We start from the raw sequence: 65,450 nt of genomic DNA on the forward strand, positions 1-65,450 counted from the left end.
ATTAGTTGTAGTATTAGTGGCATCAGTTGTAGTGGCGATGGATAGAAGTATGAGTAAACCCAATAAGTGGTTTATGTTATGCTCAGGTAAACTTAAACCAAGTAGTATATATTGTAAAATAGGCATTTTAATTAACTTTCTATAAATTTTGTTTCGTTACTTAAGGTTTTTTCATACTCCTGGTTCTGGTTTGAGTTCAGTTTAGTCCTGGTGTAGACTTGAACTGATCCTGTTCTAGTTCTAGTTCTGGGTTTAGTCCAAAGTTAGTCCATATTTTGCCTTTTTTTTCTTTCAACAGATTTCTCAACATTTTCCTTTTAGCCAAAACTGGTGTAAGTATAGTTTACCTCACCATGCAGTTATGTCAGTGGTTCGATACAGAGTAAATATTGGATCAGTAACACGTTACAATTACCAAATTCCAAACTGTAGGCTAAATATTTGGCATACTTCTTCCATGTACGTTTGGCTTATAAAATAGTCTGCTCATTGCTGAGGAATTCACAAAGGCCCACAGACAAGAACAGACTACCCAGTGCAATCTGTGCCTTCTGAAGAATCAGCACTTGCAAAGACAAGGCTTTAGCTTGTTAACATCGTTAGAGAGAGAGGTGTGAGCTATTGGCTGCTGGCAGACAGACAAAGATCAATGTGTTGTGTCCCAAACCACTTCATAATAGTAATTAATGAGTCCCTTTAAACTTGACGGGGAGCGGCACGGCGACCCCCAGGCTGTTTAAAGTTCTTGAGAAAGGGGGTGCTTTTGTTCCCTCTTTTTCTGATACTTTAACTCTTGTGGGAGGCAGAGGGGGGAGGGAGGGAGCGCGCTGGCCCGAGACGTCATTCTTTAAGGGAGTTAACTCTGGATGTGGAGTGGACTTCCCCAAACTTCAACTTATTATTGAAGTATCCCACAGTGGAGTGGAGCAATGCGCGCTGGGTATACGTGAACGCTTTTACGCACGAGAATAACAAAGTAGGTTAGTGTTTATAGTTAGACATATTTAAGTTATTTGAGTAGGAGTATGACTTACAGACATGGAGAGATGGACGGCTGGCGTTGCTGGGCACTTTTCACTTTGCTTTTCAACTTGGAGCTGTCTTACGGCTCGCCATCGTCCTATGACCTCTTCCAGGGAAACGCATACACTGGAGCCGTGCACAGACACAGAAACAGGTAAGAATATACCCTTACATTTGTGCTAGTCATCTGGTATTAATTAGCATTTCAGCTTTTGCACTCTATGGCGCGTAATTCTTGTGCAGCTGCCCCGTTAAAATCAACAATCCCAAAGTTTTTGCGCACCAAAATAACCAACATGTTTACATTGTTCTGGTTTGTTTATCGTGCAGTGGTTTACGTTATCGGTCTAGTGTTTAATTTTAACCCCTTGAAGTGATAAGATGCAGATAAATGCAGGAATGCGCGATTAGTTCAATTTTACATCAGATAATCTTGCATTTCCAGTCGTTATGTTAAATTGGTGAAGAGAACACGCGTTGTTGGATTGCGTAAAACCACAACATTGACCCCCCCCAAAGTTGAGAAACTGCAGAAGTACGTTGAGTTTCTTTTATAATTCCTTCCTAATCCTTAAAACATCCTGTTCCTCAGAAACTGGTGCGCCTATGTGGTTCAGAAAAACGTGAGCTGCGCCGTGCAAAGTGGCGTGGAAACGTACCAAGAGCCCGCGATGCCCCCGTGCCCAGCCTATCGCCCCGAGTGCCAGCCGCAAGTCACGTGAGTATCCCACGGAGAGGAGGAGGAGGGAGGGGAGGTGAAGAGGGCATCGGAGGAGGAAGGATGGGAGAGATTCGGTGTTCCTCTGACAGTCAAAGCTAAAATAACAAAAAGAGAATGGTATATGTGTTAGGAGAAAAGTCAAAATTGCCAAAATCAACAATACTTTTGTATATAATGGGTTAGTCAGTGTGCCAGTAAAAGCAATTGAAAGGCTTAAATGATTTACTGTCAGACACAAATACTTCTCATATACTTCATGGGAGTGTTGAGACGGATGGAGATTGAACCCCAAACCTTACCAAAAAAAAGCAAAACAAAACAAAAAAACTAGAGTAAACCATATTTTTAGGCCTGAAGCTACAACATATGTCCATCCCAGCACAAAGCCTGGATGATTGAGAGTGGGTGATGTTTGCTAGGGCATCAGGATGACTTTTAAACTACTATACTACTGCAAACATGTCAAAAACATAACTTATGGTGACCCCAAAAGCAGGAAAAGTTGGCTATATTCTGTAACAAATGTTCCAAGGGCCAGTCCAGTATTCAACATTCAAAATGCCAAGAATGAAAAACACTAGACATGCATTATTTTTCATAATTTGGCTTACATTTTGGAAATCCAACTCCTGGTGAAAAAACAAAATACCTGTTGTGACTCATTTTTCTGGGTAAGTTATATGCAAATGAGTGCACGTATCTTGGCAGACCACAGTTTTGTGTAAAAAATCTACAGCTGACAAAAAAATGCCCTACAAGACATTAATTCAGAAGGAAGTACTCATTGGGTTTTAGTGCTGTAGTTACAATGTGTTGAATACAAGCTTGGGACCACACAAGAGACCCCCATTGTTTTGGGTTGGGGTCGAGTGAATGAGTTACTGCAAATGACACATATACGTGAATGGGAAAGTACACTGGTTTTGTTTCACCTTTATTGCCATATTGTACAGTGGGGGGTTGTGAATTTGAAGTAGGAGTTGCAGTACAAACCGCAGTATTTAAAGGACAGTAGTACATGTAATAGTAGCAGTAATAGTTAAACCATCTACATCTACAGTGGAATTTTGTGTTCACTTCAAAATAATCCTCTTTAGAGAGTTTATACTGTAACGTTTTTACAGAATTCAATTAAAAAAAAGACATAGTTCATAAAATTATTCTGGCTGTCATCTTGGGGAAATGTATGACCAATTTTAGCCTGGCTGCTGAATAAGCTGAGCTGAAATTTAGTGCTTTATATAATTAATATTCAAGGTTTCGTATTCATTCATGTGCCCTAAAAAGGAAAGATATTTGGAGGGAGAGGAACTGTGTGTTCATGGTCACCGTAAACAATGTCCAATTACATTTTAGCCAAGCCAGCGCTGGACAGGATGAGGGGCATAACTCAAACTAGCCATGTATGTCCAGAATACTTAGGATTTTCAAACTGTGGTGTATGTACTTATACTACCTGGATAAAAGCTCAATTTAATCATGTTTTGGTCTTGGATTTTTATTAAATCCAGTCCTGGTTAGGCACCTTTTGAGTCTGATGTTCATCCTTTGATATAGACCAGTCTTGGCCTTGATTCTTAGTTCTTGTTTGTGCTTAGACCAGTTTAGTCGAACTGTCATAGTTTGAGTTTGTGGTTTTGTCCTGTCATAGCTTTAATTTTGGGAAGAGTGTTTTCAAATGGTTACAACACTTGTCCATCAACCCTTAGCTTGAAGACTCAAACTTCTCTTGGACCGGTACTGTTGTTGTGTCCTTAGGCAAGATACTTCACCTACATTGCTTAGTATGAATGTGGTGTGTGAGTGATTGGTGTTGGTCAGAAGGGCGGATGGCACAGTTTGGCAGCCTCGCTTTTGTCAGCCAACCCCAGAGCAGTTGTGCCAAAGTAACTAGTTTGCCACCACTGAGACTTTGAGACTATTATTATTTGGTTATTACATGGTTATCCCAGTGGACTTCTGTTTTAGTCTTTGTTTAGTCTATTTGGACCAGTTTACTTCTGATGTAGCTCTACTTTATTTCAGTAAAGATAACTGCATTTTAAAACCTGGGCTGTTCAGTAAAAATACATTATCGGACAGTGTTCCCATATTTCTCTCTTTTTACTATGCAGGCTTTAGTTTCTTTGGATCTGGTTCAACTCCAGCCAAATGATAAATCCTGTACAAGTCTCATTTGAGTTTAACTTACTGCAGATATGCGGCTTATGGGTCGTGCACTACGTTTAATTGATGACCATTTTCACTTTTACTGCCTCACTGCTTATTGCACATAAGAATAATAAACTATGCTCCGCCTGTTAAGAAATTTGGAAACCTAATCTAAAGGAATTTCAAGCCGTAACCAGAAGCTCGCCTCCCCTCTGTCTTTGTCCTGATGAACAGTACTGCACACTATATCATTTAGATGATTAAAAGGCTTTTCAATTGAATACTTACTGCTTATAATATATTAAAGTATGGCAAAATAAACCACATACTATTGGTCCAGATAGGATCTATAATCAAAAACATACTCATAAACCATTCCAATACTGTAATGAGTGTCTGTTGTAGTGATTTGATTAGTAACAACAACTATAGTTTATCTGACACACATGTCTCTTATTGAATTACTTTTTCCAGTCTTGATTAATGAAGCAAGTTATGTGATTTCTAATTGAGGTTAAACGTATTTTCTAGATAATGTTCAACTTCCTGATATTTGGTCCTGTATGATCTTGGTTCAGTCCTTTTATAGACTTAATTTGGTTCTATTCTAGTTCTTGTTTAGTCCTGGTTTAGTCCAAGTTTGTCTACATTTTGTGCGTGTGAAATCAGCCAAAAACACTTTAAAATGACTTGTTTCGCAGTGACCTTATAAACAATAGCAGGTTTAGTATCTTTGCCTCACTCTCACAATTTTACAAAAATTCCTGAGCCTGGAACAAAAAGGTTATTTATTTCTCTTTTTTTTCCTCTTTGTGAAAAATGTCAAACCATATTTTGCCAACAAATAAACAAACCTGAAAACAAAACTGCTAAGTGCAAAAATCTTAGCATTCTTGGACAACATTTTTTATTTGTGGTAATATACTTTTATAGTGCCTGTTTTGTCACACACGGTTAGACGTAGAAGAATAATGAATACTTTTTATGACACAGGAAAAAGTTGCCAAACAATACATCTGTCTCTGCTTCCCATGAGGTAACTGGTATTTGATGAGTAACAACTATTGGGAATATGACAGTTGACAAGAAATGTTTAGTATATGTAATAAATTCCTCTTCTAAGCATACACTAAATCATATATGACACATTATTACTTGTCATTCTATTATTTACTTTTCACTCAAGTCCCAATACAAGTTGATCCATAACATTTTGAAGTTTTTCCTGAGTTGGAAGCAATTAAAATACCTAGTAGTCATTTGGTGAGTAAGAGCTGTCAGGAAGCGTGTACGTGTAAGTTGTTGTGTTGCGTACAGTTATAATTTCTAAGTTGGATAAACCGCGCGTTTGAGAATGGCGTGTGGTATGCGTGGTGACGGATTCGGTCGGTGAGCTGTGGGAGTGATTCCTGGAAAGTCCGGGGTCACCAGAGGAGCAAGGATTTCTGCACCAAAGCAAAACTGGCATCAGGACTCCAGACAGTTTCACTTTTCACATTTACAGTAGTGTTCTTTTTATGATTGGTGCGAAGAGAACGTTCAGAAAAGTGTAGAGTTACTAAAACCTGGAGTGTGTAGAGCTTTTCTATGCTGCTGTTGCTTCTATCTGTTGTGCCCAGATTGGATTGGCAATATTGATTCGATATTTTTGGCAGGATCCCGAAAACGATATTCAGATGAAGCCAATCACAAAAATATGAAATGACCCACAAAAGTGCAAAAATATCACTTCATAGCCTTATTTAGAGGTTAACGACAATGTTTTCTTTTTTTTCCCATTTTTAATCAGCTCGTTTTTACTATAAACTGATGAAGAGTACGCCACCTGCTCTTCTTCACTGAGACATTATCACATTTCCTCGATTGTCCCACAGCATCCCATTAATCAGAGGTGACTTTATTGCCAAAAACATCAAATACACGCGTTATTTCAGTGAGCTGGCTCCCCTTTCCACAGATCTAACCGCTGATTGACTGCTGGCTGGTGGCACCATTTGTTGTAAATGCCATACTGTGGAACATTCAAGTATAAGGTAGAAGTATATATTTATTGAGACAAGTAGATGGCAGACCCCCTACACCATTCTTTTGGTCTGACTTAGTTCATTATTGTTTCATTTTTTTTATCTCAAGGGTGTGTCAAGGATATCAAAGTTTAGTTCAGATTACTCATTGTTTTTCCCCTGGCTTTTTCTCTGTCTTTTTGCAGCTTTTCATTACAAAGAAAATGTAATAAGTTAACATAATTTTTGTTATTTGCTTATGATATGGTATAGAACATCCAAGTTGCTGATTAATTCCCCACGGTCCTGACAGCGCTTGACGCTTTTGTGATTGTTGAGCCATTGCTGTGTGCTATCAGAATGAGATGTGCGTAGTTTCATTCCTCCAGTTTCCAGATGTTTTTCTTGACATCAGTGGTCTACAGGGAAGTGAGGTCATCTATTGTTTCTGTGGGAGCTGAGTGCCTCGGTCTGAAAGATTAGAAGTTTTTCTAGCTGCGGGGAAAAGTAAAGACGCTTACAAATGTATTTCATCATATAGATCCACAACGGTATGTCTTTCTTTGGACGGTTTTAGACAACAACAAAATAGTGAACCGCTTGATTTTATTGTGTATAAAAGTTAAAGTGATGCAGTCTAACACTCTGACTTTTTTCTATACTTATTTGCAAGTCAAGATAGTGTTTTTGTGGTGCTAAAAAGTCAAACTCGATAGCAATACTTAAAAGCTTGAGACTCAGTACCAATTTGTATACACAATCATAGTAGAAAACAAAGAAGACAACACCCAAAGCTTGTCCAACAGATACCAAGACCCTATAAAAATACATACATAACTAAATAAATCCTTCTTTTTGTTTATTACTTACAGATACATAACACGTTTCCGGCCGACTTACAAGATCGCCTTCAAAAGAGTGACGGATCTGGAGTGGAGATGTTGCCCGGGTTTCACAGGTCTAGACTGTAAAGACATGAAGCCAGTGACCAATCAACCAACTCACCAGGGAACAGACGCTTTTATACCACAAAATCCAGCATACCCCAGGCACACACAGAGTAAGACCATTTAATACATTTTTATTTGTTCATAAATCAGTTATTCTGCCAGTTTCCCCCAAAAAGTCTTTGTACTTCTATCTATCCTATATGTCGTAAGTGGAAAGACATACTATTTAAATTAGGATAACGAGGTTTCTTTGCATGACTTGAATTGTAATTATCAGCTTACAGACAGATGTTTTGATAGTCTGCAACTTTTCTTGCGGTCTTTTCCTAATCTTGTTCCAAATGTAGGTAATCTCTGCCAAACTGTTTCACAATTCTGTGCAAGTTTACTTCGATTCATCTGCTTCTTATATCCTAAAAAACTATACCACAGCATTTAGGAGCGAAGCAGCTTGTTCTTCCTTAAATTAAAAGGGGGACACTTTTGGTGGATACAATCTTACCTCGCAACACAGTCACAGCTGATCAAATTACAAAATGTGATAATTATCCTTATTATTATTAAAAATCTCACCTAAGCTCTTGTGTGATTCCAGGGACAGAGCGCAGGGAGACAGGGCAGCAGGAGACGAGACACGGCGGCCCAGATAAGGTGCGTCATTTGGAGGACGAGGTTCAGCGCTTGTCCCAAACCGTCCTGGATCTTCAGTCCACTCTGACAGGACTGACCAACAATCTCAAAACTAACCTGGAAGACGACACCAAAAAGATGCTAGTAACATTATTCAACAACATGCGTCCACCTGAAAACTCCACTACACCGACGCAAGAGGAGAGTCCTGCGGTTTTGGATGGACATCAGACCAACAGAGGAGGAGTGGTCGGGGATAAGGCGATAGAGAAGATAGTCGCCAGGCTGGATGACATGAACAACGCATTAAAAAGCAAAGACGAAGCATTGGAAGATTTAAAAGGAACGGTGTCAAGTCATGAGGGGCAACTTCGTGTTCTTATGGATGCATCCCAAGCCCAAACGCCAGCCATACCTGAAATAGATGTCGTCCAAACGTATATCGATGGAAAACTCGACAAACTCAAGAAAGAGTTGAACCAAAACATGCAAGAACAGTTGGTGAAGCTTCAAGTTTCGTGTTACGACAAGATCCAAACTGTGCAGAAGACTTGCGACGACCAAGCTACGACTTTATCCAGGCTTGTAGAAGTTAAAGAGACTGATCTTAGGAAGGAGATACGGGCGTTGCGTTTGGAGTTGGCGGCGAACGACGGACCCGTAAGAACACAAAGGCAGACAGATGGAACGAAAGACGAGAATAATGACCATAAAGAATTGTGGCGGGAGATTGATCGCATAGCAGAGGCTCACCGAATATTAAATGTACGTATTGACAATGAACTGGCACACCTGTCCAGCCAAGAGGGGAACGGTGATTTTAACAATTTGATCGAAGAGCTGGAAGCAAGAGTCAACATCTCAGAACAAAACACTGAAACGCATTGCTTTTACATTGAGGAAAAGTTGACGCAAACCATCACGGAAGAAGCTACCGCCATTCGACAGTTAATAGACGAACGTTTGAACAATATGGAGGATGAGTTTACGAACATGCTAGTAGAGATTAGCAACAAATCATTCACAGGCAGGTTTGGTGATTCTATGGACGGGATCAACACACAAGTCAACAACAACAAGTTACTGATTCAAACTTTGGATGACAAGATCAATGCAGTTGGGGAGATTTGCACTTCGGGATGCGTGGGTTCTGGGGATGATGAAAGTGTAATCTCCTCCTCGGCAGCGCCCCCTATTGGTTTCACACGCTTTATGAAGGATCTAAAGCGCTATAGCAATGAATTGGATACCCTAAGCAACAAGGTAGATGTCAACACGGAGCGATTCAAAGATCTCGTAGGGATAGTTGAAAGGCAGCAATCTGGCAGTGAGAGACACAACACGATGGTGGTGGACGTCCAAAAAGGACTTGTTAACCTGCAGGATAATGTAATGAATTTAGCTAGGGTTGTTACTGGCTTAAATGATAAAATTAACAAAAATAACCAGGATATGCATGCATTAAATTCGACCTGCTGTCATTTGGATCAGAGAAGTATCACAAGGCAAAACTATGACGCAACTCCTGTCACTGGACAAGTTGACCAGCCTGAGAATAAACAAGATGCATTAACTAATCAGGTAAACTGCAGTCTCGACCAATGCGAAAAGATCAACCAGAAAGTTATAGATAATCTTTCAGCAGTCAATAATCGTGTGTCAGCTTTGGAAAACATGTGTGGAAGATTAGATGGGCTTTCAGAAAATATCCAAAATGTAAAGGCGAGATTGGAGAAAACCATCACCGGACTAAAAGACATGTTGAAGAATAATGGAAGTCATGGGGCAAATTTAACAGAAATGCAGAGAGCGATACAAAGCCTCCAAACACAGTTGTCTTCACTGGCCAAACACGTGTCAAAGGACATCGCCGCTAGGGAGCCAGGTAAGAATGCATTTTGATTGATCGCGTACTGTTATCTATGAAGTTGTCTATTTGGTGTTGCGGTTTTTATCGCCTTCTAAGCAATAAACCCCAATCAAATCAATAGTGAATAGTACACCCTTTAGGAGATTTTCAGGAAAAGTCGCTGATGGGTCAGTTGTTGGTTTGGACCTAGATCTCTGTCTGGATTTTTTACAAAATGAGATAGGTCAAGTTTTACCCCTTACTGGATTTACACTACATACACAGTTCACTTAAAGGATCTGCTTTTCCTGGAATGTCCCCAAGTATAGCATTAAACATTTATTATATGGAGACAAGTACAGGTGCCTAAGTTACAGGCCAGCTCAGTGGAGAGGTGGTCCTGCTCGCAGTAATAAAGCATGTTTTTCAGATATTTTTTTGAAAAATATAAACACCTGTAATGGAACAAACACAAGATTGACAAGTTTAATTCCAAAACTGAACCAGAAAAGTTTCACAGTACCCTTTAAGGTGGACATTTATAACACCACTTTTAACTATATTTCTCTTACTCCAGCTAGTAGTGCGTCGAGATACTTGGAAAGGATCCTGATTAAATTCCTATACCACACATTCTCAGCATTTTATGATGTATAAATTGGTTTAACTATTCAGCCTAAAATCAGAATATTAATTTAAACTTGTTAATTTGATTTTAGTCGTAAAATAATTTAGAAAAATCACTTTCTAAAAGATGGCTCACAATGAAATAGGACAGAACCGCAGTCAGCCAGTTCACAACCACTGCCCCACCATATTCCTATCTTAGCTGTTTACATCATCCACCAAAATAACAGACAAGACCTATAGGAATTTCCTGTTCATTCCTGGTTTGGAGTCACATTTTTGTCCGATTTAGTTTTCGCACAGTGCCTTTCTTGTCCGGAGACGTGGTCAGATTGTTTTTCTTGAAATCTACCCGATGTTTTGAGCTGGACTCTCCACAGTGAGTAGCTCTCTGTCGAATTGTACAAAGAGATGAAAACAACCTGTGTGTACCCGCACTGACAGGCTTTGGTGAGAGCAGACAGCTGAGACAGGACGCACATCTAAAGCATCAGAAATCACACGCTGAATAAAACAGCAACCAACCAATGTGTCCTCCTCTGTAGTTTGAACATGTTAGAGTTCAAGGGATGGCTTTGTAGGTCTATATTCTCCTTGACTTTTGATTCTGTAAAACAACATGCAATTCATCACGTCTTGTTTGTATAGTGGAAGTTTTTTGTTTTTTTATGTATTTGAGGAAATTATGTACTGAAATTGTCATAAAAAACAAATTAAAGTGAATGTAAAGCAGGTAAATGAAAAACAGTCCTATGTTGCAATGGTAATGAATGTGGTTAAACTTTATAATTTGTTACATGCAGTACTTAGAAAGGCTAGATATTATTTTGTGACAATACCTTTAACTTACAGGTGCACTATATAACTTGTATACACAATCATAGTGCCCCCTACCTGCCCGTTTCAATGGAGGTGCTATAGCTTTGCCTGAATTTGCTTATTGTGTGATATTAATCTTCTCTAGTTCCATGGAGTCAAGCAGGTTGATGCCATTACACCAAAGAGATCTGTATAGAGGCGACCCCAGACAGATTAAGAATTTATTTTTGGATAAGAAAAACACCTGTAATTGAATGAATATGTTTTAACACTCCAGACAAAGCACCAAAATCCATGGAGACAAGCAGGTGGTGGACCTACAGTTACACACTGCACCTTTAAAGACAAATAAGAGATTCTATTCGAGTCGCACAACACATATTATTTACTGTCACAGGTTGAATATGCCAACGCACCGCCTGTTGAACCTGTTGTGTGCAGCAGTGACAGCTAAGTTCACAATAAAAAACAAAATACTGAGCTGTTAAATGTTAGAGAGAGGACAAAATACCCCATTAGTGCACCCCAGTGACAGGCCGATGGCATGTCTCCACACCATTATAAGTCACTCTGAGAAATGTGGAAAGTTGTGCTGCCTTATACTTTATTTTAAATTGGTAAATCAGTGTCTGTTGAAATGCGTTTGCTATTGTTTTATTCAGGTTGAAGTAGGCTCTTTGCGTCTGAGCTAAGTAAACAAATGCCAGAAGCTATAACTTTGCAACAGCAAATTGGGTCCTTAGACAGTCTGGATGAGGGTTTTTAGTGAAATGAATGGTAAACACATTATAAATTAAATATAATGGCTCACAGCTGAGATAATTGTTTACCCATTTTATGTCGCTTTTAAGAACATCAAGTTTAATTTACCCTCACCGTTGTGAAAGTATTGTCTTAACGGCAGTTTTAGGAACACTATTTTCTAGTTTGGTGAAAGTTATAATTGTTGTGTAATTGCAGCTATTCTTCTTGTTATTCACTCATTCATTATGTATGAATGAATTACAGTTTTCAGTAATTGTTTACATTGGTTTCCCGGGTGTCTCTCGGGCTCTAAATAAGTATTGAGTAGGCTTTTGCCCTACAGATTTGAACTGTATCTATAAATGCCTGTCTATCCTAGTTTAGTCCTGGTTTAGTCCTGGTTTAGTCCTGGTTTAGTCCTGGTTTAGTCCTGGTTTAGTCCTGGTTTAGTCCTGGTTTAGTCCTGGTTTAGTCCTGGTTTAGTCCTGGACACATCTGCAGCCTGGCTGTCCATGGGAGAGGATCTCTCCTTCACTGTGGTTCTCCTTAAGGTTTCTCTTTTTCCCACAGTTTTTCCTGGCAGGGGGGGGGGGGGTCTAAGGGGTCTAAGGACAGGGGATGTTCTGGGAGGGACAGTTGTACATTTGCTTGTTTTCTAATGAATGTTGGTTAATCTGCTTGTCTGTAATTGACCAGTGTCTGCTTCACTGTTGTTTATTTTGTTCATGTATTTATTTGGAAAAGAACAGCACATATGAATGAATATTTAATAATTTAAATATGAAAAGATTACAGTTATCATGGCTAATTTGCACCTGCAGTCCCTCGGCAGGTTGATGTCAAATAGTCTACAGGACAGAGAAAAGAACAGCAACAATCACACAACAGCAATTGCCATATTTGTACCAAGTCCCTCTCTACTTCTCACCCAATGTCTCCCTTTTGATGGAGTGCTGAGTGTCCTTGCTGTCTTGTCAGGGTCTGATTCTCAGAGGGCCAAAGCTCAAGGGCACAAGATCTTCTTTGTGATTCGCTCTGAGCTATGAAAAATGACCATAAGGGCATCCTATGTCAAACACATATGCAAACCACTAATTCACTGTCACAACCCTGAGGTCACCAGAAAGAGAGTTAATAAGTACACCCATTAATCAAAAATAGTTCTGCCCCCTAGCATCATGGTTGTTATAATTAATGTACAAAATCAACAAGTACAACAGTCCAATCTTTTGTAGTTTTCTCAAGCCCCTGAAGAAGAAAGACTTTGTGGTTTATGTCAGTTGGGAGAAGTGGAAAGTGAAGCTCATTTTTTGTTGTGTTGTCCATTTTATGATAAATTTAGAAATCCTTTATTTTATGAAATGTTCACCCAATGCCCTGATATGTTCTGGTGTAGTGACGACAACAAGATGAAATGGTTGTTTAATTCTAATGTGTATAAGTTAGCTTCTTTTCTTTGTAAAGCCTGGAAGAAGCGGCCGATGAGTTTGTTTAAATGAGAGTATTTGTGTTTGTAGCAGGCGTCTGGCAACTGGCCTATTGTATTTCGTTAATGGCGTCTTATAAGGCCAGACACAATAATAAAATCAAATCAATATAGTCGGGTAGAGAAAAGTTTCAGTTTAGCTTCACTTTATAGGAAAAAAGTATAACATAAATTAATTAAAGAGTTTTGTTAGTCTCCGTGTTAACTAATATGTCATTGTCAGCACGTTCAACCATGTAACACTGGAGAGAAGACTGAAATAAGAACTGCAAAACTAATACATGAATCCTTTGCATCTCATGAACAAAATGTTGATCAAGTTTCCATTAGCGTTTTGATAAAATCTTGCAGCCCTGAGCCCTAATATGGCATATGCTCCTTACATTGTCTATAAAACAATACTATGGCTACTGTTAAGTTTCTAATACAATGCCATATAATATAACGTAACCCTCTAAGCTCAACGACAGCTCACAGATATTCACATAGTTACAAAATCCCTGTGAAACTGTCCCTAAAGCTACTTATAACTCTCACAACGTAAAGAGCTGCCTCCTTAAATTTCATCCATACGAGTTTATTATGCCCGATTAGCATCTGTGCAAACACAAACCTCTTCCTGAAGATAATCCCCCAGAATGCAATGTGCCTGGTAGGTTTCTATGGTAGCGGGGAGGGCAGGATCGGATACCTCGAACGGCCACGGGGTATTTCCCAAAGTGGGCGGAGACGAGTTCAGTCCCTGGCCTCATGATCGGTGTCATTCAATCTGTCTGAGCTCTGCTGTCTGCTGAGGCCCACAGCAGACACTTCCTGCAATGTCCGAGATTAATGTTGATCTAAAAATTCCTCTTTTTTACACCACAAATGGGAAAGGTATTGAAAGATGAGCAAAGAGGATATGACCAAAATGCAATGTTGTTATCAAGTCTTACAAAACAAGCAATCAATAACTTTAGCATCCCCAAAGACACATAGTAGACATAAACAACACCTGCAAAATGAAAAGAGACATGGTATTTGAGTAACATTTGTCTTGTCCCAGTACGGATATACTGGCTTTTGAGGTCAAAATAAGTCTGTTGTGTACTGTCTGCATCTAATTATGAAATGTTTTATTGTCTGATGATCAGTTAGTGCATGTTAACATACTAGTAGTCATTAGCTTTACCATCAAAGCCAAAACTCCATGCTGGTCTCTGAGAATTGTGGAAAAAAATTAGGATGCTTGGAATGCAGGTACAGCGTCTTCAATAGAGTATTCGCTTGTACCTATAAAAATATTTGGACGTACTTGGGCTTGGATACAGGCATGAACTGTTTATTTACATCCGAGTGTGTGGCCTTGTGGAACCACTTTGGTGATTTATTTTTCCTGTTTTATGCCTCATTGCTGCAGCCTATAACCTGCCCCCCAATCTTTCCTACTCCCTTTATGATCATGTTGAGTTGTGAGTTCTCCCTCTTCTCTCACCGTGACATAGCTTTTTCACTCCGCAACCACAAAAACCCCAAACCTTGAAACCGTTGTACTGCCTATACGCGTTCTCCCCCCTCCCCTTTACTGTCCCTCCTATACTTTTGCACACATACCAACCTCTAGAGATTCCCATTGAGTGACCTCAGTCTAAAGACTTTGGTCTGGTCTTCATTAAGTCCCTGAGTCACTGCTGGAGAGGCCCGGAGTGCTCCACAGCCCACACCCCGATCCAGATGGAAGCTCTGCCCCAGATGTGATGTCATAGCTGGGCCCCCCGACGCTGGTCACCTCCCTGTTCTCCGCTCATATTTGGGCCTTGGACCAAGACAATGTATGTGATAGCGGAGAGAGGAAGGGGAGGACGATTTCTAAAATACAGAGCACAAAGGCATTTTTAAATTTGTTGCCAAATTCTGTGGGTCTGTTATTGCAAAATGTTGATATTCGATCCCATTACCTTACATGGAACAATGCAACAGAGTCCTGGCATGCATTAAAACACTCAATAGTGGGGGGCAGCGGGGAAGTTTGTACTGGCTTTTACAGCTTTTAAAAACGGTGAAGTCCATATGAGGTAAACATGTGATATGTAATAAATATCTTGCATTCTGGACAACAACCCATTGACCTTTGCAGAGTGTAGGGTATTACAGGACCGCACAATGTGTCAAAATCAAATCAAAAGCATACATTTTAGTTCAATATAATCGCAAAGACAAGCAGTTATTTAGATGACTGAATGTCCTCTGCAACAAAATATCCAGTTTTTGTGGAAAAAACCTTGTACCTGTAGTTCAGTCTTCTGCAAACAGTCTGAAATACACGGATTCTTGGATGAGTTTATCAGTTCAGATGTCAGTTTTCTCTCAAATGTTAATACTCCCGGTGTTACAATAAAGTAGAAAACGTTTTTAGCACACAATATTGCATCTGTATTCCTCACTTTCAAAATTGCATCTTTATGACATAATCTGGGGACTCTTAGCTCACAATTAGCTTACTGTATTCTCTGACAGTTCAGTGATTAGTCATGGGACAGTGAAATTGTGAAAAGGGGGTGGCTGTGGAAGAACTTTTCAATCTCTTTCCATCAGTTGCATTGGTGTTGCAGACATATTTATTTAATTACATCAACAAGTGGTTTGAAAAATATGAGCAAACTAGTTGTCATCTCTTGGTCTTCTCAGTGACAAAAGTGAAGAAATGTTTTGTCTTTTCAGTGAACTCTGATTCAGCTGATTAGTTTTTTTTGTGATTGGCTGCAAGTCACAAAAACAGTTCAATGGGGGATCATAGGTAAAAGATTAAAACGCTGGTAATACAATATGTAATAAACTATTTATTAACTGTAAATTAAGTGTTTGATCATGCTTCATTAAAGGTAAACTATGTAACTTCTGTAAAATGGTCTGTCACCTGTTTGTCTGCGTAGAGATCTTATTGCGTTCCTTATAATGTTCCACAGTATGCCATTAAACTCATCAATCTCCATGGAGACAAGGAGGTGAAGCACATTAAGTATGCACGTTTTCCAAGCAATAAAAACACCTGCAATTTAATGAGTAAATGCAAGATAGATAAGTTTAATGCCATACTATGAAATATTCTTGGCAAGGCATCTCCATGGAGACGAGGAATCGCCACAGAACCCACATCAGAAAAGTTACATAGTGCATCTTTAAGGCTAAATAAGGTGGAGTTATTATAAAGTAGTACCAAGAAGTTTCAGCTTCCTGTTGTGTCCAATATTTGAGGACTTTTTCCTATTAAAAAGACATAATATTTTGTTTCAAATTGTTCGCTGTGCCAACCATCTTAGATTCTCATCATTCTGAAACCCATGGACAGGAATAAAATGAGCCGGTAAAAGAAAACGCTTCTTTCTGTCTTTGTTATATTAAATGCACTGATTTAACCTAGGAGTTTTAAGCCAAAAGATCTTTGCAAGACCAAACTTTGAAAACCTATTCTTTTCTCCAACTTTAAAAAACATTATAAAACTCTACTCTTGAATTTCTCCGAACAATTTCTTCTATCTATTCTCCAGACAGTCATATGCAAACCCTGAGGACGCACTGAACAGAAGAATTTTTGTAATAATACACGACACAAGAATAGCTGTTCCTTTACTCAACGTGACTTCTGCGTTAAATGGAAGAGTGTGACTTGGTTTTGCGCTGCGTTGTTGGCACTGTTTTACCAACAACAGCTGCAGCAGAGGACTGGGTGTTTTGGCCTTCATCCTTATTTAGTATTTGTGCCAGTGGGGAGTTGTGCGGTTGCATCGTTTAAAAGTTTAAGACAGTTGAATCAAAGTGAAAGGGGAAATTGGGGAAAATTGTTTAGCTGTGTCTTTAGATCCACAAATCTACGCTAGCATTACACGTTTTTTGATTAATTATTCACAAGGCAACTGATGGAATACTTTACACTTTTTTGCAATAATGGATTTTGTGGAATAATTCTACATACTCAATCAATAGTGGAGTTCCTTGGTATTTCGGTACAGCTTTTGGCAGAGTCACTTCCTATTGACTTATAATGCCTTTTCCATACTGACGCATTGGCTCCTATATTGAGTTAAAAACGCTTCGGATATAATATTGGTCCTTTTTTCACAATAGAAAAGCTGGTAATAATTTGACAGTATATTTTTTCACATCAGGTTAAAATTAGGGTTAGGTTTAGGAACAAATAATTGGTTTAAGGTCTGGGGAAAAATGCCATCTTTCGCCAGTTGAGTGGAGTCCGTGGCCTTCGAAATTACCGTAACAGGCGTCCTCTACCTGCTCGTCGCCACGGAAATGTTATGTCTTGCCTGGAATGTCCCATAGTATAATGCAGCTTTAAGATACTACGCGAAAGACCGAAGAAAACGTGCACAAGTAGTTAAAAACATGAACACAGGACACGCAAATAATTGTTTTGGCTGAGCAGGACACGTACAAGATGGACGTTTTCTACAAGGTTCACAGTGTACGGGCCTAAGGCAAGGGTTTTTTAATAATGATTCTTGTTTAATATATGTTTTATATATGACTACATAAAACAAGCTGCCTTGCCTTGAGCATTGCATCCTGTTCATTTACTTCCTGTTAATATCCTTATACAACCACTGCTATATTAATCCATGCGCTATCTTATTTCAAAATAGCCTGAGTGTATTTTTAGGCACGTCCAAAAATATATTAAAGTTTATTATGATGATTTGCTGTGTATCACTTCTGCGGCTGGTGAATAGCTTCTTTCTTTCTGTTATTATTTTAGCCTTTATGTGTCCCCGCTGTACGGACATCGCAGGACTTTCCCGTTCTCCTCAGCGAGCTATAAAAAGACCTATGGGTAAAGTAGATAGATGCTTTGATTTCATGGATCAATGCTCTACAATTGATCACGTTTGCTTTGTATCTGTGAAGCGTCTGGGGAGATTAACCATCCACCGTCATGAGGGCGCGTACTCACAACCGCAAAACATGAAAGGCGTTTTGATGTTGGTCAGAGTGAGACAGAAAGCCACACACACTGAAAATATTTAGGCTGATTTCGTGAAATATTTGAAGTTAAAGGGCACATTTTTGAAGTTAAAGAGCAATTTTTTTGAAGTTAAAGAGCACATTTTTGAAGTTAAAGAGCAATTTTTTGAAGTTAAAGAGCAATTTTTTTAAGTTAAAGGGCACATTTTTGAAGTTAAAGGGCAATTTTTTTAAGTTAAAGGGAATTTTTTTAAGTTAAAGGGCAATTTTTTTTTAAGTTAAAGGGCACATTTTTTAAGCGCACATTTTTTAAGCGCACATTTTTTAAGCTAAAGAGCAATTTTTTGAAGTAAAAGGGCACATTTTTGAAGTTAAAGAGCAATTTTTTTTAAGTTAAAGGGCACATTTTTGAAGTTAAAGGGCATTTTTTTTAAGTTAAAGAGCAATTTTTTTTTATTTAAAGGGCAATTTCCATGATTATATTGAAGATTTTACAAGTTTTCGCAATTATAACAATTTTGGTGACATACAGGTACATACATAATTCTAGTTCTGTACCTAGCAACCACAATGTTAACAAGGGCCAAAACGTGTCAAATTTACAAAATATAGTTATGATTAGATCCAATAAAAACACCTTTATCTTGTTAAATGAAGGAACTGTCAGAAAAATGCCTTTGTTTCTTCAACTTTTTTCCCACAGACTGCCTCTTAACTGATGTACACGTATCATAATATTTACCACAGGTACTACCGCACCAAACCAAGTAATTAGGAAACCATGAAAACCTGTTATGCACAACATTAAGTTTTCTTCTCACGAGAAAGAAGCAAAACACCATATGGAAGTCTTCACAGGACACAAAGGCAGTCCTGAAGGTGTACCACAGGGCTCGGTACTCGCCCATCAAAAATAGCAGAACAGGAAAATGGGGTGGTGGGACAGAGGAGAGAGCAGAGGGAATGAAACATGTATGTCACGAATTGAGGCGTGTTTTTATTGTGTGTGCGTGTAGCCACCGCACCTCTCCCCCCTGCCCCTTTGACACCATTTTTCCATCGCACGGCCGGTCTGTCTGCTGCAATATGCCCTGATGGGTTTCAACACCAAACGCTGCGAGATCAAGAACGACCCCCACCCCATTTCAATCTGGTTCATAGAAACAATTGTACAGTATGTCAGAGGCTCACTACTGCAAAATAGACAAATTAAATGTTCTTGTCGGATTATGTTGACGTGTTTTCAGTGGTGGAATGTAACAAAGTAAGTAAGTAAGTAGTTTAGCTGTCTGTACTTTACTCAGATACATTTTACTTTTACTTCACTACATTTAAGAGGAGGCATTTGTACTTTCTACTACACTACGTTTTGGAACAGGACTGAAAAGTAAAAGTATTTTTCATTGTTGTTTGACAGCTGCTGAAAAGTCTGAGGGTTTATTTTTAGCATGTTCATAATTTGAGCAAAGAAAAACATAGAAATAAAAGGAGGTAGGAAAATCAAACCTCAAAATCTACACAAAATACTTGTACTTTTTTAAACAGTTATTTTAATGCTTTTCCTTAAGTAGACTTTTTCATGTGGTACTTTTACTTTTATTTGAGTGTTGGTTTTTTTTGCTCCAGTCTCTGTACTTTTACTTAAGTAACAAAACTGAGTACTTCTTCCACCACTGCATGTTTTGTATCCCCTTACTGTCTCAGAGTAATTGCCACATAAGAGCCTTTGATAATAATTACTTGTATTCCCATTTATACGCAGATTATATGACACTAAAACTGGTATCAAATCTAGACAGATATGCTCTTGAATAGATTTGAAAAAAAAAAAAAAAATATATATATATATATATATATATATATATATATATATATATATATATAAAAACTACTATTAATTTGTGTTGAAAATGACTTTACATATTGTCTGCTAAATGCTATAAAATCAAAATCACAATCTGAATAGACACAATTAGCAAATAGCAAAGGCTGCAATTTTTGAAGTAACATAATTTCCCCCATAATCAACAATACATCTTGTCTTATTCTGCTTAAAAACTGCTAACCCGCTAGTTTAGATCTATACAAACATGCTCCAAAACACACATGCTTCTTGTTTGTCAGTTCCAAGGCCTGTTTGCCAATTCTTCTGGACGTGTTTAAAATGTGAACTTTGAACAGAATCATGAACAGAATACATGAATCGCAAATTTTATTGAAATCACAATGCTTATCTGAAACATCGCTATGAGATATTTTTCCCAAATTGTTCAGTCCCAGTCTAAAATCATTGTGGTGTTGAAACAGGGATAGAATATTGAGACTTGTCTTTAGATAGATTTTAACTTTAACCCTTTATTTTACACAAATCTCCACAGAATACAATATTCTTAGCTTGAAATGATTTAAACAAAATTGTGAATCTTCTGGACCCTTTTCAGCTCCTGACCCTTTAGTTTTGAACATCAACTACACCAATTACAATGAGATATGGTGAGATCTGAACTTCACAGACATAGTGAATACATAGTTACTGCATGTTTATCTTTCAAATAAGAGCGTTCACTGATCTTGCTCCATAGCCCCTTCGCGTATTTTGTTTGTGTGCATGTTTTTTCCTGGTCTTTGTGGTTTCTCCCTCAGAGAGACACCGACTAGAGGCTCGTGGGAAATATGCACTCAGCAGCCGGCATCCTAGAGGAGACATTCGGCGGAAATGAACGAGATATTTCGGATTATCGCACTACAACGCCATGATTGCTGGCTTTAATTTGCTTTTTATTATACTTGTGGCTTAGAAGTAGCTTGTGGTGTCACCGGCAGTAAGAAGGGAAGACACGGTGGTTCATAATGTGATTGATACGGTAGTACAGAACGGCTTATTTCTTTCATAAACTTATGCAATGGCTCCCATACATAATAATAGTTTTAGGGCCGCTTGACTTTGGATTACATTACTGCTTATTATTGTTAGTATTTGAGCTGTAGATCGCTCGGAGGATGTAAACAGTGTACTGAAGAGGCTCTTGCATTGGCTATCAGGTTGTTTTATTTATGCTACATGATAAACTGTTATTGCTACTGCTTTTGAGAAGCTTCCTGTTAAAGCAATAGAGAAATACCAGTCTGTGCAACAATGTGTCTCATATGGTGTTTGTTAAGTTCTTTTGGAGTGAGATCACCAGTCATTCTCATATTTACACTCATAGCATCTGTCACTGGCGTGCAGTGGCTTTTATGGGAAGGCAAGCAAACATGGTGTGGACATCAATATTTAGTTGATAACAATTAAATAATGTTACTTTTTATACAAACCACATTGCAAATTAATATATTTATTTTTACTGACATATTTAATGCATAATGAACCATTTGGAGTCAAATTATAGAAATCTAGATCTACATAGTTTATTCATATTTGTATATATATATATATTGGACTGTATTGACACCCTGTCTGTACAAACAGGACTGTTTCTGGGCTATGTCCTACCCCTACACCTCAGGTTTGCAGCTGAGTGTCCAGTATTTTTATCTATGTTGTTACCATCCAGCTCAGCTACAGACAGGGGAAGTAAACAATGATGAAAAAATTGTATAACTAAAGTTAGAATTTATTGACTATTAAAGTAAAAACTAACAAAAAGAGGCTTTTAACAGAGTAGTTTCAATATAACTAAAAACCAAAAGTACAGAAATTACAATAACACAAAACAACCCAGTCTCAAAACTGGTCAAAGAACAAGTGTCTCAATTTACAAAGGCACAAAAACAACACAAGAGCCACAGAACAAAGTTGGCATGTAGTTCACTGACAGAACCCAGCAGCAAGGAGTGGCAAGAGGCAGGTCCTTTTAAGGTGTGGCAGCTGCAGGTGAAGGCCCAGGAGTGGCCAAGCTCTAGGGTGTCGCACCAATCAACACATATGACCCAGGAGCCAATCAGGTGCTAGCTTGCGAGCAATGTGCCAGTCACAGGGGAGGTCTATTGGTTCAACGCTTGTATACAGAAACAAGGATCAGCAGCAGGAACCACACATATGTCTGTAGGAGTTGGAGGTCTGGGGCCGTAACATATGGAATTGTCATTTTGCAACTAGAAACCATGTGAGGGACATATGACAGCTCTACAGATGTGCAGTGCATTTAATACACAAAATGTACATTCTTACATTAGTCAAACAGGTGCACTGGTCAGATAAGGGTACTGGTCAGACAGGGACATAAGATAATACAGCCTCGTGTCAAAAATGTCCCCTTAAACACAGCCCTGTAGTTACCTACAAACATATTCTGAAATTCATGTAATTCTTGTATTAGTTTATCAGTTTTTTGTCTTCTCTCACATGTTGATGCTCCTGGAGTTGTTTCCAGTGTGTATTCTTAACAGAATCCACTTTTTAAGCAAATCTAATCGGAGTACTTGTCAGAAAAATAAATTGCAGTTCGATTTTTTTTTTCCAAACCATGCAAGTTATTGTTTGTAACACAAGGTTGTGTAGGCTTAAGCTTCACAATTGCTGTAAAGTAAGGGGCAGGCATTTACTGATGCAGCCCTAGTTATTTGCTTAGATATTTGAGGGGTCCAGGCCTGAAAAGTTTGGGAATCCCTGGACTATAGGGACATGAGAGTATTCTTGATTGTCTTGCTTTATTGCCTTAGAAGAATGTTACTACATTTGCAAGTGCTATTATTGTCAATTATACAAGAGTCGACAATTTAATTGATAAAAAATATGGTTATTAAGAAGTCTAATTTTCCTTGCATTGCCCCAAGTGGTCTCATATAACATAATATATCCTTTACCTCTGTGTAACTACACCACCAGCTGCGTTAAGTGAACATTTCCTTTATTTAATTGCCTGCCTCAGTGCATTACTGTAATACTGGGACATGCGCCCCGACTGCTCAGACCCAAATGTACCCACTGGTTTTAAAAATAGCACAAAACCACTTTAGGAACAGAACTATTCAATATGAAGTGTTAAATGTGACAAGTGACACATGAACACCTTGTGCTGACACCTGGGACAATATAAAAAGTGTAATTATTATTTTGGTGGTTTTTCCTCAGGACATAGACATTATATTATCTCACCAGCCCCAGGGCTTCACTGGATAACAGTCAATTGTTCTGGTTTCAAATATAGAGCCAGTCTGATGTGTAGAGCATAGGTTTGTACTGCTAAAGAGTGAAGCTTAGAGGTATGCACCGAGTGAAGTCAAATTTGGATGCAATAAGAAAATGAGTTAATGCGAATTCACAGAGGAGAAGAGAGGGAGAGAGAGGGAGAGAAGAAAAACCTCTTTTGACAAATTTCTTTTGAAATTTCAGACAGAGAAAATTGGACAAATATATATGTTTTGGTTTTTTTTGTTTTCTCTAACAAAATTTTGTTCAATTATTTTTTGTTTAGCTTAGAACCAGTTCCTTTCCAATTAGGGCTGGACAATTGATCAAATTTGATTTAGACATGTTTAATCATCAGGGCTTTTTTAATGGAGAGATCTACAGCCAGTCCATAGCCAAAAAGAGCATTTGGTTTAGAGCAGAATTCAGACTTTGGACAATTTTGTATTAAATGGCAGTAATTAAAAGTGTTGTTAATGTTATTTTTGAAAAGAAAAAGTAAAACTCAATCAAAAATCAAGATCTATCAAAAGGAAAAAGTTAGAATTGTTTTGTCATAATGCCCAGCCCTATTTGTAATGCACTTCTGTTCCAAATTCCATTGCAAATATGAAAAACTCCAATTCATATAAACAACTTATACAACAGTGAAAAACTATTTTGTCCCAACTCTCAAGGATCACAGAACATTCTTGTTTCTTTTCCAGGTATGACGTTGAGACCGGAGCGCCCATCCTCTTCTCCCGTCTCTAATCGTGGAGTCAAACACATCCACATCCCTCTCATCCTCCCCCCAACCAACCCCAGGCAGCCTCCTCGCACCCCCACCCAGCTGGGACGTCCCACCACCACAATCCACAAGCCCAGTGCTCCCAGCCAACCTTCGAGTCCCCAGCAGCCAGCAGCCCAACCCGTATCTCCAGTAAAGCCCGTGGTCCCGATCCGTCCCGTGGTGGAGACCGGAGAGGCGGGACCCCCTGGATACATGCGCAGGGTTACCGTGAGGAGAGGGTCCGAGGACTCATCCCGCCGCAGAAGCCCGCCGATCACTGGTTTTGCAGGAGCACCAGGTGAGGACAAAATCATCGGGAATTGCAACTTTAAAAGTGCACTATGTAACCTTTTTGGTGCCACCTGTCTCCATGGAGATATGATTGCTTTAGCTTGATTGTTTCACATTATTGCATTAAACCTATTTATCTCTATGGACACAAGCCACCAGCCCAAGTTACAAGTTATCTACAAAGAGGCCATACTCAAAGATTGATAAGTTTAATGTCATATTGTGGAACATTCAAGGTAAAGCAATAACATGCCCACTAGATTTTTTTTCTGTACCGCATTTCTGATGATCTATGGCCCACCCCAGCCCGTCCCGCACAGCAGAATCTATTTATACAACCCGCCCCAACCTGCACCTGCAATTATTAAATACACTGTAAATATATGTCAATAACTGCAGCTTTATTTGACCAAAAAACATGCTTGAAAACAGACAAATTGGGAGTGAATCTGTCAATATGATGAACTAGCTGCAGTTTTCTTTCCAAACAAAATAATACATACTCTTCCATGTCCAAATTGCTTCTTTTTGGCTCTGTTTACAGCGGCAAATGGTTAAAACTGGCTGCGGTACAAAGGGGGATCAGGTTATATGGTTAATTGCGCTGGTTTCATGCTTACGTAAAACTTTATTATCAAACATAATCACACATGTAGATGAATATTAGTTTGTTTAAAAATATTTTATAGGCGATAGTAAAAATAACCTACATATTTTTCTTATGTAAAAAAATGACCCGTCCCAACGCGTCCCACAAAGGGTCAGAAATCAGCCTCAGACTTGATGAAATACCTCTTGAGCACTTTGCAGTTCTATCAAGTATGAAAAATTGAGCTTGGTTTTCAGTGACTGATAATGCTATAAAATGAATCGCAATCAAATAGAAATTCCAATTTGAATGCATTAGCAAACCAAAAGGTACCATTATATATTTATTTATCCCCTGTTTTAAGGCATGTTTATAATTGCTGTATTATTCTTAATCTTATCTACAAAGTTAAAGCAATTTATTACACTCGCCATGGTTCAAAACTGTCTCCAACTCAAACTACATATTTCATGCCCACAGTAGATTCAGCCTTTTCTTTATTAAACTTAATCGGCTCCAGGCCTGAACACACATGAGTAGTTCATTAGCAACGCATGCTAGACTTTTACTGCCATTTACTCATCAAACCACTACACTATATGACTCAAAACATCTGTCGCTTACAGTAAATTTGACTTATGCTCTCCTGCTTTTAATTAACTGCACAGGATTAAGAAATGTTACAAAAAACAGAACAAGGGGTACAGTGTTTTGCGTCAACTCGACAGCTGTTGAAAGCAAACCTACGTCACGCAAATACACGGAGAATGTCATAGAAAATGCCATTCATTATCATGGCCTTACAATACGGCCTTTTATTGTGAAAGTATTTGTAAATGGATATTTTACACCTCTCTTTGGCCCTCTTCACAAATGCCCACATCAATCTCAAGGTTCCCTGAGACTGGTCAATACGAGATCCCATTGTTCTCAAATAGGCCGCGTCGATAGCCAAGTCGCTCAAAACCACAATTACAAAGCTCGCAGTGGCCCGAAGTTTTAACTCAGAGTGTTCAAACTGTGCTAAAGTTTAAGTAGGGTTTTAAATGCATTGATAGATAGATTGTTATTGTTATGCATGATAAGCTAGTGATGGGCAAAGGAGCAAGTGAATAAATTTGATTGCTAAGTTCACAAATAATAATATATGTCTGGTTTTATTTGGGCACTCTGTTTGCAAGATTGGGCACATGCCCTGGTAGAGGTCTTTGCTATCCCATTCCTTCTAGTTTAGGTTTTTGTCTACAATAATACACAATTGACATAACATTATGACCATGATGTTTGCAATCAGAAACTCCTCGTTCTAGTCAGGACAGTCTTTTGTGATGTCACCAGCTACCGGAAATTTCAGAGGCCATTGAAGGCAGCACGTTTTTGACCAGAAAGCTGCAAATTGCACTAAAGTCACCAAAACAGGCTTGAAACGGTAGATAATGCTATTAAAACACCATATACATAGTTAAACGGCAAAAACGTGGGTTTAGTTTAGTTCCACTTTAACTTCTTTCTATCATAAGCAGCATTACTTAATAATCATCAATAATCTGAGATAAATTGGCCGGCGCCTATGCTTCAAGTGAGTGACAGATGGATTAAACCAATCAGAGTGAAGCATGAACCCTCAGAGGAAGAAGACCGCTTTACTTACCTCGTTAAAAGTAATTAAAAATAACCAAGTTCTCATGAAACGTGATAAAATCTAAAGCAGGGTCAAGACTCTAAGAAAATTGTGACATGATTTTTTTTGGCACATCGCTCTTCCCTTCCTATAATACCAAATAAGAACAGCAGTTTTGAAAATCCTCTGCCCAAGACGATTACCCAACACAATTTGGATATTGTCAAATTCGCCAAAATCTGTATCCTTGCCATTTTTTTGTATCAACATTGAAGACGAAATGTTTACTTGCTGTGTATCTCATGTACCCCACCCACTAACAGATGCCACAAAAACTAAAACTAAAAATACTTTGACATCCTCTCCTGAACAGTATGTATCTATATCCATCTTTTACAGGTTATCCCCCTCAGCCCGCAGCCCTCAGACCTCAACCCACCAGCGGACACCGAGGTACTCTTCATTATTAAACAGACGCATGCATGTTCTGGGGCGGCCATTTTGACGCCATCAGTGGGAAAAGAAAGTGCAAAAGCTGTGAATAATTTGCAGAAGGAACTGGATGCATTCGCTTAAGCTCGTGCGGGGGCGGACTGTGTGAGCCGTAGTCACTTAGAAGAAAGTTTTTGGCTTACTGCTTCATGTTACTTTTGATGGTAATTTGGAAACGCCATTAGAACAAGTAGAAAATAGTACGGGGGGAGAAATATAACTTTTAGATGCAAGTTTCTAAAAGTTCAAAGGGTTTATTATGTAATGTTGTTTCCTCATCAAAAACTTACCTCAGTTGTGTTTTGGTTCAATCAGTTTAGGCTGTGTTCTTCGCTCAAACGGAAAGCACTCTGTTCCATCTTGTGATGTCATGTGGTAGCTCAGGAGAAGCCCCACACTTTCACTACAATAATTTGGATAATTTCAGCTCTCAAACTGCAAAACTCTACTGAAAAGGTAAAAGATAGCTATTAACTTGAAAATACTGCTTCATAACATCACAAGGTGGAACTGAGCATTTTAAGCTTTGGAGATGTAAACAGGCTAATAAAGAAAATTAGTTAATTAAAGAAAACTGTCATTTGTGTGTATTTTGTAGCTCCTGTGGCGGTGAAGCAGCCATGGAACAAGTTGTATCAAGCATCACCAGGTAATGTCAACGTATATCTAAGTTAAAACGTACCACACTAGTGACAAATAGTGATCTTTTTTAATGTTTCATTCATTTTTCCCACGTTCTCAACAGAAATAGAGCATCCATGTTGCTCTTTAATTCACATTCATTCCCCCATACCCCCGAGAATTATTGGATATTGACCTAAATAATAAATAAATTAATAAAAATATATCATAATTACGCAATATTTGAAATTCCTGTGATGAAAGCACTTGCCAAACCTGCATACATATATTCTGCTCTAACTACTGCTCGTTTTGCTCCTCAAAAGCTTCTCGTCAAACCTATAGTGGGGTCAACATTCATATTTAACATTAATATTAAAATAAGTTTGCATAGTACATGTAAAATCATGTAAAGCTGCTTAAATGTGTGTCTTACAGTGCACAGTGGTATATGTTAGACCCCATTCTGTCAGCTTGTGTCAGCTTCAGCTTCAGAATGATGAAAAATTTGTTGCTATAGCGATTAAAAATTTAAAACGCAACATTATATCTTTTGAATAGGAAACATCCCTAAAAATGTCACCTATGCATTGGTTTCTGGTTAATTTTTCTTTTTCATGTTCAAAAGATATAATTTTTCATAATTTTGAAACCCATGAATAGGTTTTTCGGGTGTCCATATGTTCACATTTTCAGTTTTTCTATGTCTCATTCAGGTGTACACTATAGATGTGAAATTTGTGGAAACTAAACTAAATTGAACTAAATATTTATATAAAAAAGACTTACCAAACTTGATCTCGTTGCAGTGTCCATGGACCCCAGCTCTGAGCCCTTCTCCTTCTCCGCTGGCCTCACTCAGGTTCCGGTTTTTGGAGACTTCAGTCTGATCCGCTTCAACAAGGTCCTGGTGAACGATGGAGGGCACTACAGTCCACACACAGGTACAAGAAGAATTATGGTGTTTATATTAGCGCCTTTATTTCAGTTGTTCAGCAAAAAGAATAAGAACTGTATGATAACTAAAGTGTTATCAGATTTGGTAATTCTAGACAATGTGCCATAATAGTAAGTGCTTTGAATATGCCATCAAATCATCTGCAGTAATTTAGATATTGATTTAGAATAGTTTTATGCCAGGTGCCAGGTGAGTGGTTAAAGAGTGGGCATTATGCAAAATTGACTTTTTGGAGCTTTCTACCGTGTTACATTGTTCCCACATCAAAACATGCCTGAAGTAGCTCTGTATGTCATCCATGCATGTTTGAGTAATTTAGCAATCTCTCCCGGGCCCCATCCGAACCCTTCTTATGGTTAGCTGTGACGATGGATGACGTAGGCTTCTGTGCAATGCTCAGCCCGCAAGCCTACGTCATCCATCCTCCCACACGACAATTTTCCATAAATATACAAAAGCAGGATACGACGCAATGCACTACAGCTTTACAAACCTGATACACTGTGGATTAGTTACATCAGGCCTCGCTCAAACTGCACCTGGTCCAGCTGCGACTCCCGTGTTGAACCGGTTTTAGCTGCAGAGTGACAGTCACACTTGAACCGGAGGCTTTTCTGTGCTGTTGGGGTCACAGCCTTTGAAGCTGCACGCGCAAGATCACGTGTTCACTCAATAACTATTTATTAAGAGACAGGGCTTGAGTTCGGCAAAAATAAAATCCACCAGATTTAATCCACAGCGCCACGGCACCTCTGTCAGCTCTACCACACTGTATGGCACGCAGCCAGAGCTCCTGTCAAATTTTTACTACACTGCAAATTTAGCATTTTCAAATCAATAAAAGTCAACAAGGTGATTTAAATATGTTATGTGCTAGCGGTTAAAACCCCATAGAAGTGTAATACCCCCTCTTTAATGATTCTGCCCCTAAGCCAGAAGGTCATAAGTTTATTGCATATGAATTAGTAAATGTTTCCTGCATATGTGCCTGTTTATTATGATTAGTGGCTACAGTTACTTTATAGTGATTTAAGTCTTTTTGATTAATTGCTTGTCTTTACATATTGTGTGGCATTACATTTACAGTGCCTTTACTTCTATCTTCTATCTTTCTCCATATGGTATCTGAGGTGTTGAGTGGAACAAAATGTTAACTGAAGATACATAGAACTTTACGTAGAACTTTAATTTTAGAAGGAAAAATAACATACTACATCCTTCTATCTGACTCACTAGCGTCCCCCTGACCAGTCACCTGTCTCCTGTTTTTAGAATCATTTTATATCTGGGCAGGGGTAAAACTATCTTCTGAGAATGGAACTCTATTTTTAATACTGGATAATTTTAGTGCTGCTTTTGGGCATTTTAAACTGGAGAGTTGAGGTGTTCGATCTGCTAACAAACTTAATCCATTGCATTCCTAAATTAGAAAAACTATTGACTTGTGTAAATCTGGTCTGCAGGGATCTTCACTGTTCCGGTGGGCGGTCGATACCTGATCTCCGGTTCACTGACAGCTAGTCCAGGCGACCAATTCGAGGCGGTGCTCTCAGTCTCCAACCGGAGCGTCCAAAAACTTCAAACTTCGACCTCGTCACCTGCAGTACCTGGAGTTTCCACCGGGGGGAGCTGTGGCTGTGGAGGTTCGGTGTCCTTCAGCGTCATCCTACCCCTCAGAAAAGGAGAACGAGTCGGGTTGGTTCGGACGAAAGGTCAGCTAGTGACAACGCCGGATAGAGAAGTCCTATCGACATTTAGTGCGATTTTTCTCTATGCACCGCAAGCCACAAGATAGCCATAGTTAAATGAACAAGGGACAATTATGGACTTAAAGGACACATATTATGCATTCTTGTAGCTTTAATTCTTTCTTAAACATGTTTTCGATCACCTTGGGGTAAGGATTTCACATGTTCTTACTAAAATAATGTATATATTTTGAAAAACACAAACTACTACTACTACTACACCACTGTTTCCGTTGAGGTATTTAGGTATTGGAGCTCCCTCTTCTCTCAACAATGGGAGTGAATGGGAAAATAAATAAATGAAGTGTGAATGCTACGCTAATAGAGCCATGTGTGACAGCAGAAAGAGTTTGGTGATGGTTTAATGAACTTAAAAACCATGCAGAAGTCAGGAGTTTTACCTTTGATGTAACAATTCAGGTAAAATGTAAACCATTTTTGAGTGCTCAGAGAAGAGGACTTTGGTTTAATGGAACAATTAATAGAGGTTAGTGAATGAAGAGAGTGAATGGAGAGAGTGAATGAACCCAAATACAATTACAGGTATGTTTTTGATGAGGAGACAACAGTATGACATGGTTAAAAGCTCAACAAAGGCAAATTTGCATAATATGTGTCCTTTAAATTGGAGCGACTGGACTGGAGGACATGTAGCAGAGACCATTACACCCAATGGGAGTGTGGAGATCTCCAGTTCTTGATGTTAAAATGTATTTACTTTACACCTGTAGCGACAAAGCAGGATTTGTGCCTAATATATTGGATAACCTTTTTGTACCTACTGTATTGTAAATGTGTCGTGTTTATAAATTAATATACAAAAAAGTTTATTTTGTGAAAGAAAAATACTGCTTGTAAATGCAAAAAATGCCAAATCTTGCCCATAAAAGTGAGACGCGCGGTAAATGGTCAATTTTTGGAACATCTAGTGGTCAGAGTTTCCATTTTATTCCATTTCGATAAGTGCTAGACAGTATGCTTCGGAGGGACGGTCTCCTGTGATAGATCATTTGTGAAGTTATCAATTCAACTTGAGCATAAGATTGAATTTGATCTCCATTCCTGCACTCAATATATGAAAATGAAAAATAAAATAAAAAGGACAAATTGTGTTATCCCTTTTCCACCTTTGCCAAATATATTTATTCGATTTTAAAGGTGAATTATGTAACCTGCTTGTCTCCATGCTTTGCTCAAAATGTTCCACATATTGCATCAAACTTATTTATCTTAACTAGAGATGTTTCCATTGCCAAATAAAACAAATAAAAACATGCATTGTTACTGTGGGGTCACCAGTTCAGAGATCTGACCTGTAGCTTGGCCTTGTAGCATCTACTGTGGAACATTCTGGGTAAAGTGATAATATTTACATGAAGACAAGAAAGTGGCAAGTCCTCCACCTGAAAAGTTACATAGTGCACCTTTAGATTACTGTTTTAGTGACATAAAAAGTTCATAATCATTCAGAGCTCATTAACAGTCTGTGCTGGTTCAAAGTACGCAACAGTAAAACGTTTTGAATTTGTTTTCTGCAATCTGACATTCAAAACCACTGATATTGCTTAAAAAAATGATAAAATGATTTAAAAATGTGCATAAAATAACCTGTGATAGACTGTGCTTCTCCTCCGGCGGTGCTCAGCGACTCTGGGCTCTAGTTGGAAACAGGAAGTAATGACACTCAATGGGCTTCTTCCACTGTGTTAATAATGCTTTATAATGTTTTAAATGTTTATTTTTCTGAGACAAACAAATGCAAAAGAGTGTTATTTTGATGTAAAAAATAAACTATGGAAAACCGCATTGTTGGACTACATTTACAAACCGTATTACATCAAGTCGTAAATATAGTTTAGCTGCTCAGGCTTTTAAACAAGCTCTGCAGACGGGGCTAAAAGACAAAGAGCCACTTTACTGATCTTCTTTGGTAGGCCTTCCACTTACAAGACACTGGCTTTTAAAAACATCCTGGACAACTTTTGAATTTATTACTTGAAAGCCAAATTAAAAATACGACTGCTTCATACTAAATGCCCAAACTTTACAGCAAAATTAAAGAAACGCTCAAAATATCCACTTGGAAACGGCCTTTGTTTGTAAAATCTGCTATAAAACTTAAGTGGATTGGATTATTTTTAGATTTGTTTAGTGCAAATTATACTATGCTTACCATGCACTCAAAAGTTGTTTTACAATCTCATGCGTTATTCATTCACTCTCTTTGCGGTGGCGGCTGTAAGATACTTCTGTAGCAGCTGTCATAAGGTGGAATGACATCACATAGGTAAGGTGAGTGTCCTGTAGGTTCTTCGTTCACTGTTAAAATACAAGCATCATATTTGTTTAGTCAAAATTCTTTACAGAGTGTGTCAAGTGTTGTTTGTGTTTACCATTTCACCCTGGGTTTTCCCCCGTCACAGACCAATTAGAAAAGTAATAGCTAGAATCTGTTCCAAGAAATCAACAGCTGGCTTCATTTAGAAAGTTTATTTAATACAAATATGACCAAATTGTTAGCTTTAGGTCATTGGTCTCTTCTTACAATAATGTTTTGATCATTTTTACATACTTCAAACCACATGTTTACAAATCAACACAGCATACAATTAAGGTATTCAGACACAATCAAACAGCAAGCATCATCTTCTAACAAAATAAAATAAAAGTCCCATAAAATAAAATACGATAAGAAACAAAAGACAAAGGTGAAATCAGCATATACAGTAGACTGCTAACGTACAGCAGTGAAAACAAAACGATTATTGGTAATAGATTAGAATATATACCGTGTTCCCAGGATTATAGAAGATGAGTGTGATGTGTCCACACAAGATGCTTCACTTTCATAGAAAGAATGGAAATCCTTTTGTTAATTTGAAGATAACACTACTTCACTAAACTTCATAGATATTTAGACTTCATATGTAACAAGCAGGCAAACAAAATGAAGCACGTTATTAGATCAAGACGCATAAAACTAAAACGTCAGCCCCGGAGAGTGACATAAGAAACCACTGCAAGTTAAGATACAACGCTACTGCTAATTTTAGACCGTGTTTGAACCTGGTTTAGACACAGATTTCTCCTGGTTTAGACTTGTTGTGGTACATAAGTTTACTCTGGTTGAATATAAGATCAGCCCTGGTTAAATGTGCACTGTGTAACCTTTCTGGTGGAGGTTCTGCCACGTGCTTAAACCTGTGGATGTGCATGGAGACGAGCAGCTGATACCACCAATCTAAATCAGGTCTGTGGAGAGGTAACACCATGTATTTTGGGCGTATTTAACAAATATGCAAGTTTGATGTGGTTGATGTCACTGTGGAACATTATAGACAAAGCAACAATAACATCTCCATGGAGACAGCATCACCACAGAAATTACATAGTGCACTTTTAAAGACCCTGGTTTAATTTCTGGTTAGTCTTCACTGTTAGACCGGTTTTAGCATTAGTCCAAAGTCCTAGCTCAGTTCTAGTTTAGTACAAGTCTTGGTTACTTTTCGGCAAACAGCAATTTCAGTGAAAGACGTGGTCCGACCGTACACTGCAGTGGTTTCTTATCACTTTTCCAAGAGCTCTACATTGGAGCTAATAAGTGAACCAATAAATTAAATATTATCGACCTATAGTGGCGATGCAAACAAAGCTTTAGCTGTCATCATTATTACAAATTGTGCTTCCTGAATAATTTCATCTTGCACTTCGCTCATCTCATCGACATCGTTAACTTTTACCATGTGCCCATTGTCACATACATATATTCAATAAAGCACTTTGAACAGCTTCCTGTACTCAGTCAAGTATTTCCTGTTTGTTTCTACACAATAAAACAGTGACTCTTCCCCTTCTCTGGAAAGGATTAGGATCATGCACACGATTACCTCAAAACACTAGATTTCAAAATACCCACATAGTACCAACAGATAATTAACATATTTAAATAGTCACTCCATTGCTTGGATTTTCAACTGGTGGGTCAAGGTGTAAATTGGAGTTTTTTTAGGGTGCATTCTCTCTTACAGCACATCAAACCTGGAACTAAACCTGGATTAGACCATAGAGAATTATCTAAATTGTACGCATTTTATTTTTTATTGTGTAACAGTACATTTAAAGATGTATATATGTTTAATTCTTCAGTAAATGTATGACCAAAATGAACCAAAACAGCCGTACATTAGTTAAATAGATTACCCAGTCAACGAATTAAACCTAAAAAATGCATCCAGTGAGGGTCCAATCTGAAAAGGCACAAAAAAATTGTAAAATGTGTTTTTTTTCTCACTAAAACTAATCTTAATGCAAATACCAGATGTGAATCCAAGCACTAGTGAAATACATGTGAGCATATAAGATAGAGGTACATGTTGAACTCTTGCATACTCTTCTCGCCTATCGCACAAACGGGGACATGTGCCGACTATAGCAAACTTATATCTCTGGTGCAGCTTAGTCAAAGTGCGTTGGGTTTTGATACTTGGTTGGCTGCTGTGATCCACTACACAACCAAATACATACACACACATTCAAGCTAGCGAGCACCCCATGGTCTTAACAAGCCACTTTCCTACAACAGAAATCTCTCAACTTAAGCTCTTGGTTCCATCTCAAGTGTTTTTCCCGTCACATGGAGATACACATTTGAATACAAAACTGCAAAAAAAAAAAAAAAAAGTGGATCTTGTGTTATTCCACATATCACTCTAAAACAAGGAATAGTTGGTACAAGATTGTGTCCAGTCGAAACACTACGTCAATGAATTAGAATATGATAGAAGATATGAATTTCTCTTTATAAATATTTTTTTTATTATTTATTTATTTTATTTTATAAACATTTATTTAATTGTATATCGGTTGCTACGACTTGTCTATAGATGCTCTGACAGCTCAAATAGGCAGATTACAATATTGTAATTTGGCGAGATACAGAATTTCAAGGTTAACCATGTAATTTTTCAGATTGAGATGTCATTGCTTTGCCTAGAATGCTCCACAGTATGCTATAAATCTTGTCTACCACTATGGAAACAAGCAGATAACACCAAAAGATCAAGCTGGAGGCCAGATCTGTGGTGAGGCAAGCCTGAAATAGAAGATGTGGGAGATTCCAGGCAAAACAATAACAGCGAAATCCAAACAGAAACATTACATAGCGCGCTTTATTTTGAATCAAACAACAGAATAAAGTCTTCGGGTAATTTCTAATTCACTGATGTAGTATTATTGTTATTACTATTATTACGTGCATCTCAATATCTCCACATTGAAACGCTGCTGGTCAATTACCAGACAACCAAAGGTAATAAAGATCAATAATTTAAACATACTAATCAACATAAATAAAGCTTAACACACCTGATCGACCCAAGTGTGCACAAAACATAACATTAAAATAACAGCAATAGACAATAGCTGCATTTTGTATTTTCAACTTTTCACATTCTTGTTGGTTATAGAAAATCTTACTGTGTCTCTGCATTTTACTTATTTAGAACAAACCACTAAGAAAAAAAAATCTGCAAATGAAATTATGACCTTTAAGTATAAGTGGAGGTTAGAAACAAAAATCACGATCTAAATAGAACGACTTACTACCATAGTCACGTGTTGTTATTCACTGATGCTAATAACATACACTATAATTATATATTTTGAATTAAATTGTCTTCATTATTTTGACCAACCAGACTGACAACCAAAATATAGCAACTTATTTTTTTTCATTATTGTAATAGTAAAAATGTATATATTTTTCCCATTATATATGATGTAGAAAGAAATGTTTTTAAGTTATCATTCCTAATCAAAAAGGTTAGTCTTGTTTATATGAAAAGCAGATATTGTATTATTATTATTTTTAGTTACTGCATCCTACCTGTATAACTGAGTCCAGTCTGGCTTCCTCCTACTGTCCAAAGACATGCATGTAAAAGATTAAATGGGAATATAACTGAAGAGAATGAAAGAGTGCATGGAGATCTATCCGTGTTTCTCTGTGTTTATGTCTCTGTGCAACTAACCAAGAGAGCCGTGAACAGTGCATACTCCGCCAAAATCCTGTAGTAGCAGGGAGAAGCCAGTAAAAAAGACATTTTGTACAAACTCATATCTATAAGCAGAACTGTATTGCATGACAATACAAAAATGCATTTGGAAACCATTAGAAAACTTGATCACACCTTTTATACTAGCCTTGATGTGTTGTACGTACCTCATTAAGTATAAGGTAATGCACATTGTAACAACCTGTAATAATATGTAACTACATAGTATTTATGGTGTAATTACAGGTTGTTAGTGAGTTATATTGCCCTTGCTGTACCAGACCTTCTTCTAGTCCATAAAAACACCCTTTACTTTATGCAGTGTTGTAAAAACAGTTATTTGTGGGGGGAAATTAGACTGAATAAATGTTCCAATGAGGCAATAAAAGGTATTTTGTTGGATGAGAACCATATGGAGGAAACTGCCAGTGACAATCCTGGAGTTTGGTTCCTCTATTCTGGTTCAAAGGTAGAGGATCTTTAATGTAGTAACAAGTACCGGTAAGTGTGACCAAGTTATTTTAAAGGTACACTATGTAACTTTTTTGGTAGATCTGTCAGCTGCTTGTCTCTATGAAGATGTTATTGCTTTGCCTTGAATGTTCCACAGAAAAATATCTGTCTTATCACTCTCCATGGAGACAAGCAAGTGACACCACCAGGTCAACTTACAGGTCAGATCTGTGGAGAGGTAACCCTGCTTACTAAGAATGTTTGTTTCAACCAAAAAAAAAAAAAAGCTGTTATTGAATAATTCCACACTAAGGATTACATCTCCATACAGTCAGACAAGCAGGTAGAAGACCCCACATTGGTCAAGTTATATAGTCCACCTTTATGCTTTAAGTTTAGGTCTAACCATTATTTCATTTTTTTTTCATTTCATCATGTATTTTGCTGTCATTACTGCAATGTCTGGTACAGTCTGTGGATCAGAGCAGCTCGTCTGGGTTGATGTCCGGCAGAGGCTGTCTCCAGTAACAAAAGGAGCTGTACTCTGGCAACACGAAGGCCTCAGTCTGCTCTTTACTCAGCAGAGGAAAGACGTGCTCCACCAACTCGCTAAGCCTGCAATAACTGGAGAGAGAGAGGGAGGGGGCGGGAGAGGGAGAGAGAGGTTAGAGAGGAGAGGTGAGAAAGGGAGAGAGAGAAAAGAAGGGGGGGAGGAAGAGAAACAGGGAGAGGGGGGAGAGGAGAGAAGAGAGAGGAGGGGAGGATGACAGAGAGAAAAAACCCATGGTCACTCAAAGACAGGCAAGGACATTGATTGAAAATGTGAAAAATGAAAGGAGCCGAGCAAAACAGAAAAAGACGACACTGGTGAGATTAAAATAGTGACTCAGATTCAGTAATAGGACATTGATTGAAAGAAACATATTTAAAGTAACCAGGGTTAAAGAAAGACTGAGCCAAGATAACAAGGCAAAAATGGATTTAACAACCCTGAGTTATACTGTTTTAAACAGTGCTCCGAGTGGTTTAATCTGCTAAATCATGGTCCCGCAAGGAGAAAATAGTTCACTCTTGAAACAGTCAACCTTTTTCCTGTTTGTGGATGTTTGAAGCATTTGTTTTATATTAGCTCTGCTAAAGGTCAAGACCATTCACAAACTAATAACGAAAAGTCACATTTTCAGTCATCTGATTCTTTAGTCTACAATAATGAAACTATAAAATATTTACCAGAATCATCATACATAACCTCTAGCAACATTAATTATCAATAGCCTCTGCTTTTATTAGCCAACTAACACTTAATGAATCACAAGCCTTGTTGCCTGGCATATCCAGAAGGATATCTCTGGGCATCTTTTTTATACAAATGGATATCAGTCTGGTCCCCACTGCTTAAGCTGTGTCTCGAGTCTGACCAAAGGTGCAAGAGTTTATTACTTCACTCACTGATTCTGCAGAAATGCACAATGTTTTTCAATCCCTTGTGATACTTTTCCCATTCTCCATATTTGTTTTGATACAGATGGACCATATGTGTTCCTGACTGTATCAATCAGAAATTCATAAAATGGGGAGATTCACCGGTGACTGAACTCACAACCTTTTAAAGTATTGAAGAAGTGTGTATTCTGGATCCCAGGCAACAAGCCTTGAAGATAGATTTCAGCATAAACACAACCAAGGCCAAAAAGGACGTAAGCTGTAGCAGGAATCCTGAGAGATAAAGACATAATGTACATCCAATGGGACCTGCCCCACAGTTTGAGAAGCACTGTGAGGCAGAATGATTGACAGGTGGACTTACGAGGACTTGTTGCCTTTGGTCTGCTCTTGGATGAGCTCTCCTTTGGGGTTCACAGTGAAGATTCTGCACTCAGGGACCCCAACCTCCTTATAGGCAAACACATCCTGAAAAGAACAGACAGAGATTTGCTTAGGTTTGGTTGGAGATATTTGGACAGTATCCATAAACTTATTGTGCACCCTTTAGTGAAGGTTGCATGTGTGGTCTGGGAATCACTTCCTTTGTATTCAGGGGTGGAAAGTAACCAATAGTGTTGTTACGATACTAAAATTTTAAACTTAATTTTGACACCTAAGAAATAGACTCATTACTCAGTATTGATTCCAATACAATGATAATAAAAATATTTAATTTGATTTAAATAATAGAATGTAAATTTCACTGAATCGCAGTACTTTCTTTTACTATGTGGCCTTATATCTGTGTAATCCCTCAGTCATACAGTTAGGTTCCATAGTGAGCCATGGGCGTATCTGACATTTGACACCTGATTTCAAATACTCCTGTTACTGTAAGAGAGTAGATTTGTTTTATTTGAGAGTTTCTAATGGTCCTATATTATGCCAAATTTACTTTTGTGAGTTTTAAGCCATGTTAGAATGTTGGTATCTCCTCAAAAACATACCTGGAATTGTGTTTTGTTTCATTTACATGTTTGAGTAATCTTTTATTATTAGTCTGTCTACATCTCAAAAGCTCAAAATATTCTGTTCCATCTTGGGATGTCAAGAAGTGGTAGTTTTCAAGCAGCTACCTTTCGCCTTTCCAAATGATTCTTGAGAAGATGTATGGAGTTTAAAAACACAGTGGAGCATTTCCTATATTACCACATGACATCAGAAGGTGGAAGAGTGTTTTTTGTTTGAGAAAAGAACTCAGCCTAAACATGCAGGGTTTGTGAGTTAAACATGTGTGAATGAAACAAAACATAACTGTATGTTTTTGATGAAGAAACAACATTATATCAGAAAATAGTGTAATATGGGCCCATTGTCCAGGTAGCTGTAAAAAAAAAAAAAAATGTCTCAATGTCATGTTAAAACGAAATCTACATTCTGTCCCCACACAAACTGAACACAAAACTATCTATTGTACCATCCTGCTTAATAGTTTTATATAAGCCACTTGAGTGTCCAATTATGTAACTCTTCGAAAGTGGAAAATGATCACATTATTGACATCAACTGCTAATTTCCTGTTTGTGCCATTCACTAATGTATGAAATAGGAGGACTTCTGGGCTAAACGCTGGACAGTGAATGCACATTTTGTTTTAAAGAGACAGAGGGGAGGATTATGTAGCTGGGTGGCTCTTGTTTGTTCAGCTGAAGACGTGACGCTGTGCCCGGTTAGAGATAGTCTGCCCTCAACTATGGGTCATCGCAACATTGATATGATTTGTTTTTTTAGGGGCACGGTAAAATCATCTTATATGGAGTTACTGTATTCTGTAGAATGCATTGATGTTTATGGAAAATACGAGGGAGTGAGTTCTATTGGAATAGCGTATCATAAAAAGGGCATTGTGTTTTATGGGCAGAGATAATGAATGACTGGAGTGCGTCTTGTGATGGAGCGTATGACCATTACATTTTTACATGTGACATATTGTACATTTGTCTGCTATACAGTTATAATCTATGACGCTGGTGGATTATTATGTTATGTTTTGGACATTTTAAATAGCAAGATTGATGCCGAATCCTACGTGCAGTGGGTGTGTATTGGTGGTGGTGAAAACGAGACGATCAGAGCAACGACGCCTTGAATATACCAGTATAAAGATAACTCAAACCTACATGAATGACTCTAAATACAATGTCGATGGGAGAACAGCTTTTTATCTGGCCGTTTATATCACTTTAACTTTACTTTATATTTTTATATTTCATAAAGCTGGTAATGCATTAGAGGAATGGTAATGTAATAGTGTAAAATAATTGAAATCACATAATACTTCTTTCCTTCTAAAATGATTACAATTATACTTAAACTTACATATCTTTTACGATTATATTTGTGACAGACTTCATAATCACAATAAATATATTATTCTTGACATCCCCAGCCAATAAAAGTTTTAAATCAGAGGAGGCCTTTGTACTTGACATAGGAAACAAAAAACAAGAGTGAAGCTGAGTGTTGCGTCATAGAGGGATCAAATAGACTCCTCCTAAATAGTATTTTACTCCAAAATATCTCTGACGGAGCTCTGCAGATAAAGATTAGAAGCTAGTGCAGGTTTTTTGTTTCTGAAAATACTGAAATTACAGTCACTCAGGAGTATATTCTGTCTCTGACCTCAGCCATGGCTCACACAGCGATCATATCCTGTGTTAGTTTAGTGTGGCCCTGATACTCCTGTATGGAGTTACTGCATCCTGTTGGAAACTTTGTGATTCACTGTAGATTTATGGGTGTCTGCTGTGTCTGGCTCTATCTGTCAAAGGTCCATTTACTCACATTAGTCCTATTCCCAAAAGCGGCGTGAAATGGCTGTTTGTTGTGCTGGAACAGGTTCTTGATGTCCGTAAGGCATTCGATCTTAAAGATTTCAGGTTTCTTCTCAATAACTTCCCTGAAAGACAAAAAAAGGACTTCGATTCGGAATACACTTACACAGCATTAACTAGATTTTTTCTTTTCTTCTTTTTATAATATTTTGCATAGCATGTAAATTAGGTAGGTGTTGAAAAGATAAACCTTTGTCTGTCCTACAATGGGGGAATTTCCGTGTTGCACCACAGAAGAAATATGCACTCAAAAATAAAAAAAATAAAAAACTTAGAAAGTATTATTAAATTATTCCCACATAGTTCTCACCCAACAGAATCTCTGATTAGGTAAAATAGTCTGTTCCTGTCAGTAAATTGTCTGTTCCAACAAAATACCAATATCATTTTGTTTAATATTATTCCACACAATACTGTTTTCAGACAAAGTATGGTTTAAAAGCATTTTTTTAGAAGCAAAAAACTCAGGTAAAGGCCATTTCATATTCTTCATTATCTCTTTACACTTAAAAAATGTTTACTTTATTAATCAACTGGGTTTAGGCTCCATTCAGACACTAAACCCACAACTAAACCTGAATTACACCAGGACTAACAGGGTCAAACCAAGTTTACATTAGAACTAAACCGAAATCACACCAGGCACACCCACCGCATCAGAAGGCGAGCTTAACTAGGACAACACCTGGAATAAAACTGGAACTAGAACAGGACTAGACCAGGACCAGACCAGGACCAGACCAGGACCAGACCAGGACCAGACCAGGACCAGACCAGGACCAGACCAGGACCAGACCAGGACCAGACCAGGACCAGACCAGGACCAGACCCAGTCTACATTAGGAATAAACTAGGCTCAAACAAGGACCAAACCAAGCCTAACCTGTCCAGTGTCACAGACGTGCATTACCTGTGAAAGGCGGAGAAGAGGCTGCTGGGGGAGAGCATGAGGGGTCCACGGGGCAGAATGATCCCTCCATCATTCACCCACTGCAGGTAGCCTCGTGTCATGTCTGCCATCCCGATCGCCCGTGCAGAGCAGTACAGGAACTTGTACCCGTTTCTGAACACAGACACAGAGAGCTCATTAGGGAGCTGCCCACTGGACCATCAGGACCATCGTCATTATAGATACTAAGAATAGATTTTAAACTGACTGCTTTATAAAATACTATGGAATTTTGTACTAAAACTGTTAATAAGAAAAGGGTTTCATACTTGATACAGAATTTGATTCAACAATAGCATAAAAACACTTTATATTGCATTTATTCATTTCATCATAGTTTATATTATTATTCTTTGTTTTATGTTGCACACAATGCCAAGGTTCCTAGTTGGTGAATTTTGTTAATTCATAATTAGTTGTCTAGTTTTATTAGAATGTTTCACATTTTAAACAATATAGTTTCTCTAATATTACAATGTGGTCTTCTAGTGCTGTCACAATATATTTTCAAAGTTGATTTTAATACCACAGCATACATTAGATACTCAATTACCAATTCTGATACCACAAGACAATGGAGTGTAATTTTCAACGCAGAGTGATAGTATTTTCATTAAAATGACCATGTGGCCTGATAATACTTCTGATACTTCTGTGCAATATGTGGAATGTGCAATGAGTGAATGTGCAACTATGGGAATTGTGCAATTTTTATTTTGACTCCTCTGTGACCCCAGCCCTTCGGACAAAGGATAGAAATTAGCCTTTGGCTATAATCCGGCGTGTTTAAATTCATGTCTGTCATGTCATGTCTGTTCATTAACATGCTTTGTCCCAACCAAATAAATAAATAAATGAAATTAAATAAAGATCAGACTATTTAGGAAAGGACTCAGGATTAATACTTCAAATCAATAGTCATCTGGCCCAAAATATAAATTGTCTATATGGTTAAATATGATTAAGTAGATGTATATTTTGTTTTTTGTAACCTCTGGTGGATAAATGTGGATGAATGTTTTGCACTTGGATGAATACAACTGGTTACAATCTTAAGTTTAATGGTTGCATTTAATAGCTTGTTACATGCATTGGTCAAACTGTGAACAACAGACAGTGGGGACCTGTACCCAGACACCGTCCAAACACATAACATCAGATTGTTTCTAACTTAATGAGAGCCCAGAGCTGTGTGGCACTTACTCAGCGACAGAGTGGTAGAGTTTAGCGATGCCCTGATGAGTCCAGTCCTTACCCAGCTGAGGCAAAATCTGTCCGAATACATCAGACCTAAACCAGAGAAAAAGTTGAATTATTCAAAACAAACCAAAAAATAAATATAAAAAAAAAATCACATCACATTTTTTATTTTCACTGTGATTGGTTAAAGCTGCACTATGCAACTTTTCTCTTTGAGGGTCTGCCACCTGCATTTCTCCATGGAGATGCTTTTTCTTTTCCTAGAATGTTTCACAATATGTCATTAAACATACCTATCTGCATGGAAACAAGCAAGTCACGCACTAGGCAAAGTTACTGGTCAGATCTGGGGAGAGACAACCCCACTCACTGTAAGAATGCATGTTTTTTTTAAAGTGAATGATGATGATGATGATGATTTTAAACACGTGTAATGAAATAAATGCAAGTTGAATGCCACTGAGGAATACTCCAGAAATTTAAATAGTACATAAATCCAGTCACTCAAGGGTATAACACTTATGTGACTGGACCGATATTGGGAGCAGGAGGGGAAGTAGTTTATATCCTAGAATTCGATTCTGATCATTGCATCTCCCACCCAAAGGTCAAACTCAACAAACACAAGAAATCAGGACTGAAGCAGTAAAGATTATTGAATATTATCAAAGGTCCACATAACACCACTTGGGAACAACACCCTCATCTAAATAGCCCTGTAAGTCCTATAATGTATGCCTTCTAGAGGTTTAAAGAAGGTCACTCTCCCCTCATCGATACTTTTCATTATAAATAACAAACAGAGTTCTGGTTAATGAGGATACAATAGCCATAAGGGAGGAGCTGTCTGCACTGCAGCTTATGGCAGAGCGTAGCCTCCCGCTGAAATGCAAATAGGCTCATTATAGTGATGGTGCTCTCCCCTATTACTCAAAGAAAGCCACAAATGTCACAGGTTGGCCTATGGGGTCAGACTGATAACAAGGTCTAGTCAGTGTGGGCAGCTGTGATGTTGACCACCTCCTGGCCCCCAACACAGCGCGCATAGACTTAATTAAGACAGGCTATTTAAACAACTGGTGATGAAGAGGTTTCGAAGACATGATGGGTGTTACGAAAAAGGTTGTTATGTGATAGTTAAACCTATAATCTATGTTAATGTATACATGCATAATAACAATTCAGAGCTTCATAGACTGATGTTAGAAAGCTACACAAATTTGCTTTTATCTTCCAAACAAACATTAGATCAATAGCCAAATGCTTGTCTCCATGGAGATTATTATTGCTTTGCCCTGAATGGTCCACATTATTGCATTAAATGTATCTAGCACGATGGAAGACAAGCAGGTAAGGACACCAGACCAAGTTACTGGGCTAGATGTATGGAAAGTCAAGCCCACTCATAGTGAAAATGCATATTTACAAATACAATGAATCACTATATTTGCATAACTTTCCAATATGGTTGTATAGTTATCTGGAACAGTTAATATTTTCTGCAATAAGAATAGTGGGGTTAAAATAGAAATGATAAAATGCACGACAGCAGTAAAAGTAGTGCAGCCCGGTGCATCAGCTGCTACCTATGAGGAGGTCGAGAGTGAAAGAGAAAGAGAGAGAGAGAGGGAGAGACAGAGACAGAGAGAGAGCGAGAGAGAGACAGAGAGAGAGAGAGAGAGAGAGAGGGGTGCAAAAATATTCCCTACACCTGCAGTCTGAGTCACCAACGGCCCAAGCGCTGGCACACTTTCTTTTTCTGAATGGGCCCAGAACAAGTTGAGAACAGAGCACAGTTTAAAACAAGGCTGGCTAACTATGAATGAAAATGTTGTTACTTTTAGCAAAAATGTTTTGCCACTCAATTTTCCATTACTGTTTGAAATGCCCAATAGCTGCTAATATAAACTAACAATGTACTGCTTCATGATTAATTGTGTCACTCCTTTATTACACGGTGTCTGATTTTTTACAGCCTACCCCCACTTTTAGTTGTTGTTGGCATGAAACTCAAAGAATATGTTTTAAATTGACAACATAAGTAAAATGTAAAATATTTTGGTACTAGAAGTGAAAAAAGAACATCTAGCCTTCTTCTGAAATGGCACTGTATGCAAATGATGTTACTTGCAAAAGTTAATTTTGTGAATTAGTATTGCAGTTTTATAAGTTTATACATTTTCAGTTTTATGTCATCAAATAGGACTGCAGTTGTAATTTACACTGCAGTTTGAGAATATCCTTTTCCAGAATAATGAAACTACATACTTAAAAAAAAAAAGTTGTTTATATTACGTACTTAGTGATGGTGCCATCGATGTCGGAGATGATGACTTTGTCGTCCCAGTTCCACAGGTAGATGGTGCCCTCACAGCGACACGTGCCCTGGTACTGAGTCGTGATGCTGAACGTCACCTCATTTGGACCTTCTTTCAGCTTAAGACTGGCCTAAAACACACAACATTTCACATTACACAACTGCAGCAAAGTACTTTTGAGTATTTGATACTTAACGGCAAAGCAATCATACTGAACATGGAATGCCATTAGCTGTCATAATTTTCTTTTCAGAACACATCATATATAAAGCCTGCATGGGTTAATTGCCAACCAAAACACAAACTGTGACATCGAGTAATGTATTTTTGTAAACGTGATTAAATCAACAATACAGTTATCAGTGGAATCAATATTTGATTTGTTTATTTCTTATCTGCAAACACAGATATGTTAGGTTTATGAAGTTGTTAAGAAAAATCCTATACTGCATTAAATATATGGTGGTGGGTGTTAAATCTGTGTGATGGCTGGTTTATTTTTTTTCAGTTTGCCATTCATTCATCATTCTGAGACTTTTTCAACTCAATGGAATATACAGGTAAAGGACTTTGGAGCCATCTGCAGGACGATTCGTGCAAGTGCATTTTGTATTACAATTGACCAGCAGATGGAGCTCCAACATACTACAATTTCTAGCCTGGATAGGTTTGGTTTAGTGGCAAATTATTGAACGAATCATAATATACAGATAGGACTAGTCGCGGTTCACCGATTTTGGCGCTAACATTGTGAAGGTATAGATAAATATTATATTTTAAATAAATAATGAATCTAATGTGCTTCAAACTGTAATGGAAAAGAGTCATGTGAATTTTTTTCTTACAGTGTTATCAATGATATTACCCATTAACATTGTTTTGTGGTAATCTAGTGTGCAGTACTTACGATCTGGTCAGAGGAGAGGCGTAGGGACTTCCTGTAGGTATGCATGGTCGTGTGGTGAGGGGCGGTGTCCTGACACGAGGCCGCACTCACCTCCTTAGCCTCCTCATCACTGGACGAATCTCCTACTTTAGCTCTAGACCACAAATACGTAGCATGGTTATTATATTATGCATACGCAATTATACCACATGTGTTTGCATTATTTACAGTTTTCCAGTTGCACGAGACTTAACAGCAACAGAATGGAAATTAATGGGTTCCATTTTCCTGTTATAGTCAACATTTTAAGATAAGATTTAGTTTTAAATCATTACACGCTATGGCAACAATCGTAATTTTTCATCATTCCACAACCCACAGAAAGAAATTACATATTTACAGCGATGAGGAATTAATGTCTTTTGCAGCCCTGTCTGAGTATTATTACCAAGCAAATACTATCCATGTTTCAAGGTAACTTTTAGTCTTCATTCTGGGCTAGGTTTTAACTTTATTATCATTAAATCAGGAGTGACAGATATGTTTTGTTTATTTTTTATTTCCATTTAAAAATAACACAACTACACTTTCAGCTACCATGACATTTCTGTCTTGTTATCCTGCTTTTACTATACTGTGAATATATATATTTTTCCTTCACTTGTACTTCATTTGTATTAGTATGTATTTTTATGTCATACAAAAGTGCACTGTTCTAGTTTTAGACTTACATTAAGGGCATTTTGTCCTGAGGCAGCGAAGGTCCTTCTTCTAGCTGGGACTCCTCCTTGGCTTCAAGCTTTGTCTCTGACTATGTGTCAAAAACAAGTTAAATGTGTCAATAAAAAGGTAAAACAATCAACATTATATAGAAAATGTATTCTTTATTGCTACACATAAACAGAAGTTTATATTGCGAGGAAAGTCAATAGAAAAAGTATGCAATTAATAATGCTATTAATGCTACTTCTGGTATTGCTATGTCCAAAAACCTACATCTTAAAATGGTTCATCTATATTTGTCATTTATTTAGACATTGATGATCATTTTTCAGACCTGTTTGATTGTACTATCCGCCCGTTTTCGCCAGAACCACCAGCGCCCTGACTTCTTTGGCATTTTCTCCTTCATCCAGGCCTCTTCTGTAGCCTATTGTTCACAAAAATACATCAATGAAGTAATAGTTCAACTGCAAAATCAGTATTTTCTAAATGTTATTTTGCCATGTACCTTTGGTAAGTTTTTCTGAAATGCTTGAAGACTTAAAATTAAGGGAGCAGCGAGGGTCCAGTTGTAATATCTAAAAATAAAAAGGTACAAATTAAATAGTTTCCTTGTAGTAATACAAGGAAAGTAATACATGAATCTTGTTTAAAATGACTCACCGATTTCCTATCTTGACCACCAGATTGGGGTTATCTATAATTGCCGGGTTTTCAGCAAACTCATGATAGGTAATGATATGCTCCATGAACCTTTCTGTAATCATAAAAAGAAAGAAAAATGTTGAGATAAAAAGGTCTAATAGAGTTTGCCATAATATGTTTCAAGCTTAAATGTTCTAAACTACAGGAATGCTAAACAAATTGATTATTTTGCCTAGAAAAATATGTAAATTCAGTTCTAGATCACAAACAAGTACATTTGTTTCAATAGATTGATTCTAAGTCAAACACACTTGGAATGAAATACAATGCCATAAATTTTATGGCTTACAGTTTATAAAAACTGAAAAAAGTGCATTGTTACTGTGAGCAGGGTCGTGCCTCCATGTTAAAGGTGCACTGTGCAAATTATGGATACATTTAAGGCAAAAGCATATCCATGGAGACAAGCAGGTGGCAGACCTTTCACCACAAAGGTTACATAGTGCACCATGAATACTAAGTTTTACTGATATGTTTATTTTTATTTCTTAGCTTTTAAATGTGTACACTTCAGATTTGAAAACAAAACAAAAGTGTATTGCCAATACTGTAATGTGCAGATGTATTGAGTACCTTTGGATATCTCTGCGTTCTCGGTGAGGCCTCCGCACAGCGACAGGGTGACATCGGGCAGGTCTGAGGCTTGAGGTCTGACAGACACTCGGTCCCACTGTCAGCTGCCGCACTGCCCACGGACTGAGGAGACTGAGAGCCCGATCGCATCTCCGAATCCATCCAGTGTTTAGTGGCAAGCTTCAGACTCACTGCAGAGAGTAGGGGTGACTAGTGAGATAATATTATCCCTGAGTGTGTTTCCTTAAGCTGAACTATATAACTTTTCTACTTGTTCCACAGTATGTACCGTATATAATATATATATATATATATATATATATATATATATATATATATATATATAGACAAGCATGTCACACAACCACCACCATGCATGTCTTTCAAGGTATTTTAGCAAAAAAACATAACTGAATAAATGCAAAATAGATACATTTTATGCCATACTGTGGAATGATCCAGGCAAAAACAATAACATGTCCATGGAAAAGAGGAGATAGCGAACCACTCTCCGGAGAAGTTACATAAAGCACTTTTAATATCGTAGGAGAGATGGGACAGTATTTACAACAGCTTCTTGCCACTGACCTCATTTAAAGACAACATGTTATTTTTCTATAATTATATGTTGTTGTTTTTTAAATCACATATTTTAAGCCAATACTTAAGACATAAGATTTGCTGATCAAACCTGAATGCACCAAATATGTTTTACACATTATTGGTAGTATAAAATTAGAACTACTCCAGCCCTACCATGATGGTATGAGTATTAGCATTAGCATTATTAGCCTTTGTATCCTGTAAGACTGTCACCAAAGGGCAACAAACAGAGTCCAAAATTCAACCCCAGGGACGAAAAAGATACAGTTAATTCATTAGATAATTGTGTAACTAAATACTCTGGCATGTGTGTATGGACTCACCTCTTGGGAAAATATCTTGCAGCAACATCAGGCTCAAGTACATTCAAGTCATCCAGGTAAATATCCTCAGGGCCCTGATGCTGGCTCCTCTTTGGGACACCTGTATGTCAGTTAAGTCAGGGTTTATTCATTTGTGACTTTAGACAAGAAAGAGACCTATAGTAGAGTTGTTTACTGCTACTGAGATACTTATCTAGACGAAAACTAGTATTGATGCTGAATAAAGCATTTCCTGAATAGCTTTAGAAGGGTCTTAATCTATATCAGAACTAGTATCACAGGTTAATATTAAAGAAAGTATTAATTAGGGCCACACAATATATTGCAATCAAAACTGCACCCAATGTAACCTTAATTGTAAATGCTATACTTGTATATATAAATCAATTGTTCTGTAAGGTGCAAAATAACCTGCCTCTTTAGAGAAAATCTTGAACCTGTGGTTTAGACCTATACCAACATCTTCTGAGATACATGAAATTGTTGGTTAGCTGGTCTATATTTAACTCTGCTCTCAAATGTTAGTATGAAAAAATGTAGTATTAACCTTTTCCTTAGTATCATAACTGAGTTTTAAAATGCTAGTATTGTTACAACTCTAATACATAGATAAGAATGAGATAAACGCACCTTTTTTCTTGGAGGGTGAATCCGTCAGGGGGTTGTGTGAAGGCGTGGAAGTAGTGACACTAGAGGGCAGTACATCCAGAGGCTCAGTGGGACTCAGTAAACCCAAGGCAGGATCTGGACCAGGACTGGGGTCTAAGGGGACTAAAGGTGCGACAGAATGCAACAGTGGGGACAGGGTGCAACCGGTGTGCGTGGTTCTGGTTTGACTATAGTACATAGTGAAGTAGCAGCAGCATTGTTCTTATCCAGATCAGTGTCGTCTTCCATGGCTTCAGAACTCAGGATCACTCGAAAGTGCGTGCTCTCAGACGGAGTGATGGTGACCGTTTTGACTTCTGGTTTTCTCCTTTTGGTCACCTGCACAAAATAAGTATAAAAATAGATCAAGGTCACAATATTTGGCTTTTCGAACATCATCAAATGTAAAACATGTATATAACAGGACTATACCATAGCTATAGTAGTTAAAACCAAAAACGTGCCTAAAAAAAGACCCAAAAGGTGGATAAAATAGATTCTAAATTGGGCAAATGGTACATCCACAAACAACCTTGCAAAGTGCTGGAAGGAAGCTATATTACAGTTTGAATAAATGATTTATTGACATTGACTTAGCTAACAGAAAAAGTTCAACTAGTTACATAAGAAAAAGGCAAACTTTCAGAGAAGGATGGTTTTTTTTTTATGACAAATGAGGCTTGTCATGTTGCACCTCCGAGTAATACTGGTTATGTCCACAATATAGTGTACTGCTGATTAGATTTTTTTGATAGCCCAGTGGTTTTTGTTGTAACGTTAAATATTTAGACATACCCTGGTTGTTTCAGGAAACTCTCCCAGGTCCACTGGATGTGAGACTCCGCCCTCAGGAAGCTCTCGAGGGTCGAACAATCAGCTCAGAGTCACTTTTGGGAGAGAAAGCCTCGGACAAATCATGACTGCAAAAGGTAAGAGAGTAAAGGACATATATTTAAAATGTTATAAGCATGCAAGTACAAACCAAGTAAAATCAGACAACTAGAATAATCCGATTTTGGTGTGCATGTACTTGCACAAACGAAATCTGATCAACAAAAACACTTGGTAACATGTCAATTAAACTGTTGTATTTGGAAGAAAAAGTACATACATTTTCAATAAATCTTTCAGTCTCTCTCATTTGCACATTTGTCACCTTTTTGCATAATTTCAAAACATGTACAGGTGTGAACAATCAGAAAGAAATCAGATTACTCACATAAGATGTAACTGTTACATGAAATGTAATTAAAAATTTTAATATTCATGTAGCCAATGACAGCGATACTGGTCATACAGTATATAGTAGTGTAGGTGTACCTGTCGTCTGGGGGCCAGTCTCCATCTGAAACCGGATAGTCCAGGCTGTGTCTGAGAGCAGGCAGTTTGGACTCAGTGTCTCTCACTGTGGTGACGGAAGGTGATCTGCAAGGGGAACATACACAAAGTATTACAGTACTGTATATCATAATATCTCAATATCTCTTTTTTTATAGCCAATGAAATAGGTTAATACCCATTTATTTTTTGTGAAGCTCAATATAGTATTTGCATCAACATTTAAACAAGGGTGTGGATATATTTGGTTTTATTACAGTTTTATAACTATGCTAAATATATAGTGATGGTTCTTCATTCAAATCAAATGATGCATTGGCTATCACTGCAATAACAACATTTTGGAAAATACATAATTTTGATTAGTTTTAAAGCCATGTGTTGTATGCTCTCATTACTGAAAGTCGATCTGCAGTTTTCTTCTTTACTCTATGTCGTCACATTAGCTGTAACACTGCCATTAGCTGTACCATTAGAGGAACATTGTACTGTCAAGGTCGGATTGATAAAGCAATTAGGCTGTATCGATTATGTGCCGTGTTGATGCTGCACATACAAGGAAAATCAATATATACAAATCTTGTAATTCAACAGTTCTGTCCACAAATTACATACATTTCAATCAAAGTAATTGCTCATAGAGAAATATTACAAGCATTGACTTTGAAATTGTTGTTATTATAACGTGGATATTTATGAATTTACCAATAGAGATACACTTACGCCACTTTTGGCATAAACATTTTAAATAATAGGTTTAATAATTCAGTGGCTGTGGCTGTGTGTGTAAATGAGGCCAATTCAAACAGGAGTTTAAGGTGCACTCTAACTTTTCTTGATTGATCGTTTGTTTGGGACAAAAGACAGTAGGGCATTAAACTTTTCCATCTCCATGGAAACAAGCAGGTGATGCTACCATGCCAAGTTACTGGTCAGATGTGTGGAGAGGCGACTCTGTCCACAGTAAATATGCATGCTTCAAGGTACATTTATAAATAATAAAACACTTTCTCACTCCCAGATATATATGTTTAATATCATACTGTGGAGGATTAGATAAAACTGTTGAACTGGAGATACCCCACTAGAAAAGTTAAATGGAACGCCTTTAAGAAATAAATAAATGTATTAATAATTAAATTACAAACTATGGCTCTCTAGGAGCTCACCCCTCACCTCGAGACATGAGTGGCAGTGTCCTCATCAGAGCTCAGGTCCATCTCAAAGATCTCCTCATTTTGCCCGTTGCCGGACGTAGCAGCAGGTGTGTTGTTAGCAGCGTTAGCATTAGCAGCAGACATGGGCGGGGTCAGCTCCTCTCTGCGTGGGTCTCCCTTGTGCTTCTTCCTCCTCCGTCTCTTCTTCTTGGTGCTCACAGTGCTGGAGGTGGGGGGGTCAGGGGGGTCGTCTGCGTCACCCTGGTTGTCCTCCAGGTCTTTAGGGGTCCTGTGTTCCACCTCAGAGATCCAGAAGAGGTGACTCTCTGTGGGAATCGGGGAGGTGGCAAGGTGGGCCGGGATAGCCTGGCGGAGACACAGGAGACAGGATGTTAGACAACAAGTCATATATTAGCTGCACTGAGCAAATTTAGTTATTAGATTCAAGCTGCAGTGCCATCCACTAATTTTCTGCATCGCATCTATAATCTGATGATCATGTAACTTTGTGTGGTAGTTTTAGAGGTTTCAAGACCATAGGACCCAAACCTCTGCAGATAAGGTACCAAGATCAGTAGTATATTTTTTCCCTCTGTTACATGATATTGATGTCTGCAGACACAAGCATACTGTTTAAATAGCAAAGTTTTAAGGCTATTATGACCATAGACTATTCTTTTCTAGAATAGTGCCACAACAAACACATCTAAAATATATTTCTTCTTAATTTTAAAATATGCTCCATAAATGTTGCTATCCACATGTTATAAGGAATTTGCCTGTATTTGTTATTGGATATAACATATATGGTTTTGTAATGGCCACAGAGAGACCGTATAAAAGCAGTGTGAAAAAGATCAGTTTTACATGGAACACTCCAGCACTGGTGTGATCTGAAGTTTTAGAATTTGCAAAAATTGTAATAGCAAATGGATTATATCGGCCCCAAGTTCAGCTTGACTTCTATCTCCAAGAGAATGTCCCTAGAAGTCAGGGTGCTATTTAATCTTGTATTTTAGCTGCTCAGTGTGCTTAAAGAGCTCCTTAAGGATAAGTAAAGTTATATTGATTATTATTTTATAAAAAGGCACTTGTGAAAAGATTTTCATTAAACAGAGAAGGTAAATCAACACTACAAGCAGACAACACTACAGAGCAGTTGTTGTGAATGAGGTCATGTGACACAAACACATGACTCATACATCAGCTGTCACATTGAGTAACTGCACACACTGAAAACATTACAGCGTTCTCTATCAGTGAAAGACATGTATAACCATTAAGGAAAACTTAATGCATGTGTCAATCAATATCGTTACTTTACTATGTTACATATTAGAAAGCAGTTTTACATTCTTCCTCTCCCTGAGCTGCACGTTCTGACACATATGCAGGGTAATAAATTTAGAGCCTAGCCCCAGGCCTTTTCATTTCTAATATTAGCTGTCGGCAGCAATTTAAATCAAACATAAGTATTTTAGAGTCGGTTATTATGGGGTGTGTTCAGATTGCCTAGGTTTGGTCCTGGTTTGAGCTCATGTTTAGAACTAGCCTTGGGTTTGGTCCTCGTCTAGTTTTAGTCATGGTCCAGTCATGGTCCAGTCATAGTCCAGTCATAGTCCAGTCATAGTCCAGTTTAGGGTTTAGTCCCAATTTTACATGATGAGTGTGCAAGTGTGACTGCAACCTTAGCTTGTTATAGTAAAAAAAAATCCATTCCTAGGTATTAATTGTATAAAAATTTCAGATGGAGAATTGTCATCTGTTCTGAGTGTCTCATTACATTTCTTTGCTACAACTGAAGTGATTTTGAACCTCATTCTTGTTCATTTGTCCTAAGAGAGAAGAGTTTTATATGGACAATTCAAGTGACCACAGAGCTATTAACTAAAACTTCATCAAAACATCAGCATTTTGACTAACAGAAAACTCTACTATAAAATTCTTAAGTAGAAACCTGGAAATTTTGTTGCAACATCTTCCAAAACTTCAAATTATAGCTAAAATAGTTGGTCTGTTCTATTGCACTGCTTTTCAACAATCAGTTTTGCATATTGCAGACTAAATAAATAATAGTCTGCCCATCTAAATCAAATATGCTTACTTTTCCATACTTACATTTTCCTGTTCAGTCTCTTGGACGAAAAAGGCCTCTCCATTATCACCCAATTTCATGTGCAGGTCAACAGCCTCACCGTTGATTTCAATGTCAATCTGAAAAAGACAATCGCTGAAATATTAAACCATTACCATCTTAATATTAGTGTAACTGTAAAGTCAAACATTTGTAAACCGTAATTGGCAATTTCTGATATCTATAAAGCATGATAATGACTGCTGCATTGTTGGATTTGATTTGGTTTTGTATTCCTGGAGGGCAGTGGGGCCCCCACGGATAGTTGAAGCCCTTTTATCCCAGGCTTTGTCCCCAACATGTTAATTGTATTGGTCGTATTGCGTTACACTGATGCTGCCAAACAGACAGATGTTCTTCCATTCATGTTTGCCAGACAAACAAAACGTGACACCACGCAGGAAGCCAGGACAGGCTCTGAAAAGACTACAGTTTATGAATAATGTACTTTTACTGGACACTAAATGCACTAATTCAATTTTTAATTTTATATATATTTATTTATTTATTACACATATATACACACATATATATATATATATATATATATATATATATATATATATACATACACACACACACACATGATATATATACACATATATACACACACACATATATATACATATATATGATATATAAATATATATGATATATATACATACATATACATATGCACATACACACATATATATTCAAAAGTATATTCAAAAGTTGAATATTAAAACATGTAAATGAAAATCTGCTTCCTATTTTGAAATGCCACCATGAAGAGGTGTGAAGAGGTTAGTTCTGCAGTTTTGAACAGGAAGTCAACAGACCAGTTTCTATTACTAGGCAGTTTTATAAAATGAACAAAATGTAAAGTAATTATCAATAAATGTTTTATGCTAAATATATAAAAAGCATATTATTTCTTCTTTTAAAAATACTACTTCATATAAAATATATTTTAAATGCTCTAATACGCCTTTTGTGGAATACTTATTGTCAAAATGTGAAAGAAGAAAAATGAGAGGTAGAAATTTGTTGATGTAGTTCCTTCTGATTTTTGAACCTCCCTGCAGTAAAAGTTAGCATTTTGGGCATTGAAGCTTATTTATTCACAGAATAGCATTACCAATTAGTTGTCTGCCTAGTGCCTATTACAAATAAACTTGAGATAATAAATACAAAATAGAATACAAAAAATGTAATTACACAACAACCAACACAGGACATCTATTTCTACTCTTCCTCCCCCTCCTCCCACGCACACACAGACGAGGAGGTTGTGGAGCAGTTACCATGGAAACCACTCATTCATGTCTTGTTCGAACACATTAACATTCGTAGGGTGTAGTAAGAAAGTGTTACAGCCTCCGAGAAATCATCGACCATTTATTCCCACAAACATGTTACAACAAGCAAATAGTAATTTTCTGGATACTAATAGTTTGTGCCAGAATCTGTGTGTCAATGGGCTGGGGTAGGTTTTGTATTGCTGCAAATGTGTTTTCGAATCCAAATTCTTAATATTCAGCTATTTATGTCAATTTTATGAGCAATAACTGGGAAACATATTGTTAGTAATCTTGATATCATAGCTAAGAATTTAAAAAGTTCTTGGACTTTTGCCATTATTAAGACTAGCTTGTTGGCTCGTTGGTATAGCACACTGGATTCACTGCACTGTTGAAATGTAAACATGAAGCAGGCAGGACAAACTAATATTAGTCTATTATAAACAATGTCATAGCTATTTTGCTTGTATTTGTTATGTGGAAAAAATACAGCTACCGACTGTGTATTGCCTGAGCTTTGAGAACAGACTGGTTGAGATTTTTCTAACTCAAAAAGCAGGGAGCCTCTTCCTCCATAGTGCCTAAAAATAGCTCTGTGTTTCTCCAGTGTGATTAATGGGACTTATCTGCAGGCAAGAATGTACAGTAACTACTACAGGGAGGAGAACACAGCACCTGCCATCTGTGCGACAACCAGAACTGTGGGAGTGAGTCAGAGTCAAATTAATTAAAGCTAAAAATTTCACTAAATCAGGAGACACAATAGTTCCTGTTGGCTATACAAATGAGACAGTAATCATCTAGACTATTTTAGAATTGTACATTTAAAGCACTCTGTAAACTTCTATAAGAGTTGTTTAAACATAGCAATAATGAATGCTCAGATGCTGCACTAGCACTGACTCAGGACTGGCTGCAGGTGCTGGGGTTTTGGTAGTGAGGATTGACATTAGAGAGAGTCGTTTTAGGTCTAAACCAACGGGATTTCAGTGTTGAAACTGCCAACCCAAAATAGAGGCTCATCCTGTTTTCTGACTGGATAATCGTCTTGAGAACCAAAACACCAAATTTTAACAAACAGCTTGGCCATCATGTCCAGTGCTTCTGTTATTAAGAATAAATCTGCATTACAATTGCTGCCAGTAATAGCTATATTGGATGTCTACCTTGCATCTGGGAACACAGTTACTAATGTGTATGGAATTTAAAATGTAAATCTTACATACGGTTGCTTTATCTTAAGTAGGTTAAGTAGTTTATTTCCATTTTTAAAACCCTCAGCAGTTTTTTATTGTGATGTTATAGTTAAAGGCAAATGTTTTGACCAATATTACCTCATCATGCCTAGTTGGGTGTTGTCATTTTAAAAATGAATGTTGTGCTCAGCAGTGGAGCCTTCTTGTGAAAGGGCTGAGCAAAATACAAAAATATACTATATGATAAGCCAGTAGTCAAACCAGGTTATGTACATATTATACATACATTCTAGGAATGTTTTGCACAGGAATGTTATCAATGTGGGTCAAATTGTGGAAAGTTTGCCAAACATGTTTTGAACAGTATTTACACTGCATTCGTATAAAGATTCCATTCTATCTGAGTTATCAATTTATTCAAGTAGAAGGGTTGTCTCTGGTCAAGCATAATCAAACTGGAACATTTGAGCTGAACAAATATTAAACATGTTTGAAAGCATGAAGAGGAACTATATTAAGATGCTTTTCTACCTTCAAGGCAATCAAAGCATTTTATAAACAGTCTCACATTCACACACACATTTGCACAACAATGTGTGCAGATACTGGGAGTGAGGTGGGTTAAGTGTCTTGCCCAAGGACACAACGGCAATAGTAATCTGTGGTAGCTAGAATTATGCACAAATGCCTTGAAAAACATGTATGCTTTCTGTGAGCGGGGTTGCCTCTCACGATATGATTTGTAACTTGCCCTGGTGGTGTGTCTCCTGCTTGTCTCCAGCGAGATAAATAAGTTAAATGCAATACTGTGGAACATTCAAGGCAAAGCAATAACATTTCCATAAATACAAGAAGGAAGCAGACCCTCCACCGGAAAAGTTACATAGTGCACCTTTACGATCCATATGCACAATAAAGTAGGCAGTCAAGTTAAGTACCAGTCACACTAAAACATATGCCCATTACTCACCACTTTCTCTTTGGAGCGCAGCACACCCAGTTTGCCAAAGCGCACGTGGAAGGGGGAACACTGGTAGGTGCCATCCCTCTGGCGGACCACCACCACGTCGATGCAGCCCGAAAGAGTGGCCTGGTTTATGTCCTTGTACAACTGCTTCACAGTGACCAGCACGTGCCAGCCAAGCTGCCCCACGTAGTTCATGGTGTCTGACTGAAGAATAGAAAACAATTAGCATTAACAATTAATGTTAATTAATTAACAATTAATGTTAATGAAATCATTAATCCCTCATTTGTCCGGCTACCAGCAAAACAGATCTCCCTTTCACAAGCACAAACTTGGTTTTGTTAAGAATTAGGTAGACATCTCTGCAAGTGGGTAGACATCTCTGCAAGTGATATCAGCCAGTAATTCTTTTGCCTTTCTTTTCACCAATGTCAAGTCCTAGGTATAATAGTTTATGGTGTGTTCCAAGCAAGTGGTGGTAACAGGGATATTTCCCACTTCCAACTTGAAAATATGCCCTGGAACTCTGCTCGAACTGGTAATTGCCACTTGTGAACTGGGAGATGATCAAAGAACTCCCACTTCACGTACAAGTCTGTGACGTACTACAACATAACTAATCACCTCAGGTTAAATCCAAAGTATATAATTATTCTGGTATTTAACATGTTAGAGACATTATATAACATTTACAATGCTTTTGCCTACTGATTAGACTTAGTCATGCGGTAGTCATGTTGTTAATTCAGCTACCTGGAACACTCTGTGGTTGGAACTTGTAACGTTCCAAGTGGGAAATAACTAATCCCCCTGTTGCCTGGAACACAGCATTACTCCTAATAGTTCAATGTATGGACTGGGTTTGTTTGTGTCCAGACAAAGTTCTTGTCTGGATTCTAGTTCGGGGGTCTAGTTCGGGGGTCTAGTCCGGGTTCTAGTCTGGGTTCTAGTCTGGGTCCTAGTCTCTGTGTAGACCTAGTTTAGCTCCATTTATGTCTGGGTTTAGTCCGGGTTTAGTCCTGGAGCCTTGTTTAATAAGTTCCAGACCTTTAAAAGAAAACCAGATATTAAAAAAAAAAAAAAAAATAGCCCTCGTATACTTGCTCCATGTGCTAGACCTTAAATTACCTCTATCCCACCCTCATAGCCTCTGGTTCAGCCTACCCAAGTCTGTCCAACTGGAGCCCCCTTTAAAGAAAACATGCAGCTGAAGACTTTGGCTCAAACTATTAAGAAAAGAGTTCCCATAACCTCCCACCCCGAAGCCAGCTGACCACCTCCTGTTTACATTTACTCCAACTCAATTACTGATGCCTGCTGTTCTCTATTTTTTCCCTTCACCAAACGCAAGACCCTCTGTGTCTCTCTATGCGTATTTAATTTGTGTAACTAAATTACTGATGCAAGATAAATTAGCAAACAAGTTCAGTGGGGTCAACAGTGAGTTTATGAAGGCTTGTAAACAACTTCAGCCATTTCCAATGCAGCCTTATGTAACTGCCGATATCACACTGACCTTTTGTTCACACAGCCAGGCTAGATCACATGACACACAATGACAATATAAAGGGTAGGTTGGGACAGTATAAAACGCAGATATAAACAAAAAATCACGAGTATTATAAACATTTTTTAAACTTCATTATTACTTCATTACTTTCACTAAAGGGCCTTATGTGATTAGACAGTTTGATTAGCGAGTTTTATTGTTTTGACTGAATTAACCTGGTTTATACATGTCTTAGTCTATAGTGCTTCTTAAAGAGGGGGTGTTATGTAACATTAACTGTTTGGAGCTTTCTACCATGTTATAATACTGTTCCCCGATCAAAAACATGCCTGAAGTTGTTTTATATGTCATCCATGCATGAGATCCAGCGATCTCTCACGCACAGGTGGACACTATTTGAACCCTCCTTACAGTTAGCAATATGAGCCTGTACAAGCTCATGCTCCAGGACGGCTATTGTTCATAAATATACAAAAGCAGGATACCAAACAATTCACTACAACTTCACAAACTCGATGCGATGTGCAATAGTTTCATTAGTAGGATGCGCAACGGATTATGTTGTGATAACACTCTGAAGGGGGAGTGACTTTCATATGTTGTTTTCAGCAAATATAGCATTTTCAAACAATAAGGTAACAGAGTGATCTAAATAAGTTATGTATTAACAATTAATACCCCAAATAAGAAGTACAATACCTACTCTGTAAGTGGTGCATTTTCTTTTTGTTGATCCTCATTTTATCCTGATGTTTAGATCCACTAAACCATGATTAGGTCTTGTTTAAGTGTACATTTTCCAAACATGTTTTAAATTCTATCTATTTTTATCATCCAAATGAATTAATGTCACCACAAGTAAACCATATCCTCTGTGAAAGAAGCGCAAACCGAACTGTTAAACTGTTTAACTAGTATAAAAATAGCATGTAGTTTGGTTTGACATTTCCCTTTTAATTAAGTTAAATCAATGTGGGAATGGTAACTAAGCAATTCAAACCAAATCAACATTCATCAATATGCTCCCAGAAATAATCATTTTATGAGTCAACATAAAAGAAAAACACAGACTGACAGAGAATTTGAAAAACAATTAAAACTCAAAAATATACTATGCTAAAATGTACTGAAAGGGTAGTAATATCTTTAGTGAGAAATAGACCTTTACCTCATGGAAAAATGGCAACTATAGTCAAAAGGGACTACGGGACATTAAGGATCGTGGAAACTCTTTTATTGTAGAGAACTGTCACCACATGATCCAGTTTGCAGAAGCACACGAGCATTACCCAGCATGCTCCATATTGTCTCAAGGGCAGTAGAAAATGTGAGCAATAAAGAGGGTAAAAATAGTTATGTTGACTCTACCTTTATGAAAATGAAAGTAAGCACCTTAAATCCCCAATATATTTCATCTGTAAGTTTTATGTGGCTTTGCTGTCCATTCTGCTAAACCTGGAGAGTGCTGGTAATTTCCTGTAGCTAATAGGTCTCTTAAATTAACTTCAAACTCAACCTCCAGTCTTTTCCATTAATAGAAGAGAGTTGTAACTGTGTTGCCTGTTCCAAATAGTGAATAGAATTGCCTGTGCCAGCATAGTCTTAATAGAAATGTGTGAAACTGGCTGAACCACTGAGCAATTTTTGGTGCAATTATGTGACAGACCTTTGAACAGACAAATCAGAGTAAGTCCAAAGTATAACAGCTAAACAAACAATGAACAAAAGTATATAGCTAATACATACATGCTATTCAATACATAAGCAGACCACACATACTTAACTAAATAAAAACTATATGGGTGGGGAAAATACACTTGTTATTGTTAGGAATAATATATAGACTAATAACTTTGTAAGAGCTGCCAATAGAAGACTGATAGGAGTAATCATAGAGATGCCACAATGAAAGTAACAGCTAATACACAATTAAAATTTGAATTAATTCTCATTTTAATTCATACTATGTGAATAAACTACCTTATGGAAAATTCAACAAATTAATTCATTCATTTATGGAAATGTATGGACTTCTTTTCAGGCTAACAACAAAAAGTGTTAAACGCATTGTTATCGAAGCTAAAGTTATATTTGATTCATTCTGTCATAACTCACCAAGGACCACGATGCCCTCCGCAGTGATCGTACATCCTGGCCATCCTGTTGGTATCTCCTCAGGCCTATATCCCCTGCTGACCTCTGTCTCTTCATTATAACGACTTAAATATTATTATTATTTAACATTTACATGCAACATACTTCAGTAACGCTCCTACTCTGCTGGGCATGTGGCAACAGTGAACCCATACCATGCTCATTCTCACTTAGTACCCTCACTATCTACAGTAATGATAATGCAAGCGTTCGATTGTACAACACGACCATAAACTTCTCATTTACAAACAAAATGCAACTTTGTGTTCTTCCACGCTTTATGAGACTCCACCAATGGGAAGGCCCCTTTAAGTGGCAGTGTATTACTGATAAGGGGAAAACTCATGCGGTTGAAGCGCTACAGTGTTGTGTCCTTGATAAGGGCTTAGAGTGAAAAGAAAGCTAGCAGTGACGTCGAATACAGTCACATGGGCATTATTCATGTTTGTTTGACTAAGCTAAGAGAAGCTATTGCCACTGGCTGCTGCAATAACAATGGCAAACTACTGGGTACTTAAGCCGATAGTGAACTTTTATTTATTTACACATCCGGTTCCTTTTTCCACTAGAGATGCCGAAATGTTGTTTTTGGGGGTTTTTTGGCATTCGTGAGAAGAAATAAACAGATAAAAACACACTTCAAACACTTCAAATGTAGGTTTACTTTTTGGAGTATACTTTGTCCATCCGTTGTACTTACAAATAGAATACAGTCCACCACTGAATTAGCGTAGAAACACTGAGTAAAAAGAGACTGGGACACATATGTTCAAATGGGACATATCTGTGTCACTATTAGAAAGTTCACCATTGATCTGATTCTAGTGAATATGGTACATATGCCAATTTTACAAATAACTGTATTTGCTGAAGAAGAACTGGGTTAAGGCTACTGACCCAAAATGTGGTAACAATTCTCTCAGCAAGGTCAGTCCTAAAATGAGACCTACTGTGGAAAACACTTATAGTGCAAGGTCAAAGATTAAGTTTGGCCAGTAAACGATTTTTGCTCTTAAGTTGCTATAGGGCAATAATAGTGATAGAGATTTAGTCATTTATAATAGCCAATGATCACCTTGGGTATGTTTAATGTGGAGAAGTCTACAGCCAACCCTCTATCACTAAAAGCATGTGGAGCAGGGTTCAAACTTTGAAGAATTTAATTATAGTCAAAAACATGATTCAATGGAAATAGAAATTTAAAACCATGGAATATTATAGCCAAAGGAGCAACACTGCATGGAAACAAGCAGGAGGAGGCCCTCCTCCAGGCCAAAAAAGAGTCAGGTTTGTGGAGAAGCAAGACCACACATGTTTCTGTTTTTCAGTGCAATAGACAAAAAATATCTATCTATTTTTTGGTAAAAATGTTACATACTATGACTTTAATAATGCACAATAAAACTGAATTTTGATGAATATTGCTGTCCCTATATAAACATGTAGACTATGGCATACAATATTGTAAATACATTGCAAAATAATGTCCACTCAACACCAATATATTCCATACAAACATTCTGGCTAATGCATTAGTGATTCAAACTTTTTTTTCTCTCTCTCAAATTGTATCACCCCATACTTACTCAACAATCTGTAGGCCGTAGGCATGTCATTACTTTGAAAAATGACGTACACTTTCTGTAACCTCCTTTCAGGTATTGACTCCGAGATATTTAAGGAACTATTGACTTTGCACTCCAAGATGAAGATACCTCACAGACACCCAACTATTTGAATCGCTATTTTATCCCACATGCTATCAGCTGTAGACTGCTGTCTGTGCCCCTATGGAGAAATACCACTATAATGGCCTTTTCAAAACAAATGCACATAATGACAAAATGAACTAAACGTAATAGTTCTGAGGGTCACTTCTCCCTCTTAAGTCTGTAAACCTAAACTAGAAGGATTTTCCTCTGATCCAAGGCAGACCTGCTTTGACAATGCCACAGTCTCTGAGCTGGTTGACCAAGCACAGACCAAACAAGGGTCACATTCCACTCTGTCAACTCTCATGTTACTAGAACAACCCAAGCATCAAGAATATATGTAAAATAAACTTCTACTACCATACTTGAACATACATTATTAAAACAACTTTCATCTTTCATTCACTTTTGCCATTCCATGTGCCTTGTTATAACAAAAACATGACAGAAGATACAAGCATGCGTCTCTATGTTGACATTGTAGTTTGTAAAAGGATCCTGTAGTAACTTGTTGTCAGGGTTGTCAACAATATAGGGCAGGCCATGACTTCTGTCTTACACAACATGCTGATAAGAGGACACCATCATTGCTTTTATAAGAAGGATAATTGAAATATAATGACTTGATCTTATTATTCTACCAAAGATATTTATGAGTTAGTCTATGGTCTCCCTATTTAATTTGATATCATTCATTCAAAGTATTACTTTCAAGTGTATTTATTAGTATTTATTTCTTCTGTCCTGTGATATTTGACCATCTGTATGCTACTAACACTGAATTAGACAAACAGCAATTAGAATATGACAAAGACTAGGCTTACTTATATTTCAAAGCCACATAAAAATGAAAGGGAAGTAGTTTTGAGTCAGTTTTGAGAGAAAAAAGCATGAAATCTGACACCTTACACATACCCATACAATAACATGAGGTCTGACAAAAGTTACACTTAACCAGTTATAATCTACAACATACACGTTTAGATTGAAATAAACAAAGGGCAGATTAAAGAAAAAGGACACAAAATATTAAAATAATTTCGTTTAAGGGGTAATAAAATACGTGAGGCTTGTTTACGACGTGGAAAGCTTGAGCCAGAGGAGCTTATGACAGAAATGAATGGTTGTCAATGGCTAGCTGGTTGTTTTTAGCTCTTAAACAAGCGCAATAGATCATACGATTTTGTTTACATGTAAAATATGTTATTCTAGCCGAATGTCGTTCTATTCAAGGTTATATTTAGGTGTTTACTCATCCAGTGGCTAATACATCACCGCTAACTAGTACTAGCCACCTTACATGCTAGCTAACGTTAGCCGGGGATAGACCCAAAAAAAGCGCTCATAGCCGCGTATCGAGACCAGTTAAAGCGTCACATCACCGGCTTTTACCTTTATCCTTCTCCCGCTGGTTTCTGTCAATGGAGGATGATGTTATTATTAGTCTTCAGAGGGTCCCCATCGCTGTGTCCGTGAAACTCCTCAAAACCTCTTGACGTGTCGGCGACAGGACCACCGACGCTGCTCAGGATGGGTGCTCAGTGCTCGGGTTGACTGGGCTGGCTGACTGGTGGAGGTGGTGGTGGTGTGGGAAGATTGAGCTGGAGATGGTCCGTAGCGGGATACAGAGCCCCACTGTGGCAGAGGGGGACTGGAGGGTGGAAATGAACCGGAATAACCCTTCACATAAACTGTCCAGGCTATGTTCTTGTTGATCGTGTCTAATGTTCAATGATTAATTAAGAAAGGAGTGATGCAATCAAAGATGAGTGGGTGTACTGTTGTGTTGATCATCAGGGAGTTTATGATTGGTGGAACAGTTGGTGCTATTTTAAAAAGTCTACACAAGTTTAGAGGGTGGTTTATTACAAAAGAGGTTAACACGGTATCTTATTTCTGCAAATCAAAAGTTTGAATTTATTTGAGATTTTCTCCATAAAGAAGTTAAAAGTAAAACAGAAAGTTCAACCTTAACATTATTCCCATAGACAAAAGTTATAGGTCTAAGGGACACAATAATGTAGTTGTACCATTTGAATGCACTTGCAAGACAACATACTTTTTACC

The 65,450-nt window shown here is 37.7% G+C and overlaps 2 protein-coding genes across 2 annotated transcripts; one reads left to right on the plus strand and one right to left on the minus strand.

Annotated features, from left to right (window-relative positions):
* Positions 1 to 877: 877 nt before the first annotated feature.
* On the plus strand, positions 878 to 31,980 carry emilin2a (elastin microfibril interfacer 2a). The gene is made up of 9 exons (XM_033982731.2): positions 878 to 1,177; positions 1,616 to 1,741; positions 6,771 to 6,958; positions 7,444 to 9,363; positions 23,795 to 24,157; positions 26,760 to 26,813; positions 27,451 to 27,501; positions 28,283 to 28,417; positions 29,895 to 31,980. The coding sequence occupies exons 1-9, from the start codon at positions 1,026 to 1,028 to the stop codon at positions 30,224 to 30,226; spliced, it is 3,321 nt and encodes a 1,106-aa protein (XP_033838622.1). The 5' UTR covers positions 878 to 1,025; the 3' UTR covers positions 30,227 to 31,980.
* Positions 31,981 to 37,067: 5,087 nt separating this feature from the next.
* lpin2 (lipin 2) lies at positions 37,068 to 58,207 on the minus strand. Its single transcript, XM_033982576.2, is given in 24 exon segments — positions 37,068 to 37,309; positions 38,493 to 38,596; positions 40,955 to 41,069; positions 41,915 to 42,067; positions 43,157 to 43,243; positions 45,453 to 45,601; positions 46,379 to 46,511; positions 47,089 to 47,168; positions 47,415 to 47,507; positions 47,589 to 47,658; positions 47,744 to 47,837; positions 48,359 to 48,431; positions 48,434 to 48,535; positions 48,537 to 48,549; positions 49,285 to 49,384; positions 49,915 to 50,094; positions 50,097 to 50,271; positions 50,728 to 50,750; positions 50,753 to 50,794; positions 50,797 to 50,852; positions 51,253 to 51,357; positions 52,447 to 52,793; positions 54,546 to 54,641; positions 58,011 to 58,207. Coding segments are annotated over 24 exon segments (2,727 nt in total). The 5' UTR covers positions 58,203 to 58,207; the 3' UTR covers positions 37,068 to 37,164.
* Between the last annotated feature and the right edge of the window lie 7,243 nt (positions 58,208 to 65,450).

This window comes from Periophthalmus magnuspinnatus, chromosome 17, assembly GCF_009829125.3.
Source record: "Periophthalmus magnuspinnatus isolate fPerMag1 chromosome 17, fPerMag1.2.pri, whole genome shotgun sequence".
Lineage (NCBI taxonomy): Eukaryota > Metazoa > Chordata > Actinopteri > Gobiiformes > Gobiidae > Periophthalmus > Periophthalmus magnuspinnatus.

Bases quoted from the DNA above. Each gene is read 5' to 3' on its own strand.
- emilin2a (XM_033982731.2), top strand. From the start codon at position 1,026: ATGACTTACAGACATGGAGAGATGGACGGCTGGCGTTGCTGGGCACTT. The intron at 6,959-7,443 runs GTAAGACCATTT...GTGTGATTCCAG, and splicing joins ATACCCCAGGCACACACAGA to GGACAGAGCGCAGGGAGACA. The intron at 26,814-27,450 runs GTACTCTTCATT...TGTATTTTGTAG, and splicing joins ACCCACCAGCGGACACCGAG to CTCCTGTGGCGGTGAAGCAG.